Source organism: Patella vulgata, chromosome 2 (genome assembly GCF_932274485.2).
Source record: "Patella vulgata chromosome 2, xgPatVulg1.2, whole genome shotgun sequence".
Classification (NCBI taxonomy): Eukaryota; Metazoa; Mollusca; class Gastropoda; family Patellidae; genus Patella; species Patella vulgata.
In genome coordinates this window covers 67044379-67116467 of record NC_065880.2, presented here as the reverse complement: position 1 = coordinate 67116467, position 72089 = coordinate 67044379, and the positions used below count along the sequence as shown (strand labels likewise).

Genomic DNA, 72089 nt, shown 5'->3' with positions numbered 1-72089 from the left:
CATATCCTTAAAATAAAATATTTCACAGAGTAAATAAGAAAAAATAACAAATCATCTCTCAATGTAAGTAACCATGAAATAACTCATTTGCATTTCTATAGGCCATCCAAGGATGATCTGTCTTAATTAGTTTTCACCTTAGGTCAGAAGACCATGCTAAGAAAACAACGTCTTAACACACAGTATATTCCCGTGTGTATCTGGCTCCAGTCACTATCGACAATTCAAATGAGTCCAGATTTCAGGCAAATGACCCACTCAGAAATGGCCAAGACTTGTCTACCCTGTCTAAAACATGTATAATATACTTAAAACAAGTCACCACTTCTTACTATACTTACTATTAGAATAATCCATTTTTTACAATTATTATAGACAAAAGTAATTGACAACTAATAATGTCCCATTTTGTGATTTTTGGAATATTATTCAATTATGTAGTAGACTCTCATGTCTCAAAATTATACTTTTCAACACAAAACCACTTACATGTAACCCCACGGAACAGGCCCTGACTGACAAATCTTTGCGTCTGATGATAGCACATTGTTGTACATTATCTGTTGATATTAATGCATCATGTAACAGACTCTGTAGCTGATTCATATTTATGAAGCCCTGAAAATATAAGTAAGGCTACTGTGATTTTAAAGTCAATAGAAAAATAAAAGTGTAACTTGCGCATGGATGAAAAAAGGAAATTATATATACTATTCAAAAAAAGTAGGGGATATTTGATTTTTAAGTGTTATTAAAGTCACCTAATGAAGCTGACGAAGAAACAAATGACAAAATGAAATGAAGTTCACATTCATCGATTTATTCCAAATGATCGTTAGACTAAGTAAGGCACAGACTGACCATTATAAGGGTAAAATGATACCCGGGGTCAAACAGCAAAGTTACCACAGCATCACAACCAAGTCAGTAACGGGTAAATCCTCCTCTGTTTGCCAAACAAGCATTGATCCGACGTGGCATACTCCTAATGAGACGTCTAAGGTCATTTTGGTCCAGATTGTCCCATTCCTGTTGCAACGCAGCAGCAAGTTCTTGGACATTGGCAGGACGTTGTTGACGTTGACGTAACCTCTGTCCAAGCATGTCCCAGACATGCTCGATGGGGGAGAGGTCGGGACTCAGTGCTGGCCAAGGTAATGTGGTGATGTTCTGTTGCTGGAGGTCACCTGTAACGATCCTGGCCCTGTGACATCTTGCGTTGTCATCCTGGAAGATGAAACGGCGGCCATGACGTCGTGCGAACGGCACAACATGGACTGCCAAGATGTTGTCCCGGTAGTACTGGCCTGTAAAGTAACACGTCCTGCAACAACATGTAAAGCCGTTCTTCCAGCAACAGTGATGCCTCCCCACACCATAACAGAACCACCCCCAAATCGATCATGTCTGATGACGTTAACGTCTTGGAAGCGCTCGTTTCGACGACGCCACACCCTCCTACGTCTGTCCAAAAAATCAACAGTGAACCTTGACTCATCTGAAAACATCACATTGCTCCAGCGTCGATTATCCCAGTGTTAACGATCCCTACACCAACGACGTCTTGCCTGAATGTGATGATCTCTCAAACAAGGGATCACGCGAGGACGTCGGGCGCGAAGGTGACCCCTATGCAGTCGATTCCGAATCGTCTGGCCACTCACTCTCACACCAGTGTCTGTTTGAAGACGAGCGCTGATCTGATTTGCTGTGATGACACGATTTCTCAAGGCCAAGGTACGGATAAATCGATCCTGGGCTTGAGTTGTCGCCCTTGGTCGACCTGAGCGTGGTCTGTCCTGTACAGATTGTGTATCACGGTATCTGGACCATAGCCTGCTTATGACAGACTGAGAAACATTCATCGTCCGCGCCACAACCGCCTGTGTTGTGTCGATCTGTAGCATGCCAAGGGCACGTAACCTTTCATTTTGGGTAAGCCGACGCATATCAAAATTTGTTTTCTGGTCACTAAAACAATTAAACTGATGTTTCCACCCTGGAATTCAATGCCACAATGACTGTAACATTCAAAGTCAGAGTCGTGCAAATCTTGGGTTGGACCCCCATGATGATCCCAAGCATCACCTGCATTCCATGCGGTAGCTATTGGTGCGTTTGGGCGTCACATGTAACTGGAAATGTTTCTTCTGTTAGGTTCTGTAGTGACTTTTTTCGTAGTCATTTGCATATTTTAGTATTATGCCCCCAAAATCAAATATCCCCTACTTTTTTTGAATAGTATATGTTGAAAACTAATGGAAAAATTATAAGCAATCTGATTAGAATACAGATCTATATTTCATTTTGTCTTTTTATACTTTTGATGGCCTCTACTACATAAAAATCTGACCATTTGCAGTGGGAGGTCACTTCAGGGGGTCATACAAGTGGCTTTTGACCCTTACCTATGATGTCAGACATTTGATTAACCAATCAGCATTGATGTTTCTTGTGAATACCCACAGTTCCGTTATTGGCTAATCCCTCACTTCAACCAGAACGCAGGTTATATAACTATAACAACTCTTCCTGATCCTAGTGTAGTGTTTAGGCAAGTAAAACGGAAATAGGATCTGCGTTTTAATCAGACTGGATTATAATTAGTTTTATGGAACCACCGACAGAATGACACCATATTTATTAATATCAGAGTAATATAGAGCTTAAGACCATACAAAATCATCCCAGAAACAAGGCTAAATATAGAGGTTAAGATAAATCACAATCATGAGTCCTTCCATTTAAAAAAATTTTGGTTTAAAGGAGCTAAATCGCTAATATTTGAGACCTAGAAATTGACCCAAATGGGTCGCAACGCATATAATAATGTAATCTGATTGTATATAAACTGATTTACATTCAATTGTTTCCGTTTTGACTCTAATTTCAAATCAGTTATCTCCAGCAAAATACGGCATGAGTCTCAACCGAATCGCTATTTCTAGCGTCTGGTTATTCCAGTCTATTGTGCATGCTCTCAAGGCGTCACTGTTTGAATTAGTTGTGAAATATGTCTAGCCTCGTTCTTTCTGGTCACTTGTTACACATGACGCTGAAACGCACTATGGTACACGATGGTAAAATGTTTATTTTATCTTAAATATTGGGTATATCAGAAGCCTATCTTTTCCCGGTAAGATCACAACATCAATGTTGATTTGAATTGAGAAATAATTTGTGTTTTTAACGTGTAAGACTTTGGATGATATTGAGTTAGAGATTTAGCTACTTTAAATATTCTTCAAACCGATCAATTCTTTCTAGTAATAGTCATTTTAGGTTAAAACATGAATGCCTTTTGAACCAATAAATGACATGGGGCTTAAAGTTCTACATTTCTGCACAGACTGGACTAATGATGGCAAACACAGTGTGCTATGAGAAACCTTGCCAGAAAATCCTTTCCTAGGCCAACACCACGAGCGAACGTTAGTGAGCTGTCTTATTCACTGAGCCACTGCGGCTTCCAACCAAAAAAAGTAAAAGCCTACATTTTTGCCCCCATAACCGTATTTCACATACCAAAAACTTGTATCATGTGTGTACAAAAGTAATAAAATATCTGAGTGATAATTAGTATTATTACTAGGCCTACTATAAGTTAAAATATAGTACTCAGTCAAATAGTAGGGTCTATACTACAAATATTAATCATCAAAGATGAAAACCATGTCGACATGATATTAAATCATATCCTACAAAACTACCATAAGCACATTAATAGTAACAGACTTCACCAAAACACCCCACAATCATAAATTAATTAGGCCCATTATGATTGCAAACGTATTACCGGTATTTTTTATTTATTTTTGCCAAAAACGAAAAAGCAGTCACCCTATCTATCCTGTTGACCTAGTCTATGACAGCCATTACCGAATCCGTGACTGTATGTAAGCCTATATGATGAAGGCTACGCCGCTACATAATGTAACATATTACTCGAAATACCTAAACTTACGTTAATACACCATTAGGCCTACACTTTCTTATTATAATTTTACAAAATTCATAGACTTGTTTCTAACGTAAACAAAGCCAGATAACTCTAATAAATTATAAGGATTCGGACTAGTAATTTTCCAAACGGATCAGCAGTAAATATTAGCTTGGTCGTACTATCACCGTGAGGGATGACACTGTGCACATTTGTCCTGCAGATATGACGTCATATTATATATATATATATATATATATATAGAGATTGTGCGTTAGGGTAAGGGTTAGGCTTGGTCCAGGGTTAGGGTTAGCGATAGGGTTGGGATTAGGGCTAGCTCTGTTTACATTTCGTGACCTTAGACCAAACTTGAAGTTGACCTTTTAGGCCATGTCGAAATAGATCCAACCCGCCGTAGCTAGTTACTTGCATACCGGTAGGCTACATTATAGCCTATATTTATAAATAATTACATTACGCCATTTACGGTACTTATTTATCGATTTATCTCCCCTGGACCTGGTTCAACTATCCGGGAAAAGTGGGAGTCATGCTATTTTGTATATTGTCATATTTTATTATTATTATTTGACTTACATTTGGGTTTTCTCGCTTTGATCTGTACCATGTTCCCCTTTGGCCATCAAGAATGATTGGATAATGAAGTTTATTATTATACAGAGGTCAGATGCATTTATCTCCCTTTTACTCTAGGGGCCTAATTAGGAGCCGACGTTTATCTTTATCGGTCTGAATTTAAGCTTTAGTGCATAGGGCCATAGGCCTACTTATATTTATCCTCCCTTGTTACAAGTACAATTAGCATAATTACTACTAGTAGAGTAGTACTTTGCATTGTCTATAGGCCTATTACTAGTAGTAGTATTACCGGTATTCATATATTTTATTATTTGGCTATTTCCTCTCTTTGAATAATATATTATCATTATTAATAATTATTATATTTTTATGTCCCCTGTCGGACCCTCGGTAAAAGGTCAATCAATGGTCAGACTAAATAAAAATATCATCGTTCAGTTTAAAAACCAAAGTGAAACAAGGTACCGGACTGGGCATTTAATTTATTTGAATTTCGCTGGGAAAATCTGAATAAACCTATCTCTACAAGGTGAAGAATTGGGCCGCTTATATCATGATGTCCCCGACTGTCGTTGTCCTCCAATCATCAGCATCGCCAGTCTATCTATATTTAGATATCAATATGGACGTAATCTTCCGGTGCTTCCACCCGAAAAGCGAATGCTAGTTAAGAGATATTAAAGGTTTTACTGCTTGTCTAACCAAGATTAAACTGCGAATATGAACGAAGAACTTATAAATATCAATATGGACAGATCCACGAAAGAGGAAGGTGAATTATCAGACGATGACGTATCTTTAGACGAAGTCATGTCGCTCCAGTACAACAATCAAATTGAAATTCATTCGAAAACCAAGCCTAGTAGTACTAGTAGTAATGCCAATGGTCCGTTAATGTTATGCCGAAATCAAAATTATTCCCCCTCTTTAAAAATGTTATCTTCTTCTACCAAACCGAAAAGTCTACATGAAGGGTCACCAAAACAATCAGTCAATAAACCTGTGCGAACAAAAAGGCGTGGACATCGTTCCGGACAGAATAATAAACAAGGCAACAGACCAGTGGATTTTAACGTAAATTCAAATGGTTTTCCAAGACCGATCCAACCACAACTTGGACGATGCACAAATAAAAACCCATATGCTATGACAGAACCACAACCAGTTTGTAACAACAATACAAAAGGGAGATCATTTCTGAGAAAGCCAATGCAACAGAATTATAAGATACCTTTGTCGCCTTCTCAATTCCCCAATCAACATAATAGAGGAGGTATCCTTTTCTGCATCATAAATCATTGTGCTTGACATATATTTTATTTAAAACTGATATGTTATTTAATAGAGAGGCATTATGTGAGAGCTTATTTAAAGGGCACATAAGATGGACGACATTAGTTTTCGGTACGTATAACCAATGGTTTCTATATCCACTTTACGGCAGGTTTACACCAATCTGATTAATATTAATTTGGCTATCTTCACTCAAAATCGCAAAAAGAGACCTCCTGTAAAAACGACTTTGCCAATTATCGAAAACACTCTTGTCTTAATCCCCTCGGACGCCAGTGACGTCACAGTGACCGAATGCATATTTGGAATGTTTATTCTTTAATTACCTACATACAGCCGGCCTGTGTATTCATTAACGCCTGACTGATTCCTTAATCCCCTAATTAAATAAAACAATTGACTATGGAATAATTTGTTTTGTAATTTATTTTAATTTAAAATCCAATTTAGCATTTGTTTCGTAATGTCCCGCCCTCTCTTCTCACGACTGCGATTTTAACACTGTGTTTTAAAGTGACTTTTTGATAAGAGTCCCTCTACCATTGTGTGCAGTCCAACGATTCGAGATACATTTCCATCAGAAGAGTATTGTGGTTCTAATTTCCCCGAGTAAAAGAGTACAGGAGTAAAAAGATGTGGTCCTTCACAATGTATCATAAAATTCAAACATGATTGAAACACGATTTGTATATATGACGATCCGTTAACAGAGTAGTCAACTGTAGCCATCGTACAGCGTCTTTCTTTCTGCATGTGGATTTGACTTGATTACTTGGAAATAGACCGTAGAAATGAAATAAGAAAAAATAACTCAATAAACGTTAGAATTAACATTACAAATAAATTTTGTTGTTAACCATCTAAATCGAATAACAGATTGAGAAGGGTCATCTAACTATCTTCGTGTAATAATAATAATATGGCAAGTGTAGTCTCGTTAATATCTGTCATTAATCAATCCGACTAAAGTTGCACAGACATGGGGTCATAAATTAATTTACACCTCGATGTAGGATTAAGAATGCAGATTAGGTAATTATCTTGTTTACGCTGGCCAGATCAAAGACATTTAGTTAGGTGGAACGTGTGTGTAATACCCCATTTATGAACGAAAAAATTTACGGGGGAACTTTTCTAAACATTTCTCCACACGACAACTAATCGTAGAATCGTACACTTGTTAATTGTATAAAATAATTAAGTTTTACTCATCAGTTGTTTATAGCTTTGTTCGCCGATGTGTTTGTAATAAAGTAGCCTCGTATTATTTGTTGATTGGCATTAAAACAACATTTAATTGACTTGATATGAAATCTGAATATATATTATTCGATGGATAAACGGTTGTGATAAGAATTAGTTTTAATGTTCGACATCGTTTAACTTCTTTATAATAAAGATATTTTACAACTACATTGACCGTTTAATCAATCACCAAACGGCATCAGGAACTCCACGTATGATCACATGTATTTGATATATGCATGTCCATGAATCCCATGCAATTTTCGCGCCAAAATTTAACCTCAGTTACAACGCCCGTAGTATGCATGTAATAAGATTCCCGGCGTTGATTGGCTGATAAATAAGGGCGATCTATTGTTATGCATAGTCATCGGAAAATTCCATATTCACTGTGAATTTCAAATGGAGTTACGATAAAAGTTATTCTTTGTTTATAGAAATGGTTATTATTATTATACATAGCTAATAATGAATATATATCGACAAATGACTGCCACCATTTGTATTTCTGTACTTATAGAGAATAGCTTGGGATATCAAATATTACGGGGTTATCCAAATTACCGGTAAATGTGCTAATTGCTTGGGTCGTCTTCATTTGTCACGTGGCCTATTTAAACAATGGCACCTCAAATGGATCTACGGCATGATACAGCATTTTAAATTCACTCTAAAATATTCCAACCACAAATGTCTAATCTATAACAACGCAAGACGATAATTCAGTGATTATGATTAAGCCAGTCATCTGTTAATTAGACCATCAATACACACTTGTCAACTGGTGGTGTGTATAGACAGTGATATATTGTACAGACAGTGATATATTGTATAGATAATGTATATATTATGTATAGTTCCAGTGACGTCACCAGCCAATCAACCAGATTAAGGTCGTAATTGAAAAATTGAAAAGTGTTTTGGCATGTCAGATACTTAAAGGTTAATAGCCAATTTAATTTTAATCAGATTGGTGTGAACTTGCCGTAAAGTGGATATAGTAACCATTGGTATACATACATGCAATTTAGATTTTTCACCTTATGTGGTCTTTAAAGAGGCATTCTATGAGAGCTAAAGCTTGTCTATTGCCAGGTGTTTTTCTGGCCTCAATCAAATGTTTTATAAATTATCATTCAGATATATATTCAAATGAAATGACAGGCCCATAATCAACTCTCTAGAACATTAGATTGCTTTGTTTATATGGCAATGGTAGGTTACTAGACAATCAAGAATATGAACTGTGGTCAGAGTTTCCGTTTCTGCAAATTACAGCCACAGTATTTCATGTCAAAACTTAAAACATTTATAACTTTATAATTTATGAACTATAACAAGTCAACCTTTCTCATGGCCATTCATATCAAGTTGATACTGTATGTAGTAAACAGTACAACCTTCAATTCGGCTGGAATTTACTTGAATGGATGATACATAAGATAAAAGACCTGAATAATACCTCGGTGATAAATGTGCATAGCAAGATCAAAAATGTAACTTAGACTATATTTAATGAACAAATACTTCTGCCGTGAATGCCTTAAATGTTGAATTGAGAGTGGGCCCTATAATTTGTGATGGGGTGGTGTCAATTTACAGTAGAGAGGTATATTTATATATTTTGGGACATTTTCAACATCTAAACTTCAACCAAAATTAATAGCTAAATTGGATGGTGCTTTTTTAGATTTGTTGAAACAAAGTTTATAAATGGGATATGGGAGGGGTGCCTTCACTGACAAATTTTAATGTAAATATCAAATTTTAAGGGCACTTTTACATTTCTTAAAACATTATGTACATGTATGTCCTTAATTGACTTTAGCTCCATACCGACCGATGATGAGTCGGTTTTCTGCTCATAATTCAAAGAAAGATACACCAGTTGAAGATAATTTTGAAGATTTACTCAGGCAACATCAGATTATTCAAAAGCAGTTAGCAGAGTTAGAAGAGTTGTCACCAAACAGTCCACAACAAAATACTGATGATGACATGAACGAAGTGCAAATAACAAAAGTTGAACACCTTAGTGGAGCTAAAAATAATTTAAGAAAAAAGAGTCCAGCTGATTCTGAATCTGAACCTAAAACTGCTTCAATAGCGTCACATAAGGTATTTACACATCATCCCTGTCCATCGGCCACTGTTGCATGTAGTCGCTCCATACAATTGATATAATGTTTAGGAGGCAAAGAATTTACTCTCAACTATTTTGGATAATTTTTTCTTAGCTAAGGCCCCTGATCACTCAAGTTATCATTCAAGTGTTATCAGAGTTGACCTACTTTTATAGGAATTAAGACTCTTGGACTTGGGAATATTTTTCAATAATCTTTCTCTTTATAAATATCTTTTAAAATGGTTATTATTATTATATATAGCTAATAATGAATATATATCGACAAATGACTGGCACCATTTGTATTTCTGTACTTATAGAGAATAGCTTGGGATATCAAATATTATGGGGTTATCCAAATTACGGGTAAATGTGCTAATTGCTTGGGTCGTCTTCATTTGTCACGTGGCCTATTTAAACAATGGCACCTTAAATGGATCTACGGCATGATACAGCATTTTAAATTCACTCTAAAATATTCCAATCACAAATGTCTAATCTATAACAACGCAAGACAATAATTCAGTGATTATGATTAAGCCAGTCATCTGTTAATTAGACCATCAATACACACTTGTCAACTGGTGGTGTGTATAGACAGTGATATATTGTACAGACAGTGATATATTGTATAGATAATGTATATATTATGTATAGTTTAAATTTATACATAGTGTTTAAGGTCATGAGACAAAGAATCCTATTGATTTTCAACAATTTCCGATTATTACTACCGGAGTTATGGCTATTGATCACTTTGAAAATTGTTGTTAACACTCTAGAGGGCTAGAGGCTAAAGTTAATATTCGATTGATTATAAATTTATACACAGTGTTTAAGATCATGAGACGAAGACGATGCCTATTGCTTTTCAACGATTTCCGATAATTACTGCCAAAGTTATGGCTTTTGATAACTTGAGAAATCTTTTGGATGCGCTAGAGAGACTTATACACAGTGTTTAAGGTCATGAGACAAACAATCGAAACAGATTCTAAGGATTTCAGATGAATTACTTAAACATGCATTATGCAAGAGCTAAATCTGATTATTGCAAGTCTTAATTTAGGCTTTAGATGTTATAGAAATTATAAATTAGATCTTTATTTAAACAACAAGACCAAAATCAACTCTGTAGACCCATGGATGGCTCGGCTACAGCTGGGATTTAAATAGGATTTCACTAATTGATTAAATCAAATAAGGGGTAACCTGATGAAAATACGTCAGTTAGATCGAGGCTAAATGATAGAGTGTACTTAGCGAGGCCGCTGTAAAGCGTTTCGGAATGCCATTGAAAACTTTACTTGATAATCGAGATATGTAGGTGGAGTTAACGTCTGTCAATCAAACGATCAGCGAAGGTGAAGACACAATTCGCTACCATTTCTAGGCAAATATTACAACGATGATAACTATGTTCAGAATAAAGTAATTTGACTGAATTTTTCAATATATTCTTCTTTCATCATCTACTTTTGAACTGTTATAGCAAGAATGGCCAACTCTCTATAAAAATCTCCCATAATGTATCTTTAATGTGTTGTTACTCATGATCAGGTTTTAGTGTGTTATAATTCCTTTCATTAGTGACAAAAGAAAAAATATGCGACAACCCTGGTTGACTGCTCGGATGACTTAGCTGCTATGCATGTATGTTTCATTGCCTAGCAACCTATCTTTTCTTAGGTTTCTGAAGAAGAAGACACAGAGATAATGGAATTGAGGAGATTGGCTCTGGCATCAACTAAAAATGAGTCCTTACCATTTATTAAAAACAAGCATAATCTTAACACAAAGAATTCAACGAGTTTGTTGGATTCAAATAAAATGACACATGTTAGTAACAGACCAACTTATAAAAGTCCGGCTCAGTCTGTACGAAGAAAATATAGCCGTTATTGCAAAGAAACTAGGAAAAGGCATAGTGAAAGAAACTGGAGATATTCTGATGGTAAGCATCACTATGAGGCCGCTACAACCCTGGGTATTTCACAGGTTTTGGGGATCTTGCATTTTAAGTGCACATTCTTAGAGAGGGTAGGGTACAATAATTATTAAGCCACAAATTTCAATATTTTCTGGATATTATTTACTTGAAGGCTTGTCAAAAGGAGCAAAATTGTAAACAGAAACAAACAAGTGGTCAAATAGCAATTATTAACAAAATGATAAGTATCATCACTTAGCTGTCGCACCCTCTTAATTTATCCAAGGAAATGAAATGGGGTTTAATGTATTACTTTTCTGCCTCGATTGGGCAGTGCGCTATGAGGGAAATTTTGCTTAGATAAGGGGAAACCACACCATAAAATTAAAAGGGACTTTCTCGGCCAACACTGGGATCGAACCCGAGACCTCCAAGCTAGCGAGCCAGTGTCTTACTCCTTATCCAAGGAGATTTGTTTGTCAAAATCTGTGTCATTACCATTATTTAATTGTTTTTGATTGCCATTATTATTTTGCCAAACCACAAGCGGTAAGTTAGTAAAACCAATTTAATTAACCAATCAAACCTGTGTATCAAATCATGTGAAGTGATACACCCATAAAAGAAACTGACAATCACATTCATAATGTGGACGTATATATTGCCGTCGCCCCTGTCTCTGTGTGTGTGTGTGTGTTTGTGTGGGTGCATGTGTCTGTGTGTTGCCTACAGGCCACAATTCTTAAGTGATCATCTTGAAACTTTACATACTTATTCCTTATACCCTAAGGATGATCCCTATTGTTTTTCGTGCATGCCCGACCCCCAGGGACAGAGTCACACCCATTTCTTGTATTTGTTTGTTGTCTACTGGCTGCATTTCTTAAAGTTACAATTTCATATTTTTAAGTTATATTTTTAAAATGTATTAAAATAAAGCCCTAAAATAGGGACAGAGTCACGCCCATTTCTTGTATATGTTTGTTGTCTACTGGCTGCATTTCTTAAAGTTACAATTTCATATTTTTAAGTTATATTTTTAAAATGTATTAAAATAAAGCCCTAAAATAGATGGTATCTATGAACAGTCCTTCCATGTTAAAGAATAATCCTATTAATCCTATAATACACTATTGCCAGTTGAGAAATTGGCAAAAGTATAATTTTCAACTTCAAATTCAAATGTTTGAAGATAGCTATTCCATGGTGGGGAATAGGAAAACAAGAGAGGCAATTGGGAGGTATTTGCTTTTTTATTTCCGGTGTGAAGATTTTTAAGTGTGAGAAAGATCGTATAATAGTGAGTTGACAACCTATTGAGCAAAAGACATAAAAATAATTATGTTTTGACTTTCTTAGAAAATATGAAATTGTAACTTTAACATATCATCTTGAAACTTTGCATACTTATTCTTTGTACCCTAAGGAACATCCCTATCGTTTGGGGTGCATGCCTAACCCCCAGGTGCAGAGCCACGCTCATTTTCTCTTTGTGTGTCTGTGTGTGTCGTCAACAGGCCACAATTCTTAATCGATCGTGTTGAAAAGTTTTCATATGAATTCCTTATACCCTAAGGATGATCCCTATTGTTTTTGGTGCATGCCTGACCCCCAGTGGCAGATCCACGCCCATTTCTTGTATTTATTTGTTAGTCATCTACAGACTGCATTTGTTAACGTATCACTTTGAAACTTTGCATACTTATTCCTTTTTTCCTGAGGAACATCCCTATTGTTTGTGGTGAATGCCCAACCCCCAGGGGCAGAGCCACGCCCATTATCTTTTTGTGTGTCTGTGTGTCACTTATAGCCCACAATTGTTCATCGATCGTCTTAAAACTTTTTTATACTTATTCCTTATACCCTAAGGCTGTGTTTCGCCTACAGCCGGCAATTCTTAACAGATCCTTTTGAAACTTTGCCTACCTATGCCTTATACCCTAAGGATGACAGCTATTGTTTTTTGGTGATTGCCCAACCCCCAGGGGCAGAGCCATACCCATTTCATTTTTTCTTAATGGATTGTCTTTTAACTTGGGATATGTATTCCTTATAGACTAAGGACAACAACTGCATGTCCCGACCCCCAGGGGCAAAGCCACGCCCAATTTTTGTGTTTATCGTTTAGAGGCCGCAATTCTGAATGGATCAACTTGGTACTTGGCCTATGTATTCCCCATAGCCTAAGGGCGTCAACTGTTTATTTTGGTGAATGCCCCAACCCCCTGGGGCAGAGCCACACCCTATTTTAAAAAGTACCATATCAATCAAAGCAGGAATGTGAACATATATTGCAGCGTTAGCGATGCTCTTGTACATTAAAATAATACATATTTCTACTTCTGAGATCTATGTCAACGATTAGCTTGTTGTGCCTTCAATATTTATGTTATGAATGTTTATTCACAATGCTATTCCGAGGGAGACATCTGATGACATTGATATTAGTTCAATATAATTACCCATTTACTTCTTCACAGAAAGAGAAAGTAATTATTCTAATGGAGGAGTTTCTCATAATGCAAAAGAAGATATGAAACGTCATTTGGATGAAAGATCTCGGTTAAAGAAAGAAATACATGATGAAAGAAGGAAAAGGATAGAATCAGATGAACAGCGTCGTGAAATTCAAAAGATTTTATCTCTTGATGACCCGGAGGAACAAGCAGAACGATTTTTGAAGTATTTAAATTATCATCGAAGAGATCAATCTAAACTTGATGCCTTTGATGTTTTAACGTCTCAGAAAAATGTAAGTTTATTATATATACTAAACAGCAAAAAAAAAGTCAGTACGATTTCAAAATCAGAGCGGCACTTTAATGAAATCATTCTAGAAAACGGCTTACTAAATGGATCAAAGCAATTTTTTGTGAACAGTATGTTGACACATTAGTGATTAATTCGTCACAATTCCAAGACATTACGAGAAGGTTTAGAGTCTGTACACAGTCTATACATCAGTATCTGGTGTGTCCACCTCGAGTGTCAATAATAGCAGCGCCATTGGCACCTGAAACCACAATTTCAGAAAAGCCTGGCCCAATCCATCAGCTGTGTTTGGTCTCGGTACAACGTTATTAAGTCTCCTCTGAATTTCATCCCAAAGATGTTCAATCGGGTTTAAGTCCGGACTAAGGGCTGGCAAGTGCATAACATTGACACCGTTCTGTTGTAGAAAGTCCCCAGTAACTCTGGCAGTGTGGGCACGGGCGTTGTCATGCTGGAAAATGTTGTTTCGATGACGTGTGAAATGTGGTATGACGTGGGGTCTGAGAGCTTGATCGATGTAGCGCACTGCTGTGATGCCGCCTCCTCTCCCTGGACCAAGATTTTGGAATATCACAGGACCCACTCTCTGGTTCAGGCCGATTCCACCCCAAACCATTATGCTTGGACCTCCCCATGAGTCTCGTTCTATGACACATTGGTCAGAATAATGCTGGCCACGTCGACCACATATTTACGTTGATGGCGAGGGGTGAGGATCGGTCCACAGTAAGGTCTACGGCAATGGATGTTCCCTCTGGTGAGACGTCGGCGCACTGTATCGGTACTTATATGTCTTCCATGTGTTCCCACTGTCTGACGTGCTGTCTCAGATGCCTGTGTGAAGGGATTCTGCATGTGCTATCGCACAACATGGTGGTCTTGTCGTCTTGTAGAAATGCATGGTCTACCAGTTCGGGGGCGATCATCCATGGTGTTGGTGGCCCGAAAGCGTTGCTGAAGCTTGTAGATGGTCTGAACATTGACCTGGAAGTGATTGGCAACGGCTTGGGCAGTGTGGCCAGCGTCAAATCTTCCAAGCGCCTGGTTCCTCTGAGCTGTCGTGAGGCGTGGCATGCTGCTGACGTAGTGTGAATGATTCAACCAGGTATGGGGGTGCATTTTATAGGGCTGGTCCCGGTGAACAGCACGTGCAGCATGAGTTACATGAAAATCATGGAGAACACATTACCATCTCAGAAGTCAGGTTGCGTTTTTGAGAACATTTCCTGGGTTCAATTCTGTGTTTGGGAAGGAGCCTTATTGCTGAGGTAAAGTTGGAGATGTGGTCACATATATACAATAAAAACATTTGGCAAGTTTTATGCAATGTGTCTATTCAGAGTAACATACCAACCTGACGTTTCTTTTGCTGCTTAGTATAGTACACAGTACTCCGGCTTATCTCACCTTACGATTACAAACTTCCATCTTAGTGTCAGTTGTCAGTATACTATGTTGCTAAAGGGGTGCTAAACATAGAAGACAAAATAATTATATGATTAACAATTGCTTGATCTGGAATAATTTGTATTATTATTTATGATGGGAATTAAGGTGGGGGTGGGGACAACTGCCTTACTATGGGCTTGTTTTATTTTTAGATTGCCAACAAGTCCTTCAAGAGAAATAACAATAACATAAAAGACAATTTGTTCAGTACAAGTGAGAAAATCATCCAATTACAAGATAACTATGAAGAGGTAGAAATGGATATTGACAGTAATCCTGGATCACCAGTGAAAGGTCAGTTTTTAGACCAGCAGGCCAACTTCCCCAAGGACTTAATTCTGTCTATTTGTTCTGTGTGACCAATTTACAGATGCGACTCCTTCAAAACAGCTGATGCGATTTCCAACAAATTTCAGGGGTTGTGTCAGTGGTGGGGACCCCCGGTTAGTTCATATGAAAAATTTTCGTACTCCAAGGGCAGAGCAGGAGCATTTAAAAGGCCGAACAGAATTCAGTCAAAATATGTTACCTTTCTGGACAAGTTACCTTTTAATATTTGGAGGGATTGTTAATTGACCCCAAAACATAATTATCTCAATCTGGTATTTAGTCAATGTCACCAAAAATTTTAATATATGGCGGTAGGTTGCTTCCAGTTGACTTAACAAGGTAGTACTACTTGTAGTTTCAGTATTAGAATTATTATTCCAGGTGAAATAATGGAGGAATTATATGATGATGATTATCAGAGTGCAATGCAGCCAGTGCCTTATTTGGTAAGTGAATAATTTCAACTAAATTTTTATGGGAACACATTTAAATTGAACATATTGTTTTTGTGAATTTAGGAAAACTTACATCACAGACAGGGATGCCAACTTCAGTGAAAGGCACTATTGTCTAGCCAAACTTCATCTGTGATGCAATTGTCCATCATAGACTACTGATGAGTACTGTGGCAACATTTTGGATATCAATTATCATCTAATAAATCAACAACACTAAATGGTTGATCGTCATCATCATCGTCAATTTTGACCAGTTTTAATTATTTAAGCCATGCATAATTAGTAAAGAATTAAAATACATGTATTGTTTTAAACATTTGACAGACGACTGCAGAACCTTACATACCTGAACAAATTGATCTACAAAATTTATGGTTAAAAGGAGATCAAGCTCAATTGCCTTATAGTAGCTTTGTATATGGAGCATTTCCTGCAGCACCAGTTCTCATAGAACCACCCCCTCCTCCTCCTCCTCCTCCTCCTATAGACCTACCACAAGAACAGGTAGAACATCGCCCCCCTTTACCTCCTATGGAGGATGAGGATGCAGAAACTGCAATTTTGAGACAACAACTTCTACAGTCGTTAATGGAAAAACGAAAACATAATGAAATTGTAAGTTGCTTTATATATTATAACATAATTTTCCTTATAATAATTAATTAAAAATTTACCTCTGTGGTATATGGTTTCACAGGCGTTAAAAGTCCAAATGTAAATAAAAATATGATTCCTATATGGTTTGTTTTTCAACCTATATTAAAAGTGCTGTGATTGCACAGATGCAAGGAATGCTTCAGGAACATCTTGTAAAATCTCAGATATTGTGATATAAACTTTGTTGGAGTAGGATGTATCCTGCATTCATTATTAATGTTTTTATATTTTAGGGGAAATTATCAACGAATAATGAAACATCTATGTCATCACCCCCATCTTCTATACAATCTGATTCATCATTGTCAATTAAAAAAAACTTTCCAATTGTAAAAACTGTAAGAACATTTTTATATTGTCGTTTTTGGTAGATTTTAATATTTATGACTCTGCTTTGATAGCACAAACATAAAAAAGAGCTATTATGGATAAATACAAATGGCAATAAATAGCTAGTGCCACTAGCTGCGTACATTGGCAGAATAATTTTAAATGATTGAACAAGTATGTAAGATAGATTAATACTAAATGTATTGTTGTAAATGTTAAGATGACTGTAATTGATAAAACGAAAGTATGTGATTGCTTAATTAGAGTTAAATAGAATTAATAATAAACAGTGAAATTTATTTTTGGGCGATCACTTTCTGCTAGAAGACACTGAACACATTTAACCAGTGGAGTATGATTTACTGGACAACTACTATTTGTTGATAACCTTTCACTAAGAGTTGATATTTGTTAAATATACTTGTTCTTGTGTTATCTAGGTGCCAACACTTAAACCAGTAGTGATAAATTTGGAAGGTAGTTCTAGTGAAGAAGATAACTCAACAGCAGTAGCTAACTCAACCATTTCAATATTAGGAGGTCTAGATGACTTTCTAAAAGAAGCCAGAAAATCTTCTGAGGTTTGTACCTTAATAAATTGAATAACAAACTCAGAACTTATTAGACAGTTTGATCATATAATAAATTGAATGCTGATCTGAATACCAAGTTTATTTCTAGTTTGTTCAAAGACATAAAATGAACAATTAGTATGGTATAGTATTAGTATATGAACTTCCAGATATATTTCTATTCTTTTAAATGATAAGTTTGTTGCAAACTCAACAGTGGTGCTACTTATAATGGCCAGCTAAGTAATATTTCTTTTGTTGTAACTACAATTAATCTGCTTTTGGCTGTTGTTGACAGTGATCTTGATTATGTGTGGCCCTATAAAATGGTGAATTTCTGTTATTATTTTAGATAAAAGGAGCAGTGGAGAAAACGAAAACTATGACTGAACGGGTGATGGAGATAAAAGAGAGAGAGAAAGAATTAAGTAGTCAAAGGTTGGTATATTGATTGTGTTCAAACATTACAAGTTTCCAGTTTCAAAATCTGAGAATTGTGGTGTCCATCTATAATAATGCTGTAGAAAGCATGACATGATTGATCAACTTCCAGAATCCATTGACAGGCCACGAAATTTCACGCGATCGATACCGATTGGTTACATGCGGTCGCGCCACCTCAAAAACACGCGACCGATTGGTTACATGCGGTCGTGCCACCTCAAAAACATGCGACCGATTTCCTGGTTACGCAAATTGAAATATCGGTTACGTTAACAAATTTCATTAACAGATTTATTCACACAGGTCTAAATTATTTGTATTATAGCACAAACTCCATTCATTCATTCTTGGCATTTCATTTCCCCGTCTTACCGGTACTTTGACAGATCACGTATTTTGACACCACGTAGGCTATTGACCAGTTGCAAGCACGTTGATTTAAAAATGCCCTTCACTCCTAATTCTTTAAATGATTAGTTATGCCATAAATATTTGAAAGCGTACCTTTGGATTTTCAAACACAAAATGAGAAATGAGTTTGACTTTTTAAAATAGTGATAATTGGGTGAAAATGGGAACTTCGGGCTACAACGCATTCGTCGACTGGATATATAAATATCTCATCCAACCATGCAGCCGAAACATGTTCGTCGTGCTTAATTACATCACAATTCACCTCACACCACCTCCGTCGTCGGGACTGACAGAACTGTCAGGACTGAAAACCGCGTCACTCGATTGCAATTCTGTCAATTCGGGACGTTCCGGACTGTGAATCGAGCATCCCCAGGTCATCGTCACACGGTTCGAAGAGATCCGTAGGGTGACCAAACTTATAGGTTATTCAGGTTCAATCGGCATGCGCAACGAATGTTTCCAACACGGTTCGAAGAGATCCGTAGGGTGACATAACTTATAGGTTATTCAGGTTCAATCGGCATGCGCAACGAATGTTTCCAACAGGTGCTAGGAATATTTTTACGACTGTGAATTCGGGGGAAAATTCGTGGATATTCTTGAGTATTTGTCACAACTGTCGTACAAGAGATTAAAATTATCAAAGTAATCAACAAAGACCCACGGTAGCGAGTTTTAATCTCACAGATAATTGATTGGTGATTGCTTGTTAATCTTTTGTGGCTTCACACCCATCCAGTTTCAATAATCTCACGGATAATTGATCGGTAAGTGTTTGCTTCATACCCACCGATTGAAGGCCGGATTATACGGTGTCGATTCAATGGAAATCGTATGACGGGACGGCTGATTGATGTCGTAATCCGGAACCTACAGAGGTCGAATTACCCAGAGATTTTTTGGCTGAAGTAATAAGGAAATAAATCGGGACATGAAAATGATGTCGGATGTGACAGAGTGCCAGAGTGATCAGAGGTCTGATGTAACAGAGTACACTGTACTGTAACAAATTAGGTTTGAGGACAAGCATCTGGTTTACAGGTGTTTAGTTAGAAACTGTGGGTAGTCACTTCTCTGTCTAGATAATGTTGGCAGAAGTAAAGAGGAAATATGTGAACATCTTGTCTAAGTTCGATAAGTTATATAGTCACATAAAAATTTTATTGTCAAAATTATAATCCACTTGCTTTTTTAATCAAAGATTATTTCAGATAATTTAAGATGTTTTCTATTTTAGAGAAATTATTACCAAAGATCAGGGTTTGTTAAAAACATTGATTAATCGAGCCAAGAATTATCAACGAAGTTTAAAAACAGCTCAACAAAAAGTTAAATCATTACATGAACAACTAATGGCAGCTGAGAAGATCTCTTCTGCTAATAAAGTTCAAGTGGAAAAAACTAAAGCACAGGTAAACTATTATCAGATTTTTTAATTTCAGTATTTCTCATTAACCCACATAACTAGAAGACTTTCAGCTCAGTAATCGGTATTATTATAGTTAAAAATCGGGGATCAATCTGTGCTAACCAATGACCAAAATACAAATTGCAACAGCAAGTAGACTTAACAAATGAAAAAAATCCCCTAATGGAAGATCAGGTGGTCCTAAATGAAAAGTAGATATGAAATGATAACAAACACAAACATGTTATAGTGATCAACTCTGAAAAGGTAGGTTAGATGCTATCTGGAGCTTGAGGTTTGAGCTAAAGATTTTATAGAAAACACCAAGAATACACCATTACGTTAATTTTAAGAGGGCATAAGTACCAGAGTCGTCGCCCAGTGGGTTGGATGCAAGCACACTACCATCCTAACACTGCCTTGGATGGCAACGACAAGACTGACACATTATCTGCCAATGTCTGCAGGATCTCAAACTGCCTACTCTGTAGATGGCCTTACTTTGGACAAATTCTGACTCTACGCCATTACTAACTTTTGACTTTTACACTTTATGCCTGCATTGTTATGATATCCATGAGTTGTTGATTTTTCTGTGACAGTAAATGTCCAGCCTCATACTGATCAGCAGTGAATATTTGTTTGTTCGCTACAATCACTGAAAGGGATGACATCAGTGAAAATTAATTAGCTCTCAATTTACTTTTTGTCTTCTGCAAATTAAATTCTAAAACAATTTTTATACGCCAACAATGAAATGTTGTATATTGTCATCGTCTTTAATATTGAAGTAGGTCAAATTTTAGATGTAAATTTTTATAGGAGGATACAAAATTATCAGTAGTATGGCAATTTCCAATTCATCAGGATAAATGAAGTCTATTCTATTATGTTACTTTCAGGCTCGTCAAGTAAAAGACAGTTTGTTAAAGAAGAAAGATAAATTAAAGGTAACAGAAGAAGTAGTTATTAAGTTAGGTTGTGAAGTATATGGTGAAAACTATAAACCTAGACATATTGTAAAAGAAAATAGTCCTAGTAAACGGAAGGTGGCTAAATTAGATTTTACAGATGAGCTTGACAGCCATGTAAGTATTCTAAATATATTCTATCCTACTGTTATGTGTCACATCATTTCAAATGTGCTTATTGTCTAATTTTTTTTCATCTTTATAGAAAAATATGTAGTTTGTTGTTAGAGATAAATCATCTGTTTTTAAGCCATAGAAATTTTTGTTGTATCATCTAGAACCATCAAATGCTAACAACCTAAAAAATAATTTGTTTAATTACCAGACTAGTAAATTGTAATAATTTAGAATAATATTAACAAAAATATGTAGTTTTTACCTCGATTAAAACACAACCATTTTATAATTTGGAGGAAGTGTAGTGGTTTCATTAGGAGCTGGTTACCAGCATCTTTCAGATGTTTACTCACCCACAAAACAGCCATGGTCACTCTACTTTTGTGATAATATAAGTCACATTGTGTTGAATGATGGCAATATATTTTCAATATCACAATTATTCACCAAATTTTGAGCATCAACACTATTTGTGCACATATTTTTGACCTGCTGTAATCTGATTGGTTGATCCTTTAAAATTGCACTAAATTTACTTCAGTTCTAGTGGATTAATTTTGAAAAATTTTGTCCGTCCGTCGCCTGTCTGTTCGTCATACTTTTTGAGATACAATAACTCTCTTTCTAATTGAGCTAGAATGTTCAAACTTGGTATAGGTGTTTATTAGGTCAATGCCTTGATGGAGTTCGAAGATGAGCATTTTCTGCTTAGGGTAAGCAGAGATAAGCAATTCGACTTCAGTTCTAATTAAGTGAGAGTGATGAAACTTGGTGTATAGTGTTTCATTACATCAATACAATGACTAAGTTCGATAATGAGCATTTTCTGCTCAGGGTAAGCTGAGCGATAAGCATTTTGATTGGCCGAGACTTTCAAACACAATAACTCTCCTTCTAATTGAGCTATAATGTTCAAACTTGGTGTAGGTGTTTATTAGGTGAATGCCTTGATAACTTTGATTCTATCTGATAGAGAGTGATGAAACTTAGTGTATAGTTGATAATCAGTTTGATTGCTTGATACTTTTGAAAAAAAAAAATGCGCTATTAATTAATATGTGTTATCTATTTATTTTGGGATTTCGGCAGGGGACATCGGCCTCACTGTTGGCTTGTTTTCATTAACATCTGCAAAATGTTGTTTTTCTTTTTATAGCTCTCTTCAATCTGATTAATTTATCATTTAATTTATCTAGTTCTTCGATTTTAAAATAAACCTTCACAATAACAGTTTCTTACATACATTTGAACATCAATCTTGTGTATTTAATCTGTCTGATTTGAGGAAAACTATGGAAATTTAACCCTGCTTCTTATTTTGCAGAGTAATTGCCCCTGTCACTATATCTTGTAAATCTACAGTTTACCCATTTTAAGCACATGTTTAATCATACAAGTATTTTATTTACAGTCTGCAATAAAGATGTCAAAGACAGTTTTGTTGACGACTAAACAACATGCTCCTACAGTGCCTCATAAAGTACCTAAGAAAATAGCCAAAGATAAGATAGTAGAGGAAAAGAAACGTCTTCAACAACTGGAGAGAGAATTTGCTGAAAAAATTCTTCGACTTAAAGAGGCACATGCCCTAAAAGCAGTACAAACTGGTTCTTTATTTAGATCTCAGAAAAATAAAACTAAGTTGAAAGGTTCTGAGCAGACATTAGATACAATAAAATTAAGTGATTCTCAATCCGAAATATGTCCTTCTAAAGCAAAACATGAACTCAGTCATAATAAAAAACTAAATATACAACCAACTAAACAACCATTGGTTGGAAATTATTCTACCTCTATTAAACATGTTATGTTTAAAACACCTTGTAGTGATCAGCAATCTAATTTGTGTAAATTGCAGGTAAGCTAAGTTCAGTTCTTATATGCCTTTGATCCTTTTAGACGTTCTATTATTGAATCTTTTTAAAGACCACGTAAGATCGAAAATCTAAATTACATGTATGTATAGCCCATGGTTACTATATCAACTTTACGGCAACTTCTCACCAATCTGATTAAAATTAAGTCGGCTGTTAACGTTTAAGTGTCCGACACGCCAAAACGCTTTTCAATTTTTCAATTACGACCTTAATCCGGTTGATTGGCTGGTGACGTCACAGGCACTACACATAGGATATACATTATCTATACAATATCTCACCGTCTGTACAATATAGCACTATCAATACACACGGCAAGTTGACAAGCGTCTGTTGACGTTCCAATTACCACGTGACTGGCCTAATCATAATCACCGAATTATCGTCTTTCATTTGTGATTGGAATATTTTAGAGTGAATTTCAAATGCCGTATCATGCCGTAGATCCATTTAAGCTGCCTTTGTTTAAATAGGCCACATGTCAAATGAAGACGACTCAAGAAATTAGCGCATTTACCGGTAATTTGGATAACCCCGTAATACTTGATATAATGGCGCCAGTCATTTGTCGATATATTCATTATTAGCTATATATAATAATAATAACCATTTCTATACATAAAGAACAACTTTTATCGTAACTCCATTTGAAATTTACAGTGAATATGGAATTTTCCGATGACTATGCATAACATGTACAATAGATCGCCCTCATTTCTCAGCCAATCAACGCTGGGAATCTTATTACCATTTACGGTTACATGTACTACGGGTGTAGTAAATGAGGTTAAACTTCGGCACGAAAATTGCACGGGATCATACGTGGAGTTCCTGGTGCCGTTTGGTGAGTGATTAAACTGTCAATGCAATTGTAAAATACTTTTATTAAAAAGAAGATAAACGATTGTTGTTTAAACGCCAATCAACAAATAATACGAGGCTACTTGATTACAAAAACACTGGTGAGCAATAATTATTGGGTAAATAATACTTATAAACAACTGATGAGTAAAACTTAATGATTTTATACAATTAATGTGTGGGTGTACGATTCTACCATTAGTTCGTTCATGAGGTATTATGCACACGTTCCACTTAGAGTGATGTCTTTGATCTGGCCGGCGTAAAAAAAGATAATTACCTAATCAACATTCTTAATCCCACTAACACTCACTGCTAACACCGACGTGTAATTTATGACCCATGCCTGTATAACTTTTATAGTCGGATTGATTAATTAATGACAAATATTAACGACACTACACTTTATGTGGAAAAGCGAAGTGCTCGCAGTAAAAAACACATAGCTGGACCGGTATATTATTTACATATTAAAAGTGTTCGTCCAATAAGTTCCATATTGTAAAAAATTAATTAAGAGTTCAAGACTTCAAAGTTTAAAAGTTGTAGGCAATCTAAATTGGATCTTAAATTAAAATGAATTACAAAACGAATTATTCCGAAGTCAATTGTTTTATTTAATTAAGAACTAAGGGAGATTAAGGAATCAGTCAGGCATTAATGAGTACACACGCCGGCTGTATATAGGTAATTAAGGAATAAACATTCTGGCGTCGGAGGGGATTAAGAGTGTTTTCGATAATTGGCAAAGTCGTTTTCACGGGAGGTCCATTTTTACGACTTTGAGTGAAGATAACTGAATTAATTTCAATCAAATTGGTGTGAACTTGCCGTAAAGTTGATATAGTAACCATTGGCTACACATATCCAAAAGTTCCAAAACCCATCTTATGTGCACTTTAAAATTTGTTAATTCTGTTTATATGAGTAAGAAAATGAAATGTAACGGGGTTTACCATTTAACATCCAACTCTCCTGCACCAACTGGGCTAATGAAGATGTGTATCAATTATCACCAATTTCTGATAATTGTGCTTGATCACTTGGGAATGCCTTGTACACACACTGGTGGCATAAATCATCAAATTTGACTTGAAATTTATTATGTCCACCAGACGATGAGGCCCCATTCTTATTAAAAATGTATATGTAGTTCAAAAATTTATGATAATCGCTGTCAGAGTTATTGCCCTTGATCATTTTAAAAAAAATTGTGAATGCTCTAAGAGCCTAAAGCAGTTTTTCTCAACCAGTGTGCTGTGAGATCTTCCTAAGTGTGCCCGAAATTTTGAACGGCACACTAAGAAAATGTGCAAAACCATGTGATCCCAACTGAGTATTCACTAGTGTCTACTGATACGTTCAAAGCTTTTATTCTTTATTTAGTTCGAGTCTGACTTACCATGTTTTTATTTTGCAAACTTCAAATATTTTTCATATATATTTAGCCAGGTGTGCCGCTATTTTTTCATGTGTTCCAAGGTGTGTCGTTGGCAAAAAAAGGTTGAGAACCACTGGGCTAAAGCTATCATCAGATTGACTTGAAAAATTTATATACCATGTTTATCTTCAGTAGAAGCAAGTTGATTTTCAATGGTTTACAATAATTACTTTCAGAGCAATTGCCCTTGTTTATTTTTAAAATTCTTGTTGTCCAGTAAGAAACTGATCAAGTTATAAAATTTCTGATTATTACTTCATGGGTTGTTTCCCTTGATCACAATTCAGTGTCTAATGAATGATAAAAGAGAGGGAGAAATGGGGTTTAACATCCACTCGACACAAACTAGGTCATTTCGGGACTAGCATATGATTTAATTTTATTTCAATAATTCGCTTGCGCGTAGGGGTCTTTAGCAGTGGGAGGAACCGAGGACCCAGAGAAAACCCACGAGGTTGGACAGGCGACCCTACTCCTTGTCATGTACAACCGGGAATTCGAAATCATGCCAGTTGACTAAATGACAGGCCTTATGATACAGCACCATGTGCTAAACATTCAACCATCCAACCCCCCTAATGAACGATAAAGTTGCTTTCAAAAAAGAATCACAATGTAATAATTTTGTAACGACTAAGATGTTTCATTGTCTGGCAACCTAACTTAAAAAAGAAAGTGTTGCAAAATAAAGAATAGCTTGTCATTTGTTATTAAAATGTGCAAACAATAACAAATGAATCCCGTCCCCCACACATGGTTTCAATAGACTACATATGAGCTATACTTTATTTTGTTACTATATTTCAGATGACACCATGTGATATAGTAAATAATAAAGTTAATATGAATATAATAGATTCCAGTGTTGATTATACTAGTCCTTTATTACACTTTAAATCGTACAGGTAATATGCTATTTATCATATTCACATGTTTATGTGTGTTTGACTACCATGCAGTGAACTAAACATTTACCGTTTTCTGCGGGAAGACATGTTTTACTTGTCATTATAACTAAAAATTCATGTATCTAATTAGCACGTAATTGTGATGCCCACTTATTTGCAAACAGTAAAATTGCAACCCAGATTACAAAACATTGGCTAGGCCATTTGTATAGAAGCATTTTCAGAACAATTTATGTGTATTTTTGTTTATTTCAGATTAAGTTCTTACTTTCGAACAAAGGAATGTAAATCAGTTTGGTCGCCAACTTTTTCCAACAAAATTAACCCAAATCAGATATTATGTAGCTTTGAACTACAAGGAACATGTAATGATGATAAATGTACTGGGTAATGTAACATTTATTCTTTTTAAAATTGCTTAAATTGTTTGATTAGTCAAAAGGTTAAACCTTACCAAGAAAAGGTTATCCAAATTTGTGCCTGTATCTTTCTATTGACAGACTTGCAGGCTTTTAGTTTTGTAAGTGCAGAAGGAACATCAAATCCTGTGTAACATTGAAGGTTGAAAATTAGAAATTAAAAATAATAGTTTTTGTGATTGTAGCTTAGGCTGATAGCATAGCTTTCAGTGGCTTGGAAAATTGTCAGAAGACTAGTCATATATATTCGGTACTGGCTTTTTTCTCATAATCAGCCTTTGTTTACTTAAAGACACATTGTGCAAGACTTAGATAAAGAGCTGGCTGTTCTTGCTATAATAGTTCAAAAATAGATAATGTAAAATGAATATATATGGAAAATTTCATTCAAATTACTTTATTCTGACCGAAGTTATCAATGTTTGTAGTTTTTACAAGTTGTGTGCATTGATTATTTATTACTGTAACCACCTTACTGGTTGTTCGAGACTTAGCCTGGCTTCTCCAATTTTAAATTGAATCAATTTTCAATTGGCCTAGAGTGTAGATTATGGTCTTGTCATGTTAATAAATGTCTAATTAATAGTTTATATAACATTTAATTCAGATTTAGCTCTTGAATAATGCCTCTTTAATGTAGTAACTTTTAAAATTTTCAGTCAACATATAAATGATATTATGTTATCAGAAAGATCTATAATGGAAGATATTGTATCTCATTGTCCGAAGTTGGCTGGTATTCAGAGCAACACCTCAAGAGCAGATTACCCTAAATACATAAGTAAGTTCTTTTATGGCCACATTGTGGGTGGAAGTTTTTTTGTCATCAAATCAGGAGGCCATTGATCCAATCATATTTCCTAATCCAATGATTAAAAAAATAGGGATTAAAATGAGGAATGTTTTATCAGGTAAACTGATCAATGGCTTTGAAATGTATAACTGAAATAAAATGAAAATGAAATAGGGTTTAACATCCTCAATTAAAAAGCAAGTGATGGAATATGTTTTGTGGCCTGGCAACCAGTATTTTTTATGTTTTCAGATAAATATATTCAACATATGATAAATGTGCATCAAAGTAAAATGAGTTCTGATGAAATTGGTTTACTTCTTATATCTAAAGTTACAGAAGCTGCAAATAAAGGTATACCTGTCAGGATAGTTATATCAAGGCTAATGTTAACTATCAAATCAATTTAAGACCTTTACTTCATTACCTTAACTAAGTAAATGATGAGCATTTACTGCTAATTTAATCAATTAAGATGTTGTTTGAAACACAGTAACTCTCTATTTAATAGAAGTATGTGTTTATAAAGCAAATGTTTTTCTTAAAGATACAGTATTTTTCTAGTAAGATTGGATATCTCTACTCTCCATATATACCAAAATTGCCATACTTTAATTGGAAACAACCACCCGATAAATACTTTTCTGGGAAAATTACAAGTTTAACAGCCTGGTATTTTTATCAATGCATTGTCTTTTAGATGGTCTAATTAAGTCATTTATTTGTTAAAACTACATTTCTTTCCATAAAGCCCCACCATTTACCATGTTTTATGAAGCTAGAAACTGGAAACCATATCCAACCATTCACTTATCGTCCATTCCAACAAGTAATAATCCTCAAGTTCCTCAGTACATAAGTAAGTAAATATTTGCAGTTGATAGGTTTTGAATTCCTTTAAAAAAAATTTAGAAAAAGATTCTTGAAAATTTTCATTTTTGCCATACCATGGTATTATAACTTTCTTCTCATCCATTGGGTTTTTCCTGCATTGATCTATGAAAACTAGTTACATGTCCTAGATGATTACTGTAACTGCTACCACTTAGTCTGTTTTATAATGATTATCTTGTATAAGATCATGTAACATATGCATACTTTTTACATCATGATTTCTGTAAATGTTTTATTTATATCATTAATACTTTGTACTTTCATTATATTTCAATATTTTGTACTTTCATTATATTTCAATATTGTGTACTTTCATTATATTTCAATATTTTGATAAGTGCTTCAGTATTTAGCTTACTTAAAATCAACAGCTTAGTTGTTATTTTGTAAATTTTGTATCTGGAATGTCATTGCTTTCACATAGGCTTTGAAATCTGTCCACCATCACGGTTATATATAAAAAGTTATCTTATGTTCTCTCCCTCGATGTGCAGTTTATGAAATGGCCACAATAGGATTACATACTCAGGTTAGCTATAGTGTAAGAATAATTTGGTGGACTTTTTTCTTCGTTGTTGAGTTAGTAGTATTTTAAGTCCGCTTCCACCGAGGTGATATCGCAGACAACTCTTTTCTTTCTATGAATCACTGTTATGTATGAAACATAATGTCTCTTACCAGTTGTTGACAGGCATAGTTTGGTGTCATTTGTGGTGGGCTTGTGAATGTAAAGTTGTTAAAAACCTTATTTGTATTTCAGCTACCAAGTCTTGTGAGTTCCATGTGTTAATAAGATATTACATCTGAATACTTATTACGATTACAACTTATTACGATCACAGTTTACGGTTGCCACATGTCTTGGATCAGTGCTTTAAATGCCAGATGCATCATTTAGCCCCATAGGAATCCCTTGCAAATTACAATATTGTGAAGTTCAATCTAATATCAGTCCAAATATGTTTCACTTCCGTTCAGTATTTACAAAGTTATAATAAATTGAAATTTCATCTATCTATGCTCATGCATAACAAGAAGCTGCCATCTTTTATCAGTAGTGGCGAAACCTAATGGCTTAGTTTAAATCTTATTAAATCCAAACTGGGAGAGAATCTACCGTTGGTATTTTGATTATTTGTTTTCTTAATTAAATGTTTAATAAACAATCTGAGTACATATTTAGTGTGCATTAAACCCTGAGAAATTTGATATTTTAGAGAAAATGCACCTGGATGTTAAATTAAATTTCTAACCTTTTAATTTTCTGTCTTTATTTTAATATTCTACACATCTGATTTTCAAAAAATATGTATTTCAGCTTTATAATTCATAAAAATATATAAAATATGTATTTCAGTTTTATATTTCAAAACAATGTTTGAAATATGTATTTCAATTGGAATTGTTGTTTTTTGTTTATATGTGATATATTTTAATTTATGTATATAATTAATATTAGCATAAATGAGAAACTTTACATGTATTTGGATGTTTCGAGAAATGTTGAAATGTTGATAATACTGCTGTTTCTCTTTATTTCTAGGTGAGGAAGATGTATGATAGAAGGTTTAAAGCTCTGTATTCTGCTACAAGATGGAGAAATGTAATATAAATATCATTAATCATATAACTCATTCTTTGTCTGTGTATCAATTTAAAGACTTTTCACTGCCAGTAATCTTCAGAATAGTCACAGTCGTCTTGACTAAATTACATTGTAAAAAAGAGCAGCAAAAATTGTTAGCTATAATTAGTATAAATGACTTTCCCCCCAAAAATTATATTTTGATGTACATGATTTACTATGTCCATTCAAATAGGTTTTGGCTAGTAAGATGTCATTTCTACTATAATTTCCTCGGAAGCAGGATAAATGTGGGAAAGTGATGATAATTTGGAAAAAGATATTTGCTATACTTGAGCTCAATTATATATATAATCACACAAAGCTTTTCATGTGAACATCCAATAAAAAAGCATGCAAATTTATCTTTGACGGATTCATCAAAATTGGTAGGAATTTTGTTTGCTCAATCTCCAAGAAATTTAAAGAGGTTTGCTCCTTAACCACAGGAAGATTCCCACAAATAGAAAATATTACTTGGATTCTTGTTACTACTTGTCTTTAAGATTTGTACGAGAAGGCTTATATAAAGCATTATATGACTAAAAGATTAAATTCCAAGGAAGGTTTCTGTATAAAAAGTCAGCCCATGACATGAAATGAACACTCATGTCAATAGGCAATAGAACTGTGGTCAAACTTTCAAACAATACACAATCTAATTAAAATATAGATCTATATTTCGTTTCGTTTTTTATACTTTCGGTGGCCTACACTACATGTAGATCTAACAAGTTATAGTGGGAGTTCACGTTCTATGATGTCAGGTACCAAGCCAGCGACATTTGACCCGATTACGTCAGTCATTCGATTAACCAATTAGCGACTGCCATGTATTTTTTATCTACTTTTGCTTTGTTTTGATTTCTATTGCTGCTAATGTCTACCCACAGTTCCGCACAAAAAAAGGTCAAACGCTCGATTTGACAGACCATTTCATTGGCTGACCCTGCATTTCAAGCAGAACACAAGTTAAATAACAACGCTTCCAGATCCAAGTGTAGTAAAGACAAGTAAAATCGAAATTTTGAACTATAAAAACGAAACGAAATTGAATCTGTGTTTTAATCAGATTGAAACAATACACTCACTGGAAGTGGTCACAACAACATCTTGACATGACCCAGTTTCCTAGATTACAACAATCTGCTAATATTAATCACAGGTTACATGTGCCATTGTGTGACAGGTATAAACGCAAACCTAAGATTAATGGTGTGAACAGTATCTTTCCTATCACTCATATCCATTTAGTGATTTAGTACCCTCTTCTCTTCACAGTTCACACACATTCCTACAAAAGGGAAATGAAATGGTGAGAAGTGAGTATCCTACCAAATACAACAGAAGGACTCAATGCACAAGGTTTTGTATTATTGTTGATTGACTGGAAATTGAATGATGATTTTACACAGGCAGAAGTTACTTACAATCACTTGAAGAATAGATTTAGCTACAAAAATTCATAATATTGTTATCAAGCATCAATATCCTTAAAAATAAAACAATTCGTCCATTCTTGATGCAGACATTATATATAAATTTTAGCAAATGGGAATGTTTGGTTTGATCACAGTAAGTATGATTAACATCAAGGCAGATGTTTGATTAATATTTCCGATATAGTATAATATTGTCTATCTTAGCAACAATCTGCCCTGGTTGTTTATTGATGTATGATTGTTTTATTAAAGTTGTTGTTAAATCTAGCTTGTATTTGATTTCTGCTCCGAATTTTTGGAATAAAGGGGTCTCAATAAGCTGAAGGATATTAAATTGGGTACGTCTGTCATTTCCATCCTGGTCCGAACTGATTTGACTTAGATAGCTGTAAGAAAAAGCTTTTCTAATACCAAAATACAATAACTTACTATATTCTACTGCCTTATGAAAGACACAATATTCCTTGACAAGCATTAGGGCTTCCAGTCTAACCTCATGGATTCAAAGACTCTTGTTATACGCCCACATTGAAATGTGATCGTATATTGTCGTCGGCCCCGTTCATTCGGCGTCTACAATTGTTTGTGGACGCTCTAGAGGCTAAAGTTAATATCTGATTGACTTTAACTTTATACACAGTGTTTAAGATCTTAAGACAAAGAATCCTATTGCTTTTCAGCGATTTTTTAAATTATTGACAGAGTTATGGCCGTTGATCACTTCGAAAAATCTTAACAACCTCTAGGGACTAAAGTTAATATCCGATTGACTTTAAATTTATACACAGTGTTTAAGGTCATGAGACAAAGGAATCTTAGTCATTTTCAATGATTTCTGATAATTGCTGCCAGAGTTATAGTCCTTGATCTCTTTGAAATATCTTGTGGACTGAAGGCTAAAGTTAATATCAAATTGACTTTAAATTTGTACACACCGTTTAATAGGTCATGAGAAGAAGAATCCTATTGATTTTCAACTTTTTCTGATAATTATTGCTGGAGTTCAGTTATGGCCCTTGACCTACTTGAATAATCTTATAGAAGCTCTATACACAGTGTTTAATGTCATGAGATGAAGAATTCTAGTCATATTCATCGATTTTTGTCATTGTAAAATTATGTTGACACTCTAGAGGCTAAAGTTAATATTTATTGTTTAAAGTCATGAGAAAAACAATCAAAACAAATTCTAATGATTTCTGATAATTACATAATGAGTTATTACTGGTAATCAGATGTTCGTGTGTTGTAAATGTTCTCATTACAGACAAAAGGAAAAATATGCGACAGCCCTTGTTGACTGCCTGGACGACTTAACTGCTGTGGGCGTATGTTTCGTTGCCTGGCAACCTATCTTGTGAAATATTGACATAAAGATTTACCATATTTATTGACCACCATGAAAATGCAAGATGTCTCAATGTAACGACGAAGACCAGTCGTAATGAAAGATTTGACATAAAGGGGACTATTCTTATCGATATATTTACAAAATAGGCATTAAAAACGAATGGAAAGTATTGTCAACATATTCCCTTTTATGCAGAAATGATATGCCCAAAATATTCACGTTACGAGGTCAAAGTCGTTCGACAGCAAGCGTCAAAGTCGCGTTTCGTATCCGACCCTCCAGAAAATTTGGAAAGTTAGACCGCCTCAAACGCGTGTTTCTGCATTTCCGGCCCGAAACTATACTATTCAAAAAAAGTAGGGGATATTTGATTTTTAAGTGTTATTAAAGTCACCTAATGAAACTGACGAAGAAACAAATGACAAAATGAAATGAAGTTCACATTCATCGATTTATTCCAAATGATCGTTAGACTAAGTAAGGCACAGACTGACCATTATAAGGGTAAAATGATACCCGGGGTCAAACAGCAAAGTTACCACAGCATCACAACCAAGTCAGTAACGGGTAAATCCTCCTCTGTTTGCCAAACAAGCATTGATCCGACGTGGCATACTCCTAATGAGACGTCTAAGGTCATTTTGGTCCAGATTGTCCCATTCCTGTTGCAACGCAGCAGCAAGTTCTTGGACATTGGCAGGACGTTGTTGACGTTGACGTAACCTCTGTCCAAGCATGTCCCAGACATGCTCGATGGGGGAGAGGTCGGGACTCAGTGCTGGCCAAGGTAATGTGGTGATGTTCTGTTGTTGGAGGTAACCTGTAACGATCCTGGCCCTGTGACATCTTGCGTTGTCATCCTGGAAGATGAAACGGCGGCCATGACGTCGTGCGAACGGCACAACATGGACTGCCAAGATGTTGTCCCGGTAGTACTGGCCTGTAACACGCCCTGCAACAACATGTAAAGCCGTTCTTCCAGCAACAGTGATGCCTCCCCACACCATAACAGAACCACCCCCAAATCGATCATGTCTGATGACGTTAACGTCTTGGAAGCGCTCGTTTCGACGACGCCACACCCTCCTACGTCTGTCCAAAAAATCAACAGTGAACCTTGACTCATCTGAAAACATCACATTGCTCCAGCGTCGATTATCCCAGTGTTGACGATCCCTACACCAACGACGTCTTGCCTGAATGTGATGATCTCTCAAACAAGGGATCACGCGAGGACGTCGGGCGCGAAGGTGACCCCTATGCAGTCGATTCCGAATCGTCTGGCCACTCACTCTCACACCAGTGTCTGTTTGAAGACGAGCGCTGATCTGATTTGCTGTGATGACACGATTTCTCAAGGCCAAGGTACGGATAAATCGATCCTGGGCTTGAGTTGTCGCCCTTGGTCGACCTGAGCGTGGTCTGTCCTGTACAGATTGTGTATCACGGTATCTGGACCATAGCCTGCTTATGACAGACTGAGAAACATTCATCGTCCGCGCCACAACCGCCTGTGTTGTGCCGATCTGTAGCATGCCAAGGGCACGTAACCTTTCATTTTGGGTAAGCCGACGCATATCAAAATTTGTTTTCTGGTCACTAAAACAATTAAACTGATGTTTCCACCCTGGAATTCAATGCCACAATGACTGTAACATTCAAAGTCAGAGTCGTGCAAATCTTGGGTTGGACCCCCATGATGATCCCAAGCATCACCTGCATTCCATGCGGTAGCTATTGGTGCGTTTGGGCGTCACATGTAACTGGAAATGTTTCTTCTGTTAGGTTCTATAGTGACTTTTTTCGTAGTCATTTGCATATTTTAGTATTATGCCCCCAAAATCAAATATCCCCTACTTTTTTTGAATAGTATATAATAACTTGAAAGTGGTCCAGGCTTATTTATGCAACTGAAATCTCGCTATAAATTCATAATAATAATAAAATGTACAATTATATATAGCGCTAGTACTCCATGCACAGAGGCATGCTCACAGCGCATACAATTAATTAATTTAATTAATCATGATAACATTTCTCAACAAGATGGGTTTTAAGTCTTGATTTAAAACAAGAGAAATAAAATGAAATGGGGTTTAACGTCCTACTGTTCTGGTCCTATACTGGGCTAATGAAGACGGGCATACGCCATACAGTGTGCTATGAGGGAAATTTTGTCCGGGCAGCGGCACTATCGCCTACTCTTATATCGAATTCCAACTGCCAAGGGATCATTTACATGCATTCCAATGTATACACGGGACCTCGTTTTTTTTGTATCATCCGAAGGACTAGACAGCTGTCCTTGTCAGCCCCCCCCCCCCCCCCCGTTCTGCACCACTGACAAGAGGAAACCACGTCGGAAAATCCGGGCTAGCGAGCCAGCGTCTTAAGCACTTAGCCACCATGGCTTCTAAAACAAGAGAGAGTTGGAGATGATTTAATGATTTCTGGTAGGTTGCTCCACTGTTTAGCTGCATCAACTGAGAACGATCTGTATCCGAATGATTTTAGCTTCCACCTTGGACAACACAACTGATGAAGTCTGTTTGAACGGAGGTTTCCCTGCGGGAACATGTATTTGCATAAGGTCGATTAATAAGTATTTTGGAGCTAAGCCATTTACACACTAATAAGTCAAGGACAGAATTTATTGGCAGCCAATGGAGGAATTTCAGAACAGGAGTTATATGAGAGTATTTTGATGATCTGATAACAATTCTAACTGCTGTATTTTGCACAAGTTGAAGTTTTTTAATGTTTCTGCTAACAAGCTGTTACAGTATTCAATCCTTGAGAATACCAGAGAACATACAAGTGTGGCAGTTGCTTCCTGGCTAATCAAGTGTCTTATATGGCCAATGTTTCTGAGCTGAAAGCTGAAAATAGCATTTTCGACAAATTTCACGAATGTGACTGTCCATGCTTTGGGCTCTAAGAGGACACCTAAGTTCTTCACAGTGTCTGATGGTGCAATTATTGCATCTCCTACAACCACACCATTTAAACCTGGATTTTTCAGACGAGTATTTGGACCAAAGAAGATACATTCTGTTTTACTGTCATTCAGTTTCAACATGTTTCTTGTCATCCAGTCTTTAATGTCACGTGTACAGAATTTGATATCAGAACAATTTTGGGATGGGACAGTTTTTGAACTGGAGTAATTTGCAGTCAGCTGTGTATCATCTGCATAAGAATGTCGTCTTAGACCATGTTTATCGATTAGTTGTCTTAAATTCCCGTTTAGATATAGCCATGACCGGTAGAGTCGGTCGCCCGCGTGTACCGACGGCCCAATATTGCTAAGAGAACGCAGTTAAAAACGTTGAGATATACTGGTATGCTTGTTTTTAGCTACGATTGGGTGCCTTTAGTTTCTCCTGGCAAACTTGATTTCTTTATCAATGCATGTAACATGTTAAAAATAAGCTAATTTTATACTATTAGAACTTATTACACATACGCAATCTACTGAAAAAACTTTCATTTATTAGCAAATATTGACAATAAAGTAAATCAAGCGTTGTTTTTTTATCAAAATTGATACGGACATTTATAATTATGGTGAATTATTTCTGCGCAACTTGGATAGGTTAGTAGGCCTACTTTCTGAATCTGTACCTCGCAGGGCCTGTTACAGCATGTACGCGACGGGGGAGTGAGTGCGTTAGGTTTTTGATAGAGCTCATTTAAAGCTCTCTTTTGATGGAGCGCGCACTATGCTATCATCCAGGTGGTTCCAATCAATAATTGTCTTTGGGAAGAACGAGTGTCTAGTCTATAAAGTTCAGTTTTACATACCACTGTTTTAAAACATTTTGAATTATTTGTTACATGGTTTTCAACTATATCTTTTTACTATAAACTCAGAATAATTCTGTTTGGCATTAATTCGGCGTTTGGGTTTAGCGGGAGTTAAATATTCATCACAATTGAAAGCTGGGACCAGCCCCTCAATCACCTTATGGAAAAAAGTGAGGCGGATCATCTTCCGTCTGTCTTGAAGTGATGAGAGTTCTAAGTCCTTCAGCATCCTTGTGACGCAGCCTTCTTCTTTAGATTTGTAATCACCGGAAACAAACCTTACAGCTTGGCGTTGGACTCTCTCAAGACTGTTTATATCCTTTTGTAAGTAGGGGTCCCAGACAACTGAGCTGTTGTACACGAGGCCCCGCAGTATGCACTATTCGGTTACAACGGTATAGTAACATCCAGTACCTATTAAAGTGGAAAACCCTGTCATTTTTAACTTTTAATAAACCGGAAGTTATACTTCATGACCAAACTTTTTGATGTGGTTAGATCTAAATATTTCGGCCGCCTCCAGATTTCGTCATGGTCACTACATGTAAACAGAGCTAGCGCTGTCCTAACCTTATTTACATCTCGGCGATCTTGAGGTCCTCACCCAAACCCCAACCCACAGTCAACAGCCGCGTGCCCTAACTTTATTTACATCTCGGCGATCTTGAGGTGGCCTAAAAAATAGATCTAGCCGTCTTGATATAAGCAAAGGTCAAGGGCTAATAACCAGCTAGTAGGTCAAAAGTAGAAAAAATTTCAACATGAAACCGGATGTAAACACAATCAAAATTCAAAAATCGGCTCACGCAATCTGATTAAGATACAGATCCTATTTCGTTTGGTTTTTTGTAGTTCAAACTTTCGTTTTACTTGTCTTTACTACAATAGGATCTGGAAGAGTTGTTATACACCGGCGTTCTGGTTGAAGTGAGGGATTAGCCCATGAAACATTTTGTTACAGCGAGTTCTTGAAGTGCGATGCACGGAACTGTGGGTAAACCAATAGAAACGTCAATGCTGATTGATGAATCAATGTCTGACGTCATAGGGTCAAAAACCGCTCGTGCTACCACTGACGCGACCTTCCAGTACAACCGGTCAGATTTCATGTAGTGTAGGCCATCGAAAGTATACAAAAAACGAAATATAGATCAGTATCTTAATCAGATTGCGGCTCCCTAAGATTTGTTGCCATTATGGATTTGGGGCTAATGAAGACAGGCATATACGCCATATAGTGTGTTATGAGGGAAATTTTGCCCGGACAGCGGCACTACGGCCTACTCTTATATCGAATTTCAACTGAAAAGGGATCTTTTACGTGCACGCCAATGTGTACAGGGATACTCGATTTTTCGTCCCATCCAAAGCAGGGATGTAGCCACGCCGGGCGGAACTATTTTTTGCCGCGCAGCACAAAGAAAAAATCGAAGAAAGCCTTTCGTCCTTCTCTGTGCACAAACTCGACGCTCGAAATTTACCATGGCAAACGGCAAAGCCATGGTAAAAGCCGACGCAAACCATGTCTGCCACGGCATAATTTATTTTTGTGTGCCGTAGTAGAACCTATCATCCCAAATTAGTTTAAAGAAAGAAGTATTGGTATTTTGTTTATTTATATTTAGAAGTTGTGTAGGTCTATTTATTTTACAATTATACGGTCTTTAATATTAAACTCCAATGTTAAAGGTTTGGATGTCGTAATTCGTGAGACACCAGTCAAATAAAACAACGTGTTTTAATTATCAATATCTACCTGTTGTCATAATTCGTTCTACTCAAATAAAACATAAACACCGTTTTAAGAATCGTTTTAATTTTTAATCTCAAGTAATAAAGTAATATTTGAAAAAAACACAACTGAGAAACAGTGGGGTGGGGCAATTTTATGCTCGGTCTTTTGGTCACAGTTGGTGTCAAAAAGTTTTTAGTTCCCTGGCAGAGTCTCTGTATCACTGATGAAAATTAAGTAAATTTGGTAAAAATATGAATATATAAATGGAAATTTGATTTGCACTGAAACAAATACAAAAGGCAGCAGATACCTTGAAAATACACCAAGAAGGGTTGAATTTTCATAAAAGACCACGGCCCCCTGCAAAAAAAAAATTTTCATCGCTCCGCTAGGAAGATATTTTTTCCACCACTCAGCAAATCCTGGCTACCTCCCTGCAATCCTGTATCACTGACAAGGGGGAACCTCGCCGGAAAATCTGGATGAACTTTGTAGGCCAATGCAGGGATCGAACACCCGACCTCCAGGCTAGCGAGTCAGCGTCTTACCCACTTAGCCACCGTGATCCCCCATTATGGATTAGGTTCAAAAAAAAAAAAAAAAAAAGTATGGGCTGCAACTTCTGATTAAACTGCCTGACAAAATGGCCGCTCCTACGTAAATAGTGTAAAGTTATGGTATATCAAGGTTGAGGATCCTCGATTTTGATGAAACTTTGAATTTATGTTTATATCACAAAGATATCAGTGTCTTTCGATAATCGCGCATATCGGAACGTAACTTTCTGGGTTATGGCCCCTGAATTGTCCGAAATATCATGTTTTTAGAAGTCACAATTTGTATTCAGTTTTAAAAACCGTTTAAAAATATCGCCATGATACCCAAAGAATGGATGAGATCGAATTTCGAAAAAAAAAACCCAACAAAAACAAACGGCTGAATCTGCCCGACAAAATGGCCGCCCGTTGTACGCAAATAGTGTAAAAGTATGCAATGCCAAGGCTGTAGTCGCTTTGGACCCTCTAGAAATCACAATTTTTATCCGATTTTGATGAAACTTGAATTTTATGATTATACCCCAAAGATCTACGTTCCTTTAGATATTCGGGCATATCAGACCATAATTTCCTGGATTGTGGCATCTGATTGTACGAAAAAAATCACATTTTTAGCTTGTGGCCCCTATAATGGTAACAATTTTTATCCGATGAAGCAAATAATTATCAGTGCCTGAAAAAGTTTCCCAAGGAAGAGTGGCTCCAGACAAAATGTTTTAATCCATAGTTAGTTTAGTAGAAATTCACTTTGTTCAAGTAAAATAAAGTAAAAGTGTTTTATTATCCCGTAAATTGATCAACAAGTCATTTGATTTCGAGCTTTTCATTTTGTCGACTAGAAAGCAAAATATTTTCTAAAAACTTTAATTGTTCTTTCACTTCACTCGTTTGTCTGAAAGATCTGTTCCAAAATCGAAGCCATCCGAGATCTTTGGGATAAACACGTCCACAAACAATTGAAAGGGTGGGCGGACGTGGGCGACGACATGGTCACATGCGTAACAGTTTGGGTGATGTTACGTTGCTGTTGATGTTCCAAAGTCCATAAATACAAACAAATAATGTTTACTGAACCTGGGCTCTGTTTCACAAAATCTTAAATCTCCTTAAAAACGTCTTAAACTAAAATTTCATCCTAACTTAAGATAGATGCGTTTCACAAAACGATTTTAAGCAATTTACCCAGGTATTCATTATGACAGAACCTTTAAGAAAACTAACACAAAAAGATATAAAATTTAAATGGGGAAGAGAAGATAGACAAGCTTTTGAGAAATTTAAAGAGAGCATTACCAATGATGATGTCATGAGCTATTTCAACCTTATTAGACCTATCATAGTTAGAACAGAAGCAAGTTTTCATGAGGGACTTTCAGCAGGATTATTTCAAGAAATAAAAAGAGAATTGAAACCAGTAAATTTTATATCGAGAACTATGACACCAACAGAGTAACGTTATAGTCAGACAGAGAAAAATGCATTGTCTATTAGGTGGATGAAACAACTATTTAAATGTATTTATGAGGAGCGCCGAAATTCAAGATCATTACATCTCACAAACCTCTAATATCCATGTTCAACAAACCATGTGCGAAACTACCACCTAGAATAGAGAAAAGGGTTATGGAATTACAAGATGTAGATTTTGAGTTAATTTATGAACCTGGTAAAGATGAATAAGATCCGCTTTACTTTCTGTTACGCCGTCCACTACCAATCACTGGTACAGATTCTACAGAGAAAATAATCAAACAAGTAATCATTAGATGAATATGATACATTATTAGATAGAATAAAACAAGAAACGAAGAAAGATGTAATTCTACAAAAATTAAGTAATATTACAGAGAAGAGTGATTGGGAAAGACACAGAAAAGATCATACTATCAATAATTACTATTCAGTGAAGGACGAATAATATGTTTATGATGAGATGGTATTTAGATTAAACAGAATAGTAATACCAGAATCACTACATAGAAAAGTCATTAAAGCTGCACATAATTTAGGACATCTTGGCATCACTAAAACGAAGAAGACGCTTAAAGAGAAATATTGCTTTCCAGCTTTAAATAATTTGGTAGAAGTTATAATAGGTCAATGTTACTAATGTCAAGTTACAACTAAAAGTCATAAACAAGAACCTGTGAAAATGTCAACGATTCCCGAGAAACCATGTGATTGTATCGCCATAGATTTTGGAGGACCATATCCAGATGGACACTACAATTTTCTTGCTATCGATAAGAGAACACGATATCCAGAAGTTGAGAGAACAACATCATTTAAAGCGATCAAACCAAAACTCAAGAAATGTTTGCAGCATATGGTACACCGGGAATATTACAAAGTGATAATGGACCACCATTCAACTCTAAAGAATTTGAGAATTTTGCTAGAGAAGAAGGGTTTACACATCATGGAATAACACCACTACATCCGAGAGCCGATGGAGAAGTTGTTAAACAAGGTAACAAGACAGAACAGATAAGTCATCTACAAGGATCAGACAATATATTAGCCATTCAGGATATATTAATAGGTTATAGATCATCACCTCATCCAGCTACAATGATTAGTCCATACAAAGCTTTAATGAAGAGGAAATCCGAACAAAATTAGATCATCAAGATGCATTACATTCAGAAAATCAACAAGAAGATAGAGAAGAAATAATTACCAGAAATGATAATGAGTATAAAGAGAAAGTTAGGAAAAATGCTGAAAAGAGAAATAATAAACAACATAATTATGTAATAGGGGATTTTGTATTACTCAGGCAGAATAAAATGAATAAATGAACCAGCATTTTATATTATGTCATCTATAGGATTGATGGATCTTCAGTAGCTGCAAGAAGAGTTACTGATGGACTATAGGTGTATCGAGATTCAGGTCATTTTAAATTTGTGAACAGTGTTATCCAAAATGTTGATAAAGAGATATTTGATCCTGATAAATGTAGAGAAAATTTATAGAGTAGATTAAGACACGACCCTGAAGTTAGACACAGGCAAATAATCATGAGGACCAACAGGAGAATAATCTACCACCACAACAACCAGAGCAGGCAGATAATCAGCGATCACAAAGAAACAGAAGGCGGACAAATTATTTAAATAACTTTGTCTGCTGATTAATGAACTTTTATATTTAAAGAAAGTGTTCAGAAATTTAAAGTGCAAACTATTTTAGGCTATTTTAGAGACATTGCGCGGACAGTAAATTTATAATAGATTACATTTATAATATTTCAATTTCCTATAAAGTAGATGCCTTTAAAAGGAATGGAGGAGTGTTATATCCAAGGTTGGATGGTGTAGGCCTACGTTGTATGTAAGGTTAGATCAGATGATGTTTAGAATGTCACGTGATATCGCGTTGGCTAGTGAAAGGCGATTAATTGGATTGTTTGTTTCGGTTTAAGCTTTATCGTACCGTTATATTGAGATACATTTTCTTCCAGGAGTTGGTGAATATTCATAATTTTGATGCGGAAGGATACAAGAGTTGAGAGGTTGGTTAGGTTGAAATGTAGGGCCTAAAATTGCATGTTTACTAGTTGGGGTAGTCTCTACTTCCAGCTTGTGTATCTCAAGTTTTTCATGAAGAACCCCATACGTGCTTTTGGGCAAGAGGTTGCCATATATGTTGCTCCATCTGTGGTAGAAAGCGTTTTACCCAACGAACATTTGGGGAAAAGTTAGAGCCGGTCTAAGATACGAGAATTAACATTCAAGTCAATGGGGAAATCTTTAGTGATCTGTGGCCATAATCTAGTACAGTTCTCACTCGGCAAACCTCGTCAGATTCAGGTACATTAGATCATAGATGTCTTTATAGGATATCTATGCATTAGATGCGTAGAATCTGTCGAGGTTTGCCGAATGGTACAGTTCTGTGATGTGGCTTCCTGTCCAGTCATACAGATCGTCAATCAACGCCCATTTTAATCACATGACATTTACTACGGCACGTGATACAACAATAGAAAGTAGAGAAAGATACCGTGTCTTTGATTGATTGAATTGTGACATGGCTAAGTGATTGAGGTGATATCTCTGAAGATGACGATGTTGCTGAACATATTGGTGTTTTATGCGTGCCTGCTTCTGGTCATTTCAGTAGAACAAAATGTAGTTCAGATGTCGTTTAATCCTGAATGTAAGTAGTATAGCGACACGGTCCACTACTTGTCGTGAAGAGATCACTTCAACTCAAGACAAGAAACAAAAATAAACAAAAATTCTTTAGATAGGGTGACCCGTGCACTCTACAGAAAGTTGGTTTCGACACGGCTAAATGTGCACGCTTCAGTTGCGTGTCTCGAACTGATTTCTGACTACCCCGCACTCTCTTTGAGTCGATAAATAGCCAAATAGCACGCTTCAGTTGCGTGTCTCGAACTGATTTCTGACTACCCCGCACTCTCTTTGAGTCGATAAATAGCCAATTAGCCATGGCACGTGCAATTCTCCACAAATATATCATCAACTAGGCTATTACAGCCGTAAAAAATCTATTGTTGACAATTTTGAATAGCAGTAAAATTTAGCTTCTTGGTTATTACAGCAGCTTTAGAAATAACGTTTGTTTTATTTTTTAAATTGCTTTATCATTAACTGTACCGTTAATTGGTTTAGTACAAATAATATCTCTGAAACACTCGGGTTAGACAGGAACATGATTCTACTTCTAGCTGTAGTTTCATTTTACTTTTACAAGTTTCTTAAAACAATTGTTGAGTTGTCTAAAGTGCTTATTTCTAAATTCAATTTCTTGTTCTAGCTTTCTGTTATGTTTCGTAAAAAAGTAGTCTTGATTATCCCGACCTGTCAATCAGACGTAGAATGGTCAATAGACTAGTTAAGCAAGACTAATTTCAAAACAAGGGCACGTAACCTATCTTTTACTCAAAAGTGTCTGGATGTTATGGACGACACTTGGAACCAGTTTTCAGTCTATTATTTATAGATGATTAATGGTCATAGCTTATTAAGTACAACATGGTCGTTTATTTAGTGACTATAATTGTGTGAAACTGATTTGAGGCTTGGCATATATATAAATATTGTGGCGTAATTGTCGAGATATTTGGAGATATTTATTTATGGTGGGTCACCCTACTTTAGAACTAAATTCCAAATGGGGTGCCGGGGAGGCAGCCATTACAATTTTTTTGAGAGCAGGTGCAAGTCGATCTGTGTAGTCCAAAATATTAATAAGCTGCAGTGTCAGTATGTTGATGTATAGTTACTTGTCAGTGATGCAGGAGGGAGGGCCTGACAAGGACAGCTGTCTAGTCCTTCGGATGATACGAAAAACCGAGGTCACGTGTATATATTTGAATGCACATAAAAGATCCCCTGGCAGTTGGAATTCGATATAAGAGTAGGCGATAGTGCTGCTGCCCAAACAAAATTTCCCTCATAGCACACCGTATGGTGTATGCCCGTATTCATTAGCCCAGTATAGGAGCAGAACAGTAGGACGTTAAACCCCATTTCATTTCATTTCTTATTAGTGAATGTAGATCCATCGAAATGGTGGTTTATGATATAAGTATAAAGTCTCCCAGTAGCCTATAGATTCTCTAGAGCCTGTAACAGAATGAAGTACTAATTCAAGTGGTCGCTTCCAGGAGATCTCATTTGTGCACAAAATTTAATTAATGTGATTGAATTATATTTAGTTTGATTAAGAACTGTATTTTTTTTTTTTTTTTTTTTAAATTAACTCCCTTGCATTTTTGAACATTCAATCAAGGAGTTGGCTCCTGCACCAGCAAACCTCTGCAGGCCACTGTGTACACATTGCCATGACAACAGTATGGATTATAAATGCTAAGCTTGTTGGTGCCTGCTGGGCTGTGGTGCCTGGTCCACAATCATATTTATTACTTTTTTTATTTTAAAAACAGTTATTTGGTCTCACATTTACATGTATATTTTGTAAATTATCAAATTAACAGATTTCATATGGTAGGCTACCGGTATATGCAAATTAAAGGCAAAAAGATGTTGTACATGTAAATAATCAAAAGTGTATACTTTCACCTCACAAGTTTGTTCATCACCATATGGTAGATTGCATTGTTAAACACAGCTGTGACACTTAGCAATATCACTTTATATCTACATTTAAGAAACTTGCATATTTTGTGACCTTAAATTAACACTGCTGTGTCATATCAGTTTACAGACACATGGTGTTTACATTTCTTCAAATGATTAAATTATATTTTACATATTTATCTACATGTTTTCAAGCAATTTTTAATCAATAATGAGATTACTATTTCTCTGATCAATAAATGTTCAGATACATATATGTATTGAAAAGAAAGTAACAGACCTTCAACACTGATGATTAACAACTGTATTGATTCTATACAATCTTGTTGTTTTGTTTTTATATGACCGCATTTCTTGTGGGAGAATATTGTTATTCTCCCTTTTTGTCCATCCATACACAATTCTTATAAGAAATGTCAGAGTGTTGGAGATTTATTTTTTTAAACTTGGTGAGATGGTTCAACGACTCTAAAGGAATCAACTCATAGAAATTTGGAGTCAGGTAATACTTTTTCACAGAGTTACTGTCCCTGTCTCCAAAAGCTTACAAACACTTGACAGGTCAAGATTCAGAATCATCAGTCATTTATTTTGTGTCATTAATGGCCTAGCCCAGACCCCACAAATTTGAAATCGACCTTTCAAAATATTGCTGCTGGGCATATGTTAATTATTTGGTAACACTATGTTTAGAACTTCTAATGAAAGCCTTGTCTTAAGCGGTGGACACACTAGCCAAATGATTCGTCCAAATCAATCGGTGCCGAAATTCATCTAAGCATCCACTGTCATTCACCCAAATCAAACATGTTTAATATATTCACCTAGTGTGTCCATTTTGCTGAAGCATGCGCCTGATTATAGAATTCATTAGACACTCATATCGAGAAGTCACGTGATTGATTGTTGTATTTAATCATTCATATGTTGTTAAAGGATATACAATGACTGGTGAATCAGGGGAAGCATTCGCCTAGTGTGTGCACTCATTCGGCTGCAATTCGGCGTCGATTGATTTGGCAAAATCAATCAACTAGTGTGTCCACCGCTTTAGCATGGTCGTTGTCATAGATTCTAATAATTCTATCCCATTTGGTGCTAGAAATGTACATGTATTGTCACTTGTCTGGTTTCCCCAACTTTTGGACCAGCTACTTATCTTTGAAAGAAGCCTAAGGTCCCACCAATTAAAGTACAATTGACATGAAACTTTGCGTGATTGCTCTTTGGACAATTCCACATTGATAGTAGCTTTAATATCATGACATTCATGGTCCATAGTATGCTTGTACTTGTTTTTATTAATGGACCGTATCAAATAAAATCAATTAAGAAGATGCCTTGTGGTGAAAGCTATATCCTTATTGACAGTATTGTTTCATATGTACGATTATAGTTAAAGATACATTATGGGAGATTAGATAAAGAGCTGACAGTTCTCACTATAATAGTTAGAAACTAGATAATAATTTAGAGAACATTTCAGGCCTAAAGAAAGATCTGCAATAGGCAGATTTAGCTCTTGCATAATGTATGTTTAAAGAATTGGATTTAATTTGATCAGTTAACTAACGACAATCCATCTTTTCATTTCAGATAATGTTGTGCTTGAAAAGAATGATCCAGGGACAGTAGCTCCGAAACCATTTACATTTGCCAGTTATTATGGCAACAATATGGTGCTTCAAAGAGCACCCTATCATGCAGTAATATGGGGTTATTCACCAAACATAGGAGAGAGAATTATTATCCGAGTGAGTGACACAGAACAGATTTATAAAGCTATTGTGGAGAAGGGTCCAGATGGGGTCAATGGTATATGGAAAGTGAAATTAAACCCAGAAAACAGAACTATACCGTTTGTAATCACAGCTATATCAAGTACAGCTTCCAGAAGTTTAGCAAATGTTTTATTTGGAGATGTTTGGCTTTGTTCTGGACAGTCTAATATGCAGTTCACTGTTAATCAGGTACATATATCTCCTAATATAAGAAACATCCATTATTCTTAAATTTTTCAAGTAAAATATAAATAATTAAGAGCAGTGTCACAATTTAAGTCAAAATGTCATGCATACATTCATCATAATAAGTGGCCAGTAGCAGTAGACTACATGTAGAATGGATGAGCAGTTTTACTTTGTAAGCCTTTTTGAATTATCGTATATCTCTAATGTTATGTTCTAAATTAAATAAAACTACACATCTTTCTTTGAAACAGAGATTGCCGTTAAAATGATTCTTGGCCTGGATGCCCAATGAAGTAGTTTAACCTTGGCCTAAGCTAGCTTTAGTATTGTGACTAGTCATTGAAAACAAGCTGTTTTTTATTATATATATATATCACCTTACATGCCAATTTAACTCAATGCTGCTGATGTACTGTTGCATATATTTCAATCGCTTATTCATGGTTCATTAATAAGTAATATCACAAAGGTCTTGCTGGACTGAATTCTGATTGATATTTATTTTTCAGACATACAATGCTACTCAGATAGTTGATGAAGCTTCCCAATATACATCAGTTCGTCTTTTTACAGTAGCAGAAACACAGTCATCTTATCCAGCTTATGATTTGATTGAGATTCAACAACCTTGGTCAATGGCCAACAAAGGTATTATATTAATTGTCTCTTCAATTTATCCCATGTATGTTGTAAATCATGTGGTGAGTAGAGTTTGTGATGAGATGATACAGTTGAACATAGATCTAAATGGGCAATTATTTTATCTTTTATTTTTTTAAGTTGGAAAGTGAAACAAGAAGCAACACTTATTGTGTGTCAATTATAAACCCCATATTTTTTAAAATTGAAAAAAAGAAACAAGAAGCAACACTTATTGTGTGTCAGTTATAAACCATACCTTTTATTTTGAATATTTCTTCAGAATCAGTTGGTTTTGCACCATGGAAGTATTTCTCTTCTGTTTGTTGGTTATTTGGTAAAAGTTTGTATGATAAGAAACAGTATCCTATTGGATTGATTGCTACAGATTGGGGAGGTACGCCAGTTGAAGCTTGGTCATCTGTTGAAGCTTTAAATAAATGTGGTCTACTAGCTGGACAGTATCCGGTGTAAGTTGTTCATATATTTAACATCTGTAATAATGAGTAAGCTCACCTACACTCTGATATATTTTATTATATACACCACTCCCTGAGCTTGTCTTGTAGATAAACTTGAGACCTGCAGAGCTCTAATTTTGAGATATTTATTGCATAATGAATTTTGGAAGAAATAGCTATTGTAAATTTTTTGAGATAACTAAAGTTATTGCCCTTGCAGTATAAACCTCATGAACTAGTTGATGATGAATCATAAGAGAATACATTGTTACAGGAGCCACCTATGATATAAAATTCTGATCTCGCAGACATCTGTATTTGTAAGTGTGACAATAAAATTACAAAAGTATCCTACATTCTTGGTACAAAACATAGTCACAGGCATGAAAACAAGCCAACAGTGAGGCTGATGTCCCCCGCCGAAATAGGAAAATAATTAGAGGACACATATAAATTTATCACAAATTATCTTTTACAAAGTATTGACTGAGCAGAGAATGCTCATTATCGATCTTAGTCAAGGTATTACTGTAATGAAACTATACACCAAGTTTCATCACTCTCACTTAATTAGAACTAAAGTTATAGTGTCCCAAAGCATCAACCAATCAAATTGTTTATCTCTGCTTACCCTAAGCGGAACGGACAGACAAACAGACAGACGGACGAACCCATTTTAATAGTTCCCTGCTTTCTTCGAAAGGCGGGGGACAATAAGCATGAACATTTACTCAATTCGAAGATCAACCAATCAAATTGTTTATCTCTGCTTACCATAAGCGGAACGGACAGACAGACAAACAGACAGACGGACGAACCCATTTTAATAGTTCCCTGCTTTCTTCGAAAGGCGGGGGACAATCAAAGTAGGAGAGTTATTGTTTTCCAAAGTCTCGACCAATCAAATTGCGTATCGCTCTGCTTACCCTGAGCAGAAAATGCTCATTATCAAACTTAGTCAAGGTATTACTGTAATGAAACTATACACCAAGTTTCATCAATCTCACTTAATTAGAACTAAAGTTATCGTGTCCCAAAGCATCAACCAATCAAATTGCTTATCTCTGCTTACCCTAAGCAGAAAATGCTCATCTTCCAACTCCATTGAGGCATTGACCTAATAAACACCTACACCAAGTTTGAACATTCTAGCTCAATTAGGAAGAGAGTTATCGTGCCCCAAAGTATCAACCAATCAAATTGCTTATCTCTGCTTACCCTAAGCGGAAAATGCTCATCTTCGAACTCCATCAAGGCATTGACCTAATAAACACATACACCAAGTTTGAACATTCTAGCTCAATTAAAAGTTATCGTGTCCCAAAGCATCAACCAATCAAATTGCTTATCTCTGCTTACCCTAAGCGGAAAATGCTCATCTTCGAACTCCATCAAGGCATTGACCTAATCAACACATACACCAAGTTTGAACATTCTAGCCCAATTAGGAAGAGAGTTATCGTGTCCCAAAGCATCAACCAATCAAATTGCTTATCTCTGCTTACCCTAAGCGGAAAATGCTCATCTTCGAACTCCATCAAGGCATTGACCTAATAAACACATACACCAAGTTTGAACATTCTAGCTCAATTAGGAAGAGAGTTATTGTGTCCCAAAAAGTGTGACGGACAGACAGACAGACGGACAGACAGACAGACAGACAGACGGACGAACCCATTTTAATAGTCCCCTGCTTTCTTCGAAAGGCGGGGGACAATAATATGTACTAATGTGACTAATTATTGTCAACAACAAGCCAGATTGTTGTTTTTTTATGTCCAATTGACTCTATTCAGTACTGATACAGATTATTAGAATTCTTTTGACATTATTTGGTATTGAAAGACATAGTTATGTTGTTTTGTGAAATAAACAAGAGGTTTGACTGATACCCGCTGATACTAATATTATTTAGTGAAGAAGAATGGTTTGGTGTGGGTGCTACTATGAGTAACAGTGTATTATGGAATGCCATGGTTCATCCTATGATCAATATGACCATTTATGGAGCCATCTGGTATCAAGGTAAATTAAAAATGATATTGCTGTTTATATCTTTATTGCTGCATTTTATACATTAAATACTTTTAAAAGGCATGCTTCTTTGTTGGGTTGTCTAACTGCCACAATTTCATTAACAATTAGTGTTTTTATACTTTCCATATATATAGGTGAAGCAAATGAAGTTGTCAATGTTAACAAATATAATTGTACATTTCCCACTATGATAGATGATTGGAGATTGCGGTTTTCACAAGCTGGAGATACTAATCCACTTTTCCCGTTTGGATTTGTACAAGTTAGTAAAAGACTACTTCAGCCCTTCCTTTTTATCTTTTTTCCAACTTGGTATTTAGATTTGATTTTTGGCAGATAGTAGGAGAGCTGCTCATATGACAAAACTGGACTGAGCCACCATTTTATTACAGTAGGCAAAATTTGTGAGGAATTCATATTAAAACTTGAACGTTACATATATTATGAACACTAGGGAACTATCTTTTAAAATGCATTGTATTAAATTCAATTTTCCATCTAGCCATCTGAATTTTTCTCTAGTCATTTGGGTTCTAGACTTAATACAGTTTAATAACCTTTATTTAGCTGTCCAGCAGACTTTGACCTATAATATTGCATTATATCTCCTTTCCTTTAAGTTGGCTGCGAACAGATTAGATCCAAGTATATCAACAGGATTTCCTGATATCCGCTGGCATCAAACTGCTGATTATGGTCTTGTACCAAATAAAAGAATGCCAAACGTTTTCATGTCTGTGGCAATGGATTTACCAGATTTCTTTTCACCAGATGGAAGGTAATATATACTCTTCAAAAAAAACCCGCAGAGCCCATTTTTCATCATTTTTTTATTTGAACGGGATCGTTCTTTCCATAAATCTTAATAGTTTTTAATGTCACTTTATGTAAGGATAAAAGAAATTCATTATTGGTTTTAAATGTAGGGTCACTAATTGTGACTGGTCATACTTTTTACCCCAAATTTGTTTTGTTTGATTGCACCAAGACACATGAGTTTAACAACTCACAAGCTTTTCGCATGAAACCCAAATCTAAGGCCTTTAAAATCCTGGGCTTCTGGGTTTCAAAATCAGTTGCACATGTAAACATTCAATGAGCCAAGTGATGCCACATCTGAACGAAGACCAACGCAACTACGCTATCGGTCGGTTACAAGGAGGTGAATAACAGACAGATGTAACCAGGCTGCTGAATGTTTCCCATAGTACCATTTCTCGCCTTTGGGATAGGTACCGACAGAGAAGTTCAATACGTGACCGCCCAAGCTCAGCCCAAAGAACAGTGACCCCACCTGCCCTGGATCGTCACATCTACTGCACCGGTTACGTTATTTGTGAAAACGGTTCACAAAAGCGACCTCTACTGCAGCAGCAATTCCAGGACAGCGTAGGATCTCAGACCAGACAGTCCATAGGCGCTTACGTGAAACCATATTACGAGCCAGACGTCCCGTTAGCGCTGGTGTTTTGAAATACCCCAACACCATCAAATCCGACTTCAATGGGTTCAGACACACAGGGTATGACCACAGCAACACTGGAGAACAGTTTGGTTCAGCGACGAGTAGCGTTTCCTGTTGCAACAAGGCGATGGTAGAGCGAGGGTATACCGACGACGAAATGTCACTATGCGTTTCTGTTTTTAAGAGTATATATATGAGATGATTGCTATAGAAAATTTGACAAATATTTTAATAGGTTGCATTAGAAATGTGAAAAGTTAGTGTTTGTTCATCAGTAATTATTCAATTATTAAGAGTATAGATGAAGTTAACGAAATTCAAACTATGTAAAATTTCTGCATTTTCCCTGACAAAGTTTATATATATTTGTAAATCCCAAAGAATTAATCTAGACAATAACGGTACATACATGTAGATGTGTATGAATTAGCCAAAATAACAGATTATCATCAGTAATAAAAGCTAATCTTCTAACCCATCACAAGTAATAATATTTCTTAAGAATTTAATAAATATTGGTATAGTAATTATACTTCAGAATATTATTGTAGATGATTCCTAATACATCTAATATACTGTAGAAAAATAAATTTTTTACAGTATCCATCCTAGAGACAAACAAGATGTTGCCATTCGATTAGTTTTAAGTGGGTTAGCTGTAGCCTATAATGAGACTGTGCCTGAATGGCAAGGACCATTACCTAATCAAGTATCACTCAGTCCTACAGAAATAACACTTGACTTCTCTGCTCAGATTGAAGTACGAACCGTAGAGGGCTTTGAGGTAAAGTATTACATATTATTTAGAACGTTAAACCCTATTACATTTCATATATATAAGCCTACGTTTCTATATGCCCACATTGAAATGTGGTTGAATGTTGTCGTCACCCCTGTCCATTATCCACATTGCTCACAAGCAAATCAACACAATCTGCAAAAATAAATGCAATAGTTAAGTTGAAAGAAACGCAATCTGGTTAAAATACAGATCTATATTTGGTTTCGTTTCGATGGCCTACTCTACATGAAGATCTGACAAGTTATAGTGGGAGTTCATGTCAGGGGTCAAACGAGCGACTTTTGACCCTATGACGGCAGACATTGATTAATCAATCAGCGTTGACGTTTCTAGTGGTTTACACACAGTTCCGTGCATCAAAAGGCCAAGTACTCGCCCTAACAGATTGTTTCTTTGGCTAATCTCTCCCTTCAACCAAAACGCCGATAACATAACAACTCTTCCAGATCCTAGTGTAGTAAAGACAAATAAAACGAAATTTTGAACTATAAAAACGAAACGAAATAGGATCTGTGTTTTAATCAGATTGAAAGAAACCAATTTACCCATGTATTTGAAAGACGTTTATGCTCAGAGTACTCTAATCAAGTTTGAACTGAATATAGTTAATTAGTTAGTGGTTATAGACAATTTCACTTGTTTGTATTTTGACAGATTTGTTGTTCAGTTGGGGGAGGAAATGAATGTACAAGTTCTAAATCCTGGTGGTTACCTACTCCTATTGTTTCTAATACAACCAAATCCATTAATCTTTATCCCATCTGTGCTACTGGCGAAAATATTCTTGGAATCCGATATTCGTGGAGAGAGTCACCATGTCAGTTTAAGAAATGTGCTGTCTATAGTACAGTTGCTGAACTACCAGGACCTCCGTTTATATGGTATAAATCAAGTTCTAGCTCAAAACAAGAAAAACCACTACAAGTAGTATACTCAATGCTATGGGATAAACCACAACTTAATAGTTTGCCTTAAAACAATAATATCTATTTTAAAATGTGATTAAATGTTGTAGTAAGTTTTTCTTATTATTGAAAGCAGGGTCGGCAAGATTTCATAAACACTACTTACATTGTTAATGAACTTTAATTCCCTTCTTCTTTTTTTTTAAAAAAAGCATAAAAAAAGACAAAATGTGAAATATTACTTAAAGCTGTAGTGCTAAATATCATTTTTATTTTAAAAGTAATTGTATGTATCAGAACAATTTTTGTATGTTTATTTTGTTAGACTTATATTTTAGTATCAACATTGTTAACTGTGTCTAGTAATATTCTTTTTTAATTATTTATATTTAATGTACTATATATAAACTTTCTTTGTATGACCTCTGTCCGCACAAAACATCATAACCTATTTGTTATATGTCTGAATATCCTGACTAAGAACTAAATAGAAATGTTTAGAGATTATAGAAGTATGTTATCCATTGCTTTTAACAGCCGTGGTACAGTCATTTCTAATTGTTTCTGTATTTCAAATAAACTACCACATTCCAGTTGTCAATTTCTGTTTTCTATAAATCAATATAAACTTGCAGCCCATATTAGATGTGCAGGTATATTGTCTTCAGGGGCGTACATATCGACTTTGTTTGGGGGAGGGGGTGTTTGCGAAAATGAGACCAACTAATGCACAGGTCAAGGTTCATTTGGTGCATGCACAGTAATCCGTGCTCAGACCGGTTTGCGTTTACACTACGAAAATTTAAAGCGAGCCGGCCCTGGTACCGTTCTGAGACCACCTCACTTCAATGGGCCAGATTGGCACCGTACCAGGGCCCGGTTCCTAGAAAATTCTTAAAGTAAGCACAATGTCATGCTTCACTTTTCTTACGTAAGAAACTTATAAAAATACCGTCCCTAGAAAATTCTCAAGACCATTCTTACGTAAGCGTAAGTCAAGTATAATTCTTAGCACGTTGTGACTAGTAAGGTTTACCATAAACTGTGACTACGATGCTCTTTAATGTCATAAAAACAACTTTGGTATGCAAATTACGTCATAAATTTGTCGTCTGCTTCATTGACATCATCCTATATGGTTGATTTAGATGCATTTGACATGACATGTCCCCTATACACATATAAAATGTGCCACAAGATAAAAAACGCAGACACATACAAACTAACTGAATAATTGTGAGAGCGCCTGATCTTAAAGTAGCCTGTGTGTTAGTAGCCTATTGTTTAGTAATTGGCAAATAAATAAAATGATTTCAGGGTAAAGCGAATTAATTTTCTATAGGCCCCCTAGCATTCTTAATTTCTTCTGGAGAAGGATTTTCTCTGTCTTGTAATTTTCTCTTTGGTATCAAAAGGTGTCGGAAATGCAGTCGAATAACTACGGTCAGCTATCTTTTTCAAGCTGAAACAGACTTAAGGTTGGTAAGCAAGCCGTATACCTTGCTTGGGACTTGTGCTTTGATTGACTATGTTTAAGAACGAAGTTGTGCTTAAGTTTTTTCTTGGAACGCATAATAACGTTCTTGTGCTTACAATACAATGAAGTCTACTTAAAATCTAAGCACAAGAACGTTCTTAAGAATTTTCTGGGAACACAAAATAAGGTAAGTTTACTTAAATACAAAGTCTACTTAAAATCTAAGCACAAGAACGTGCTTAAGAATTTTCTAGGAATCGGGGGCCCAGGTGCGGCACGCTTACGTTTGACCCGTTTACACTACAAAAAAGCGACAAGCGTGCCGTACCCGGTACCGGGACTGCACGTATTTAAGCCCCCCAAAAAACGTTTTTAAGCCTATGGGCGTAAAAATTAGATTATTGAATTAGAGTGGTCTCCCTTAACGGATGTCTGCTGTTGATATGATTGATGTGGTGCACATGCATTCGCACAATACTGGATCTTCAATGAGTTACTTTCTATTTTTCACTCGGCAACCGGCTGCAGATTTCACTCGGCCAACTTCGGTTACTCCTCTACACCAAACCATGTTTCCAAACAGAGTTATCTTTCCGTGACCCGCAAATTATATTTTTAACAATGAGTTGAATTCTATAGGAGGTGTTGGAACTCCCGCAAACAGTGCCGGTGGTGCAAGTAAGTTATAAAAATAAATACAACTGACAAAAGGTTAAGGACCACCTTAAAGTAAAACAAGACAGGAATATTTGGTCATTTAAGTAATAGATATTTTTTAATTGAGGATTTCGAAAAATATAGGAGTCCATTAGATGATCTGGTCAGGAAAAGGATGAGGATTACAGACAAGAGTAGTGATAACCATCGTCATGTGTATCCCTCTCTCACTTGGAGAGAGAGAGAGAAATGGGGTTTAACGTCCACTCGACTAACATATGGTTCAATTTTATTTCCATAATTCGCTTGCGCGTAGGGATCTTTAGCTGTGGGAGGAAACCGGAGGACCCGGAGGAAACCCACAAGGTTGGACAGGCGACCCTACTCCTTGTCACGTACAACCGGGGATTCGAAACCACGCCAGTTGACTGAATGACAGACTTTATGATACAGCGCGCGCACGCTAACCATTCAGCCATCCAACCCCCCCCCCCCCTCTCTCACTTGGATCACGTCCTCAACACCTCTTGTTTGATTAGTACCATGGTACCAAAGGAACCTGACACTATTCTTCTTGGAGTGGCAAGACTTATGCTGGAAGTATTTTGTGATGGATATTACATGGTTCCAAATAAAAACCATCTGAATTTATTGTTGATGGTTAAATATCAAACAGACCTCATTTTAAACGGTGGTGCTTATCTTTTTGACACACATAATTTTTACCGTACTACTGCTCAAAAGCTTTTAATTTTGTTTTAAAATTCTGTTATTCTAATCTCTAGTCATGGTAGTCAGTTAAACTTGAAACCTGTATGTTTAAGTTGTAACCACTGTAAAAAGGATGGCTGTAGAAGAATCATGTTCGTTCTGAATCTAAATGTAAAACCTATCCCCCCCCCCTCCCCAGCCGCTGATCAACAGAAATGAGCAAAGTGAACCTGGGCACTAAACAATATTCAGAATACAAGTTATTTAGAAGTTTATTTTGTTTGTGGCTTGATAAATACAAGAGAACACTTTTCAAGACGTCGTCAGAAATGAACTGTGAAAAAACTTGTATTTAATACACCGGTATATTAGTCATGGTTTATTCAATACAGTTACTAAATGCAGCTTTAACAAACTACATTTTTTAATGGTTTATTTACAGAGAAGAAATGGGAAACATTACCATGCTGCCAGACACGCCCCATTGATAACAAAGGTCTGCCTGCTGCCGCTGTACACAAAACACCCAACCCAGAACCAATCGATGCCACAAAATTGCCGCTAGCAGAAAAAATTCGACGACTTTCAATGTTTTTACGAAGTGAAAAAAAAGTAATCAATGAAATTATGGTGAGGTTTTATTTATTAAAGATACATTATGGGAGATGGAGATAAGATAACGAGTTAGCAGTTCTCACTATAATAGTTAAAAACTACATAATGTAAAGGGAATTTGCTGAAAATGTCAGTCAAATTGGTCCACTATGAACCGAAAACTAAGCGGATGAAAGTTTCGCCTAGCCTCGAAACTAATAGTCTCGATTGTCTATTGTTGTGATTTAATTATCAATGAGCGATAGCAGCATATAGAATTGTAATCCAGTCGACATCGAAGGCTAGCCTTGACATCGGGAGTTTATTATGGTCTGGATAAGTTAATTAATGTCTAATTAATAATTTAGATAAGATTTCAGGCCTAAAGAAAGACCTGAAATTGACAGGTTTAGCTCTTGCATAATGCATGTTTAATATTTTTCACAATAATCTCATTAAAAACACAGATTCTGCTTTATTTTTATTTTTATTTAAGCATGTATTACGTATAAAATTCTTTTATTTGCCCATCTACATAAGACCAGTGGGGCGAGTTTGGGTGGTCGAAGCGTTAATGCGTCATTACCCGCTTGTACGTGACAAGGAGTAGGGTCGTCTGTTCAACCTCGTGCGTTTTCTCCATGTCCTCAGGGTTTCCTTCCACTGCTAAAGACCCCTAATGAAATAAAATGAACTATATGTTAGTCCCGAAATGACCTAGTGTCGAGTGAACAATAAAGCCCATTTTCCTCTCTTTCCCATTAAATCCTATTTTATTTCATTTTAGTTGTTTGAGAATTCTCTGATGAGTTGTAAAGTTGGAATTAGACCAGATTTTTTGATCGATGGCATGGTACAAGGAAAGAACGGATCCTTTTTCACTGGCCGACTTAATCTGGGTGGTGTGTTCCTAGCCAGAGCTATCGGCATCAACAAGAAAGAAATCAAACTGTCATGTTTCAAGAAGGCGGTGGAACTTTATCGTACCCTTCCTGTCACTGAAATTTTGAACCAGGATGATATGACCCCAAAAGTTATCAAGGAGAAACTGGAGAATTTTAACTCGACCGTTGCTAAGATGGAGAAAGAAACAATTGCAGAGTTACCCCCACCATCTATTTTGAAACAGATCCAAGATATTCTAACCAATCCTAAATATGCTTCAACCAATTCAATCAGCAAAATGGAGTTGGCGGCCTCTGTGGCTAAATGTCGAGTCCGTTGTCGATATGATGTAGAGAGTTGTAAAGCTGAATCAGGGAAAGTTTATCATAAGGGCATGTACTTTATTGACAACATACTACAAGGTGCAGGTGTTTCAGTTTCCAAAAAAACTGCTAAGTCATTGTGTTATAATATGGTGGTTGAACGACTGACCACCATGAATGTTGAACATGGCAACATCTTAGATGGTGTCGAACAGTCTGTCATAACAGAAGCAGAAGCATAGGTTCAGAGCACTTTGGTAAAGGCAGCACCAAATCCTAGGGCATTTGATCTCCGTGAACAGTTTGTCAAAATGAACGAACTTAGCAGTGCCACGCATCCTGCATCCATCATTACTGTCTTGGATGGAATTTTCAACGATGTAAAATTGACGCCCATTTGTCTGTACCGTCGTAGCATGAACACAGAAATAGAAAAGGAGAAAATTTTCTGTAACCTCTATCTAGCTGGTCATCTCATCATGATTGGTGAAGCAGAGAACCGAACAGATGCCCAAGCAGACGCTTACTCTAAAGCCCGAAAGGTTTTGACGAACTGTGACCCCGAGTTCATCCTCCCCCAACACAGTAAACTTCAACCACACGACCAAGCAGCAACAGATGTTATCGACTTTCGTGTCAAGGGCAACTGCATTTTGGAAGATAACTGTTCGAATCTTCATCGCTTACAATGGACCCGAAAACCTATATCAACACTACCAGCCAAGGATATCGTTGTCTTTGAGGACGTCAGTTGGATAGTAGATCGTAAAGTTCAAGGTTTCTATATTTTACAACATTCATGTTTTGTCAACAATATGTTGTTGGAATGGGAGTTTTTTGACAATGATGATCGTGTATTCAGGTAAGTTGCCTTAAGGCCTAGTCTGGTCTCCCGGCCATAATCTTAAGGCCTAGTCTTGTGTCTTCCGGTCTCAACTGTAAGGCTTAGTCTTGTATCTTCTGGCCTCAACTGTAAGGCCTAGTCTTGTGTCTCTTAAGACCTAGTCTTGAATCTCTTAAGACCTACTGTAGTCTTGCGTCTTCCGGCCTTAACTGTAAGACCTAGGCTGTGTTTCCTGGCCTTAGCCTTCAAGCCAGAATTTCATATTTTCTATGAAAGTCAAAACATAATTATTTCTATGTCTTTTGCTCAATAGGTTATCAACTCACTATTATACGACTATGGGCATTATTTCCCACCCTTAAAAATCATTGACACAGGAAATAATAACACAATTACCTCCCTTGTTTTCCTATTGCCTCCATGCATTAGCTATCTTCAAATGTTGGAATTCGAAAATGATAATTTTGCCAATTTCGCAGCTGGCAATAGTGAATTATAGGATTAATAGGATTATTCTTTAACAAGGTAGGACTGTGTATGGATACCATCTATTTTAAGGCTTTTTTTTAATAAATTTTAAAAATATAACTTAACAAATATGAAATTGTAGCTTTAAGATCTAGTCTTGTCCCATTGATCAAAATTTTGAAATGTTCAGTTTGCTTGTTACTCTTTTGTTTTTAGGGGTGGTTGAGTGGTCCAAGCTCATAAGGTCTTTCATTGAGTCAAACCTCCTGGGTGTCAGTCCAAAAATGTTGGTTTGTTTTGTGTGAGTGTTAATCCCCATTTCTCTCTTTTTTTACTTTAAGATGTCAGATGAAGATACAGAAGGAAGATGTTGGAACCGAACCTGCAGTGTCTCTTAGTAAGATAGGCTCTAGAAATTTTGCAGCAGCTGATTTCTTGTTTAAGCTCTACGAAACACAACCAGTCATAGAGGTAAGTTATTCTATTGAATACTTGAATTAGCTTTAGGGCTATGGATTCCTGAGCTAAATAGGGCCTACATTATATAAAGATAGGTTGCCAGGCAACTAAACATACGCCCACAGCAGCTAAATCGTCCGAGCGGTCGACAAGAGTTGTCGTATATTTGTTCTTTTGTAGGTAATTAGGGGGCATTTAATAGACAACTTCATACAGATGACATTATAATTTTCGTCGTTTGAGGGTTCACAAGGTTCTAAAAACTAAAACAAGGGCTGTAACTCAGGAAGTAATCTACAGAAATTATTGAAATTCGACAGACTTTTTCGTTTTACTAATTCAAATAATACATATCAATTTCATACAGATCGGATGATAACTTTTGTCGTTCGAACGTTCACAAGATTCAACAAAGTAGAACAAGGGCCATAACTCTAGAAGTAATTGACAGAAATTGCTGACATTCAATAGGCTTCTTCATTTCACTAATTTAAATGATGCATATGAATTTCATACAGATTGGGTGATAACTTTTGTCGTTCAAGCGTTCACAAGATTCAACAATGTGAAACAAGGGCCATAACTCTAGATGTAATTAACGGAAATTTGCTGAAACTCAATAGGCTTGTTCGTTTTACTAATTTAAACGATACCTTTAAATTTCATACAGATCGTATAATAACTTTTGTCGTTAAAGCAACCACAAGGTACAACAAAGTGAAACAAGGGCCATAACTCATGGCGTAATTAAAGGAAATTGCTGAACTTCAATAGGATTCTTCGTTTCACTAATTTAAATCATGCATATCAATTTCAAACAGATCGGATGATAACTGTTGTCATTAGAGCATTCACAAGATTCAACAAAGTGAAACAAGGGCCATAACTCTAGATGATTAACGGAAATTGCTGAAATTCAATAGGCTTCTTTGTTTTACTAATTTAAATGATGCATATAAATTTCATACAGATCGGTTGATAACTTTTGTCGTTTGAGCGTTCACAAGGTTCAATAACATGAAACAAGGGCCATAACTCTAGACGTAATAAACGGAAATTGCTGAAATTCAATAGGCTTCTTCGTTTCACTAATTTAAATAATGCATGTAAATTTCAGAAAGATCGGATGATAACTGTTGGAGTTAGAGCGTTCACAAGGTTCAATAAAGTGAAACAAGAGCCATAACTCTAGACGTAAAAAAACGGAAATCGCTGAAATTCAATAGGCTTCTTTGTGTCACTAATTTAAATAATGCATGTAAATTTCAGAAAGATCGGATGATAACTTTTGGAGTTAGAGCGTTCACAAGGTTCAATAAAGTGAAACAAGGGCCATAACTCTAGACGTAATAAACAGAAATTGTTGAAATTCAATAGGCTTCTTCGTTTCACTAACATAAATATTGCATATAAATTTCACAAAGATCGTATGTTAACTTTTGGCATTAGAGCGTTCACAAGGTTCAACAAAGTGAAACAAGGGCCATAACTCTTGACGTAATAAACGGAAGTTATTGAAATTAAATAGGCTTCTTCATCTCACTAATGAAAACAACATATATCAATTTTAAAACAATTGGATGATAACTTTTGGCGTTAGAGCGTCCACAAGAAATTGTGGACGATGGACGGACGGACCGACAGACGGACGGACGGGGGCGACGGCAATATACGTCCACATTTCAGTGTGGGCGTATAAAAACCAATTTAGCCAAGCATTGCATTTCTACACCCTTTCACTGAAGCAACGTTCCTGTCCCTTGAGCAGGGTTATCCTGTGACAACACCAGAAGATTGATATATGGGTGGGCTGGTCTAGTGGTCTAATGCATGCCCTTTAGATCATAAGATATGTCCTTGAATCAATTTGAGCCAAGCTTGTATGTGACAAGGAGTAGAATCTCATGTCTAGTATCATGCATTTTTTTCCCGTTCCGTCAACATGCTGCCAATGGCTATACAAGGGACCTTTTTTCTTGTCCAGTCCATCTTGCCCTTGCAACAAGACGAAAAAAGGCTGGAAAAACCTGAGGAACTTCATTGGCCAGATTAAAAACAGATTCTTATCAATGAGCCAGTGTCCTACACATCGAGTCAGAACCCACCGAGCCAGCGGTTTACCCACAGAGGTGGGTCTTTACCCACTGAGACATTGTCTTACCAACTGAGCTGGTGGCTTAACCCCTGAGCCGATGGCTTATCCACAGAGCTGGCACCTCATGTACTGAGCCACCTTGGTTTTCGTTCTGCTCTTGTATTGCACATAAAAATGCCTTCCTGGCTAGGCACAGATTTGACCTTTAATTGATGAATGCCATTATTTAAAGTTAACCTAGATATCATGTCTTAGTAAATCGTTTTTCATTCCAGGTTTCTGCTTACACTAAACCTGATCAAGTGATAGAATCTGTCAGTTTTGATACGTTGCTTAAAGAAGCGGAGGTGTTGAAGAAAGCTGCCGAGGATGCAGGAGAAAACGTTACAGCTACTACAGCTGAGGGAACTGATTCAGAAACTGAGACCAGTGACACAGATGTTGAAATGAAGGAAGAAGTAACAGATTCACAGGCTAAGAAGAAATATCCTAGAAAACCACATTACCGTCATGCTGATAGATTTATTTTAAAAGCTGCCCAGGCACGACTAGACGAATTCATAAAAGTTAAAATGCTAAAAGATCTACTGTTTGGACCTGCTTTCCCTCATCATATCACACGCCAGATTAACGGCTTACTGTATAACCTCCCCGTTCCAGTTCGCTTTATAAATCATTCCACTAGAAATCAGATGTACACCATTGTAACGCAAAGTATGTCACCGATCAAAATTGTCGCATTTCTCAAAGCCAACGGTGGACAGTCTGGTCGCTTTCGTTTAGTCGACAAATCAGAACTTCCGACACATAAGGACATTTTACCAGAACTTAAAAGTAGGGAAATTTTAACTAAGATCAAATCCAAATTTTAGTAGAAATTTCAATTTTGATTGGCTAAGCACTAAAACCAATCAAATTGTTGGCTTTTTTTTGCTAATAAATATAAGTGCTAGTCTAATGTCTTGTCTCAATTACATCTTCAACAGTATGGTTTTGTTTCTAATTTAAAATCCAAATATTTGTCTAAAGTCTTTACCAGTTGTGTGGTTGAGTGGTCTGATGTATGCTTTAGATCATAAGGTCTGTCATTGATTCAAGTGCCATGGTTTGTTTTGAAGGTACTTCCAACCTTATTTGTCTTATACTATTCAAAAAAAGTAGGGGATATTTGATTTTTAAGTGTTATTAAAGTCACCTAATGAAACTGACGAAGAAACAAATGACAAAATGAAATGAAGTTCACATTCATCGATTTATTCCAAATGATCGTTAGACTAAGTAAGGCACAGACTGACCATTATAAGAGTAAAATGATACCCGGGGTCAAACAGCAAAGTTACCACAGCATCACAACCAAGTCAGTAACGGGTAAATCCTCCTCTGTTTGCCAAACAAGCATTGATCCGACGTGGCATACTCCTAATGAGACGTCTAAGGTCATTTTGGTCCAGATTGTCCCATTCCTGTTGCAACGCAGCAGCAAGTTCTTGGACATTGGCAGGACGTTGTTGACGTTGACGTAACCTCTGTCCAAGCATGTCCCAGACATGCTCGATGGGGGAGAGGTCGGGACTCAGTGCTGGCCAAGGTAATGTGGTGATGTTCTGTTGTTGGAGGTAACCTGTAACGATCCTGGCCCTGTGACATCTTGCGTTGTCATCCTGGAAGATGAAACGGCGGCCATGACGTCGTGCGAACGGCACAACATGGACTGCCAAGATGTTGTCCCGGTAGTACTGGCCTGTAACACGCCCTGCAACAACATGTAAATCCGTTCTTCCAGCAACAGTGATGCCTCCCCACACCATAACAGAACCACCCCCAAATCGATCATGTCTGATGACGTTAACGTCTTGGAAGCGCTCGTTTCGACGACGCCACACCCTCCTACGTCTGTCCAAAAAATCAACAGTGAACCTTGACTCATCTGAAAACATCACATTGCTCCAGCGTCGATTATCCCAGTGTTGACGATCCCTACACCAACGACGTCTTGCCTGAATGTGATGATCTCTCAAACAAGGGATCACGCGAGGACGTCGGGCGCGAAGGTGACCCCTATGCAGTCGATTCCGAATCGTCTGGCCACTCACTCTCAAACCAGTGTCTGTTTGAAGACGAGCGCTGATCTGATTTGCTGTGATGACACGATTTCTCAAGGCCAAGGTACGGATAAATCGATCCTGGGCTTGAGTTGTCGCCCTTGGTCGACCTGAGCGTGGTCTGTCCTGTACAGATTGTGTATCACGGTATCTGGACCATAGCCTGCTTCTGACAGACTGAGAAACATTCATCGTCCGCGCCACAACCGCCTGTGTTGTGCCGATCTGTAGCATGCCAAGGGCACGTAACCTTTCATTTTGGGTAAGCTGACACATATCAAAATTTGTTTTCTGGTCACTAAAACAATTAAACTGATGTTTCCACCCTGGAATTCAATGCCACAATGACTGTAACATTCAAAGTCAGAGTCGTGCAAATCTTGGGTTGGACCCCCATGATGATCCCAAGCATCACCTGCATTCCATGCGGTAGCTATTGGTGCGTTTGGGCGTCACATGTAACTGGAAATGTTTCTTCTGTTAGGTTCTATAGTGACTTTTTTCGTAGTCATTTGCATATTTTAGTATTATGCCCCCAAAATCAAATATCCCCTACTTTTTTTGAATAGTATATTTTCGCCAGTCATGTTTGGCCGTTTTGACTGACTTGCAGTGAAATTGACCAACTGGAGAATACTAGTAGATCATAAGGTCTGTCTAAAGTTTAGACAAATATTTGGATTTTAAACTAGATTTATAAGGGGCATTTTAAAGGGGCATTGGCGCCATTGGGTAAGATTAGATAAGAGCTGACAGTTCTCGCTATAATAGTTCAACAATAAATAATAGAAACAGAAAATGCTGAAATTTCAGTCAGATTGCTTTGCTCTGAACCGAGATATAGGTGATTCAGTTTTAGGCTACAGAGCCAATTTTCTGAAAGGTAACCTTTTCTGTGGTTCAAGTATCTGATGTGAGAATCTGGGCCCTGTTTCTCGAAATCTTAACAGTGGGAATGCAGTCGACCCTACTCTTGGAAACGAAGCTAAGCCTCTTCACTAAATGACAGACCTTATTATCCAACACGAATGCATTATCATTTGACTCCACCCCCTCCCCTGCAGTGACACATGAATGTTGTGACCAATAACCACTTTCCTGTCTTAAGGCCTTTGAAAACAGTATTCCTCATTATTAATTTGTCCCAACTAATCATGGTTCATGAATGCGTGTTCTCGATATGTTGACACTTCTACGATGGTGGGTGACTACGAGTCATGAGTGAAATAATCTTATTTCGTTTAATCTGTTATACTAATATAGAGAAAATACAATTTACATTTTATGGATATAACTTTTATGGATATAACTGTTACAACAAATAACACATCTACACAAATTTTTAAGTTGACCTCATTTCAATCAAAGTAAATACATGTACCCGTAAGTATTGTTTATATTCGCGTTACGTTTGGTAGTGGAACCGTGACACTGACATATTGTACATCGTTGACTTCAGGGTTAGGCTTGTTGTCTACCAAAGTTAGGTTAACATCTTCCACTACACTGCAAAGTCAGTAACATCATCAAGCTAACCTTTGCTAAAAGGTTAATGTTAATAACATCCACCAATTAGTCTATACACTAAACACAAGACCTGCAGCATTCAATCTCTGTGATCTGTAAATAATTAATAAAAAAACATATGAACTTACTTCAAATTTACACACTATAACTTATTACATAAACTTTATGTAGATAAGGAAAGTGAATTTTGAGATGCACTCCAATGACAAGTAGTTGATTTACATAAAAATTTACAAAAATAAGAACTGTTAATGAAAATAATAAACTGATTTACCTCAAGATAGATAATTGGAAATATTTTCTATACTTTTCTTCTGAAAAATGAAAGGGCGTAGTTTTATTATAAAACAAGGAACATGTACTACAAAAACATATAATTATTAATGTACCCCCTCGCCAACACGTACATTTGGAATTCATTTAATATAGTTAACTAAAAAAAATGTTAAAATCACAATTAATTATGATACCACAATTACAGGCTGGTAAAATCAACACAAAGTTCATACATTAGATTATAATAACCAGAATCGACTTTAAACTAATGTCTCTCACATATCAATGCCATAACTCTTGCAGTAATCATCAGATCTCGCTGAAAATCAATAGGCGTCTTGTCTCATGACCTTAAACACTGTGTATAAATTTAAAGTCAATTGGATTTTAACTTTAGCCTCTAGAGTGTTCACAAGATTTTTCAAAGTGATCAAGGGCCATAACTCTGGTAGTAATTATCGGTTGCCAATTCAAAACATATTTGTTTTCATTTTCCAACTCTTGTCTTACTCTTTTTGCAATGTAAAAATCACGAAAACGTTTTATTTCTCCCAAAGTGAAATTGCCATATGGCAAATCTATATAAAAGTCTTTGTCATTTTGTATAGACCCAATAATCTGATCCAAATCTTTAATTGGAGGCATGTATTTTGACTCTTCACATCTAGAGAATTTAATATTTGTTATGTTTCGTTTAATAATATAGCTTCTACATATAACAACAGGCAGAATTTTGTTAGGCAATGAGAGATTAATTCTACTAGTACTATTAGTATTTTGTAAAGCCATATTTGAGTACAATGTAACTTGCTCACCTGTTTTAATTTCCTTAGATTATACTGAATACCGTGGCGTACTGGAAAGGTCTTTGAAACCAATTTACGCTGAACAATCTAACACAGTACAGTAGTATAGTATTGTATGGTACCTTCTTCCACCAATCCAAGTGAAAAATCAAAACCACTATTGATGAACACTGAAATAGAAACATAATGTAACTACCCTAAATTCACATATTAGATAGTAAAAGCTTAATTGATTCTATTAGTTAAGTATAATATTTGAAATTAGATCTATAATATATAATTATGATTTTAATAAATCTTAGCTGACAATAACGTGCGGATTTCATTCAGTTTTAAAATTGGTACTATAGGGCCTAGCCAGTATAGCGATTCTGAAGGGAAAATACCGCTTATGACTCATGACGTCACTCAAATATGACAGAAAAGCACTTATTTTGGTGCCATCCCACGCATTGACTGGTATATAGAGGTTTTGATCATTTGAAACTTTGAGTTTGACCTGAAACCCTATTAATTAATAAATAGGTAATATTAATAAAACAATACTACTAGGCCTATTTATTAGTATTTAGAATATATATCATATGTAGGCCTACATACACTGTCATACAGTGCCTTTATTTACAAGTTACATCTGATTTATTAACTGATTATCAGACTTATCCATTTGTGTGTATCTCATTGATCATTCTCAGGCTCAAGTTATACTCCTGACAAGTCCACGAGTCACGATACTGTGACCCCCTGTTGGTTGCTGTTGTACTTACTTGTAGTTAAACTGTCACTACTACAACTTAAGAAGGGGTATAAATAAAATTCTTGAAATGAAGTCGGACTAGGTAGATATCTAGGCCTAATTATAATGTAGACTTGTTTTCATATCGATTACCCGACGCCAAGACCACTTCTACTGTACTAGCACTAATTTCAATGTAGGCTACTTAGTTAGTAGTCTTACCCCAAAAGTTAGAAAAGACTTCGTCAGCAAAAAAAATTATTTACAATCGGTACATCTATGATTAAGATTTGATTTATGCAGTTTTAGTCAAATACTAGCCTACTATAAAGTAACAAACTTCATTTACATTACCCAGGTCAGAAAATCTCCTCAGAAAATAAAAGACAACTGTTTAGTGTTTGTAGCCCAATAAATATAAGAAGCTGACGTCGTTAAAAACAGTGTTAGCCTAAACATCAGAATATTGCGCCAAAAGCAAACCAGTTAAAAATATAATTTGCGGGTCACGGAAAGATAACTCTGTTTGGAAACATGGTTTGGTGTAGAGGAGTAACCGAAGTTGGCCGAGTGAAATCTGCAGCCGGTTGCCGAGTGAAAAATAGAAAGTAACTCATTGAAGATCCAGTATTGTGCCATGCATTCCGTTTGCGTGGATAAGATAACATTTTTGAGAACTTAATGACGGCAAGTTAATTGTTAAAACCAAACTTGACAATTTTCATTTTTTTTGAGATCATGAAAATGCTGTCTTTATTAAACTTTGAATATTCTACATGTTTTGATTGTTTTTGCTAGTTTTTCGTTTTTAAGCCCTGGGCTTAAATTCGACTAAATGTTACCTGATGAAAACAGGCAAAATCCGTATTTAAGCCCGGGGCATAAATACGTGCAGTCCCGGTACCCCGCCTGGTACGCTTAAAATTTGTAATGTAAACGGGGTTTAGGCGGGACCGCAGTGGCGGCGCCAGCCGTCGGTGATTGGAGGGGCAAAGCTGGGGCAAAGTCCAAGGTTAAGGGGGCAAAGGCACGAGCTTCAACTAGGGGTAGGGGGCCTCCCCCAGAAAATTTTGAAAAACAGGTTGCCGGAAATGCAGCCTGGCAGTATTTCAGGTACTGATCGATGAGGTAAAGTGTCAAACGAACGGACTTGCGAATCATGACGAAGCCCACTCACGAGTGTCAAAGTAGGGAGTCCTCCCCCGGAAAATTTTGAAAAATAGACTGCCGGAAATGCTGTCTTACAGTATTCCCAGGCACCGATCGTCGAGATAAATAGATCTGACTAGAGAACAAAATGTCAAACGAACGGACTTGCGAACCTCAACAAATTGTGAACGCCAAAGTAGCAAGTCCATTATGGGGACCTCGCCAAGAAGATTTTGAAAAATAGACTCTCCAACATGCAAGTTTATGACTGAGTGGGGATGTAGGATTTATTCACTGTAGAAGGTATTGATTACCGAAACGTATCACAAATACTTTTTTTTTATTTTCTAAAATTATTGGGGGGGGGGGGGCAAACAGAGGGCAGACCGCCACTGTGGGACCGTAGCCAGCTCTTAAAATTTGGTGGGGCCACGGAATTTTTTGGCGGGGCTGAGATTGTTTTGCCACTTTGTTCCTTTATTAAACCACTGAATACAAAACTCCGGTTAACGTTAGAATCACATCAAATTATGGTCCATGAACAGAACAATACTAACATTTAAGAGCTGCAAGATATGTCACCAGTGCAGTGTTAAGTATAGGATATTAACCTACGTTACCTACCCGAGGTTGATATGTTAGAAAACACGCGGGCGAAGTCCAAGTTACCGAAGTAATCACGTGAATGTACGTGCATGTTATTGTTTATATATAATACGTCGCCATTTTGGAGTAACTATATAGGTTCAACTGAATTGAAAGCAAAAACAAAACGGATAGCAATACGTTATAGCATGGACCTTATAATAGTCCATGGTTATAGGACAAATAGTCAATCCCTTTTAGCCAACAGATTGACGATGGAATAAATGTGAATGCAAATTCCGACGAGGATCTATCGAAAGGCTGAAGAAAATTAGGATCAAAGGCAATCTTTTCCGATAATTTTGACAGTGACCCTTGACGCCGGGTTTTCCGTATGTTCAGAGAAGGATTTGGCAGATCCCGGTGGGGACACCGGGACGCGTCCCCACCAATATTTTTAGTGGTGGGGACATGATATACTGTGTCCCCACCACTTATTTCCGATGTTTTGCTTACTGTTTATTTTTTGAAATTGAAATCATTCCAGAGCTTTTATTGACATTCCAGAAAGTGTAGAGTTGGTCTCCGGCACTTGAGGCCAGGGTCCTTGAAGTTGTACAGCTGCACCCGGTGACCGATTTTTCTTTAACAGGGAATAAGTGATAATTCATATTATAACAGTAAATAATTAAAATATTCCATAGGGATTATAATAATATATATATCATCGTAGGTGTTTTTATCTGGTATACTGGATGTTAAATCACCTAACTATAGATTTAATTTGTATTGCTAGATTTGCTGCCATACTAAATAAACGTATACTCAGCCAAATTAAAAACTTGACACTGATGAATTTCAACAAATTTTTTTTTTCTGGTTCGTTCGTTCTTTTCTGGAGTTTTACGTCCACTTCCACCTAAGGTGATATCGTAGACAAGTTTTTTTGTTTTTTTCTGGTAAGTAAAATAAATTTTAAAGTGTTTCTAACGATAGTAAGAAGCCTTAATTTCATAAAATTGTAAAGTCACGTGGATCACGTGACTTTTAAGCATATAAAGATGAAAAACCTGAAAAACACGCGCAAACACAAACTCGTGAGGTCAATTGATGCAAGTTTGCTTAAACTGAACACGCACACGTAACTTGAACTGGAAAAACAAATTAAAATTGTTATTTTCATCTTTGTTAGAAAAAGCCAAATTAAAAACTTGACACTGATGAATTTCAACAATTTTTTTTTCTGGTTCGTTCGTTCGTTTCGGGAGTTTTACGTCCACTTCCACCTAAGGTGATATCGTAGACAATTTTTTTTTTTTCTGGTAAGTCAAATAAATTTTAAAGTGTTTCTAACGATAGTAAGCAGTAAGAAGCCTTTAATTTCATAAAATTGTAAAGTCACGTGACTTTTGAGCATATAAAGATGAAAAACCTGAAAAACACGCGCAAACACAAACTCGTGAGGTCAATTGATGCAAGTTTGCTTAAACTGAACACGCACACGTAACTTGAACTGGAAAAACAAATTAAAATTGTTATTTTCATCTTTGTTAGAAAATGCCGCGCCTTTCAAATGTAGAACGTCTACGTGCTATAGGTAGGCTCTATGCTGGTCAGTCTGTGGTCACTGTTGCAAGAGCCTTTAATTGTTCACGCCAGACAATAATTAATCTTAGAATGAGAGTGCTTCAAACTTGAACTGTTGCCGACCGCCCAAGGTCGGGAGCGCCACGTGTGACGTCACTCCAGGAAGTTCAAGCAATACGATTACGTCATCTCAGAAACAGATTTGTCACTGCAACCTCCACAAGTAGAGAGATGTTTGGTGGAAGGGTAACTGCACAGACTGTTCGAAATCGCTTGCAGGCTACTGGTCTTCGAGCTCGGAGGCCCTATAATGGACCAATATTGACACCTCTTCATCGCCGTAACCGACTTGTGTGGACCACAAGACACATACGATTTACTCAAAGACAGTGGAATTCGGTTGTCTTTAGTGACGAAGCTCGATTCACTTTGAGATTTGCCGATGGCAGGGTCCGAGTGTACCGCAGACGAGGTGAACGTTACGCTCAAGTATGCGTCAGAGAAGTTGACCGATTTGGTGGCGGCAGCGTCATGGTTTGGGGTTCTTTTTGTGCACATGGACGTTCTCCTCTTGTTGTTGTCCAAGGGAACTTAAATGCTGTCCAGTACAGGGATCAGATTTTGCAACCTGTTCTTCTTCCGTTTATGCAGATGCATGGGCCTGGACTAACGTTTCAACAAGACAGTGCTCGACCCCATACAGCAATTGCTACCCAGAATTTTTTAAGAAATGCCGGTGTCCAAGTCGGGATTGGCCGTCGCTTAGCCCCCACCTTAATCCTATTGAACACATCTGGGACGAACTGGGTCGACGTGTTCGTCAGCAAGTGAATCCACCACTGACGTTGCAGGACGTTCAACATGCTCTTGCTGAGCAGTGGCGACGTCTTCCTCGGGTAGTGTTTACTAAATGTTCTGAGATCCATGAGAAGACGTTGTGTGGCAGTACGAGACGCTAGAGGAGGCCACAACCGTTACTAAACACTTTATTCCGATTGTTCTCCAAGTCTGTGAATTTCATTTTGGGGGGTACTGTGACATCACGAACGTTATCAATGTCAAGGACTTTCGGCGAGACGTATTCTTGCTTTCTGTTGATGTCAAGGTCGTCTGTGCACAACATAACACTAAAATAGTTGCCTTAAACCAAATATTAAAAATCTAGTCCCAAAAATCCCGAGTGTCAAGTTTTTAATTTGGCTGAGTATTTTTAAAGACTGGTTTCTATCTCTCTCTGTGGAATATAAGCAATTAAATCTAAAATTTAAGACCCGAACCCTCTATTTTTTGGGAGTACAGTAAGCTGAGCCAAGAATCGTGTACTTTTTGAAAGTGAATTTTTTTTTGCTGTTTTGAAGATGGTTTAGAAATTTAGGAAATTTAACGGAAAATACATTTTTTAAAACCTGTCATGGGTCGTCAAGAAAGAAGACAAATGGAAAAGAAACGGGCAGAGTGGATATAAGTGTACTGTTCTTTAGTTTTAAATATATTAAACACTTTATTGAATGTTTTTTTCGATTAAAAAATTGCTCTCTGAACTATTTTGTTATAGGTAAAAACTCCTCAGAATCGCTGAGAATGCATATTTAGACACCATTTTGTAACAAAAATTCAAAAAATTGTAAAAGCCCCCCCCCCCCCACACACACACACACACACGTACACACTCCTCTAGCAGCTCACGC

General features: G+C 36.5%; 4 protein-coding genes and 1 long non-coding RNA gene across 11 annotated transcripts in view; 3 read left to right on the top strand and 2 right to left on the bottom strand.

The window, feature by feature from the left end:
• LOC126811250 (profilin-4) overlaps window positions 1–4112 on the bottom strand; it is a 7943-nt gene extending 3831 nt beyond the window's left edge. Inside the window, exons 1-2 of the mRNA XM_050536830.2 lie at window positions 3965–4112; window positions 490–618 (exon numbers count right to left, since the gene is read on the bottom strand). Coding sequence (XP_050392787.1) covers window positions 490–606 — 117 coding nt within the window. The 5' untranslated portion in view covers window positions 607–618; window positions 3965–4112. The remainder of the gene's footprint in view (window positions 1–489; window positions 619–3964) is intronic.
• Window positions 4113–5142: 1030 nt separating this feature from the next.
• Window positions 5143–31584, top strand: LOC126811156 (zinc finger C3H1 domain-containing protein). Its single transcript, XM_050536677.2, has 20 exons — window positions 5143–5813; window positions 8907–9196; window positions 10893–11157; window positions 13614–13885; window positions 15507–15648; window positions 16066–16130; window positions 16467–16757; window positions 17033–17137; window positions 17570–17710; window positions 18054–18139; window positions 19800–19974; window positions 20873–21058; window positions 22470–22916; window positions 26045–26142; window positions 26401–26532; window positions 27224–27345; window positions 27610–27711; window positions 28109–28216; window positions 29795–29854; window positions 31157–31584. The coding sequence occupies exons 1-19, from the start codon at window positions 5261–5263 to the stop codon at window positions 29809–29811; spliced, it is 3597 nt and encodes a 1198-aa protein (XP_050392634.2). The 5' UTR covers window positions 5143–5260; the 3' UTR covers window positions 29812–29854; window positions 31157–31584.
• Window positions 31585–42730: 11146 nt separating this feature from the next.
• On the top strand, window positions 42731–53713 carry LOC126811190 (sialate O-acetylesterase). The gene is made up of 9 exons (XM_050536754.2): window positions 42731–42931; window positions 46438–46811; window positions 47321–47459; window positions 47734–47920; window positions 49827–49936; window positions 50083–50210; window positions 50569–50726; window positions 52014–52197; window positions 52870–53713. Exons 1-9 carry the CDS (start codon window positions 42835–42837, stop codon window positions 53188–53190), a joined length of 1698 nt encoding a protein of 565 aa, XP_050392711.2. The 5' UTR covers window positions 42731–42834; the 3' UTR covers window positions 53191–53713.
• A 2713-nt stretch (window positions 53714–56426) lies between these two features.
• LOC130010717 (uncharacterized) lies at window positions 56427–62591 on the top strand. Its single transcript, XM_056098683.1, has 4 exons — window positions 56427–56595; window positions 57347–58629; window positions 59421–59550; window positions 61909–62591. Exons 2-4 carry the CDS (start codon window positions 58079–58081, stop codon window positions 62503–62505), a joined length of 1278 nt encoding a protein of 425 aa, XP_055954658.1. The 5' UTR covers window positions 56427–56595; window positions 57347–58078; the 3' UTR covers window positions 62506–62591.
• A 2418-nt stretch (window positions 62592–65009) lies between these two features.
• Window positions 65010–67712, bottom strand: LOC126830543 (uncharacterized). 7 transcript variants are annotated; one of them, XR_008786003.1, is made up of 4 exons: window positions 67564–67712; window positions 66354–66514; window positions 65537–65576; window positions 65010–65355 (listed from the first exon to the last, which is right to left on the bottom strand). It is a non-coding gene; the product is annotated as an uncharacterized LOC126830543 (long non-coding RNA). The 7 variants fall into 7 exon arrangements; XR_007683859.2 differs by having other exon boundaries at window positions 67435–67572; XR_007683858.2 differs by lacking the exon at window positions 67564–67712 and adding an exon at window positions 67430–67558.
• Between the last annotated feature and the right edge of the window lie 4377 nt (window positions 67713–72089).

What these genes read in the sequence shown, in the direction of transcription:
- LOC126811156 (XM_050536677.2), top strand. Translation starts at nt 5,261, where the DNA reads ATGAACGAAGAACTTATAAATATCAATATGGACAGATCCACGAAAGAG. An exon ending in TTTTAACGTCTCAGAAAAAT is followed by an intron (nt 13,886 to 15,506) that starts GTAAGTTTATTA and finishes TTTTATTTTTAG; the next exon opens with ATTGCCAACAAGTCCTTCAA. An exon ending in AAGCCAGAAAATCTTCTGAG is followed by an intron (nt 17,711 to 18,053) that starts GTTTGTACCTTA and finishes TTATTATTTTAG; the next exon opens with ATAAAAGGAGCAGTGGAGAA.
- LOC130010717 (XM_056098683.1), top strand. Translation starts at nt 58,079, where the DNA reads ATGAACGAACTTAGCAGTGCCACGCATCCTGCATCCATCATTACTGTC. An exon ending in AATGATGATCGTGTATTCAG is followed by an intron (nt 58,630 to 59,420) that starts GTAAGTTGCCTT and finishes TTTTACTTTAAG; the next exon opens with ATGTCAGATGAAGATACAGA. An exon ending in AAACACAACCAGTCATAGAG is followed by an intron (nt 59,551 to 61,908) that starts GTAAGTTATTCT and finishes TTTTCATTCCAG; the next exon opens with GTTTCTGCTTACACTAAACC.
- LOC126811190 (XM_050536754.2), top strand. Translation starts at nt 42,835, where the DNA reads ATGACGATGTTGCTGAACATATTGGTGTTTTATGCGTGCCTGCTTCTG. An exon ending in TGGAGCCATCTGGTATCAAG is followed by an intron (nt 49,937 to 50,082) that starts GTAAATTAAAAA and finishes CCATATATATAG; the next exon opens with GTGAAGCAAATGAAGTTGTC. An exon ending in TTCTTTTCACCAGATGGAAG is followed by an intron (nt 50,727 to 52,013) that starts GTAATATATACT and finishes AATTTTTTACAG; the next exon opens with TATCCATCCTAGAGACAAAC.